Source organism: Ascaphus truei, chromosome 17, assembly GCF_040206685.1.
Source record: "Ascaphus truei isolate aAscTru1 chromosome 17, aAscTru1.hap1, whole genome shotgun sequence".
In the NCBI taxonomy this organism is placed as follows: Eukaryota; Metazoa; Chordata; class Amphibia; order Anura; family Ascaphidae; genus Ascaphus; species Ascaphus truei.
Window position 1 is genome coordinate 43,138,588 of NC_134499.1, and position 72,089 is coordinate 43,210,676.

The following is a 72,089-nucleotide window of genomic DNA, read 5'->3' on the forward strand; positions in this document are numbered from 1 at the left end:
GTGCAGGGAGCGCTGAAAGATGTCTCATGCGGGAGAGGTGCAGGGAGCGCTGAAAGATGTCTCTTGGAGGAGAGGTGCAGGGAGCGCTGAAAGATGTCTCATGGGGGAGAGGTGCAGGGAGCGCTGAAAGATGTCTCATGGAGGAGAGGTGCAGGGAACGCTGAAAGATGTCTCATGGAGGAGAGGTGCAGGGAGCGCTGAAAGATGTCTCATGGAGGAGAGGTGCAGAGAGCGCTGAAAGATATCTCATGGAGGAGAGGTGCAGGGAGCGCTGAAAGATGTCTCATGGAGGAGAGGTGCAGGGAGCGCTGAAAGATGTCTCATGGAGGAGAGGTGCAGGGAGCGCTGAAAGATGTCTCATGGAGGAGAGGTGCAGAGAGCGCTGAAAGATATCTCATGCAGGAGAGGTGCAGGGAGCGCTGAAAGATGTCTCATGGAGGAGAGGTGCAGGGAGCGCTGAAAGATGTCTCATGGAGGAGAGGTGCAGGGAGCGCTGAAAGATGTCTCATGGAGGAGAGGTGCAGGGAGCGCTGAAAGATGTCTCATGCAGGAGAGGTGCAGGGAGCGCTGAAAGATGTCTCATGGAGGAGAGGTGCAGGGAGCGCTGAAAGATGTCTCATGCAGGAGAGGTGCAGGGAGCGCTGAAAGATGTCTCATGCAGGAGAGGTGCAGGGAGCGCTGAAAGATGTCTCATGGAGGAGAGGTGCAGGGAGCGCTGAAAGATGTCTCTTGGAGGAGAGGTGCAGGGAGCGTTGAAAGATGTCTCATGCAGGAGAGGTGCAGGGAGCGCTGAAAGATGTCTCATGGAGGAGAGGTGCAGGGAGCGCTGAAAGATGTCTCTTGGAGGAGAGGTGCAGGGAGCGCTGAAAGATGTCTCATGGAGGAGAGGTGCAGGGAGCGCTGAAAGATGTCTCATGGAGGAGAGGTGCAGGGAGCGCTGAAAGGTGTCTCATGCAGGAGAGGTGCAGGGAGCGCTGAAAGATGTCTCATGGAGGAGAGGTGCAGGGAGCGCTGAAAGATGTCTCATGGAGGAGAGGTGCAGGGAGCGCTGAAAGATATCTCATGCAGGAGAGGTGCAGGGAGCGCTGAAAGATATCTCACGCAGGAGAGGTGCAGGGAGCGCTGAAAGATGTCTCTTGGAGGAGAGGTGCAGGGAGCGCTGAAAGATATCTCATGGAGGAGAGGTGCAGGGAGCGCTGAAAGATGTCTCTTGGAGGAGAGGTGCAGGGAGCGCTGAAAGATGTCTCTTGGAGGAGAGGTGCAGGGAGCGCTGAAAGATGTCTCATGCAGGAGAGGTGCAGGGAGCGCTGAAAGATGTCTCTTGGAGGAGAGGTGCAGGGAGCGCTGAAAGATGTCTCATGGGGGAGAGGTGCAGGGAGCGCTGAAAGATGTCTCATGGAGGAGAGGTGCAGGGAGCGCTGAAAGATATCTCACGCAGGAGAGGTGCAGGGAGCGCTGAAAGATGTCTCATGGAGGAGAGGTGCAGGGAGCGCTGAAAGATGTCTCATGGGGGAGAGGTGCAGGGAGCGCTGAAAGATGTCTCATGGAGGAGAGGTGCAGGGAGCGCTGAAAGATATCTCATGGAGGAGAGGTGCAGGGAGCGCTGAAAGATGTCTCATGGAGGAGAGGTGCAGGGAGCGCTGAAAGATATCTCATGGAGGAGAGGTGCAGGGAGCGCTGAAAGATGTCTCATGGAGGAGAGGTGCAGGGAGCGCTGAAAGATGTCTCATGGAGGAGAGGTGCAGGGAGCGCTGAAAGATGTCTCATGGAGGAGAGGTGCAGGGAGCGCTGAAAGATGTCTCATGCAGGAGAGGTGCAGGGAGCGCTGAAAGATGTCTCATGGAGGAGAGGTGCAGGGAGCGCTGAAAGATGTCTCATGCAGGAGAGGTGCAGGGAGCGCTGAAAGATGTCTCATGCAGGAGAGGTGCAGGGAGCGCTGAAAGATGTCTCATGGAGGAGAGGTGCAGGGAGCGCTGAAAGATGTCTCTTGGAGGAGAGGTGCAGGGAGCGTTGAAAGATGTCTCATGCAGGAGAGGTGCAGGGAGCGCTGAAAGATGTCTCATGGAGGAGAGGTGCAGGGAGCGCTGAAAGATGTCTCTTGGAGGAGAGGTGCAGGGAGCGCTGAAAGATGTCTCATGGAGGAGAGGTGCAGGGAGCGCTGAAAGATGTCTCATGGGGGAGAGGTGCAGGGAGCGCTGAAAGATGTCTCATGGAGGAGAGGTGCAGGGAGCGCTGAATGATGTCTCATGGAGGAGAGGTGCAGGGAGCGCTGAAAGATGTCTCATGCAGGAGAGGTGCAGGGAGCGCTGAAAGATGTCTCATGGAGGAGAGGTGCAGGGAGCGCTGAAAGATATCTCATGCAGGAGAGGTGCAGGGAGCGCTGAAAGATGTCTCTTGGAGGAGAGGTGCAGGGAGCGCTGAAAGATGTCTCATGCAGGAGAGGTGCAGGGAGCGCTGAAAGACGTCTCATGGAGGAGAGGTGCAGGGAGCGCTGAAAGATGTCTCATGGAGGAGAGGTGCAGGGAGCGCTGAAAGATGTCTCATGGAGGAGAGGTGCAGGGAGCGCTGAAAGATGTCTCTTGGAGGAGAGGTGCAGGGAGCGCTGAAAGATGTCTCATGGAGGAGAGGTGCAGGGAGCGCTGAAAGATGTCTCATGGAGGAGAGGTGCAGGGAGCGCTGAAAGATGTCTCATGCAGGAGAGGTGCAGGGAGCGCTGAAAGATGTCTCATGGAGGAGAGGTGCAGGGAGCGCTGAAAGATGTCTCATGGAGGAGAGGTGCAGGGAGCGCTGAAAGATATCTCATGCAGGAGAGGTGCAGGGAGCGCTGAAAGATGTCTCATGGAGGAGAGGTGCAGGGAGCGCTGAAAGATGTCTCATGGAGGAGAGGTGCAGGGAGCGCTGAAAGATATCTCACGCAGGAGAGGTGCAGGGAGCGCTGAAAGATGTCTCTTGGAGGAGAGGTGCAGGGAGCGCTGAAAGATATCTCATGGAGGAGAGGTGCAGGGAGCGCTGAAAGATGTCTCTTGGAGGAGAGGTGCAGGGAGCGCTGAAAGATGTCTCTTGGAGGAGAGGTGCAGGGAGCGCTGAAAGATGTCTCATGCAGGAGAGGTGCAGGGAGCGCTGAAAGATGTCTCTTGGAGGAGAGGTGCAGGGAGCGCTGAAAGATGTCTCATGGGGGAGAGGTGCAGGGAGCGCTGAAAGATGTCTCATGGAGGAGAGGTGCAGGGAGCGCTGAAAGATATCTCACGCAGGAGAGGTGCAGGGAGCGCTGAAAGATGTCTCATGGAGGAGAGGTGCAGGGAGCGCTGAAAGATGTCTCATGGGGGAGAGGTGCAGGGAGCGCTGAAAGATGTCTCATGGAGGAGAGGTGCAGGGAGCGCTGAAAGATATCTCATGGAGGAGAGGTGCAGGGAGCGCTGAAAGATGTCTCATGGGGGAGAGGTGCAGGGAGCGCTGAAAGATGTCTCATGGAGGAGAGGTGCAGGGAGCGCTGAATGATGTCTCATGGAGGAGAGGTGCAGGGAGCGCTGAAAGATGTCTCATGCAGGAGAGGTGCAGGGAGCGCTGAAAGATGTCTCATGGAGGAGAGGTGCAGGGAGCGCTGAAAGATATCTCATGCAGGAGAGGTGCAGGGAGCGCTGAAAGATGTCTCTTGGAGGAGAGGTGCAGGGAGCGCTGAAAGATGTCTCATGCAGGAGAGGTGCAGGGAGCGCTGAAAGACGTCTCATGGAGAAGAGGTGCAGGGAGCGCTGAAAGATGTCTCATGGAGGAGAGGTGCAGGGAGCGCTGAAAGATGTCTCATGCAGGAGAGGTGCAGGGAGCGCTGAAAGATGTCTCATGGAGGAGAGGTGCAGGGAGCGCTGAAAGACGTCTCATGGAGGAGAGGTGCAGGGAGCGCTGAAAGATGTCTCACGGAGGAGAGGTGCAGGGAGCGCTGAAAGATGTCTCATGGAGGAGAGGTGCAGGGAGCGCTGAAAGACGTCTCATGGAGGAGAGGTGCAGGGAGCGCTGAAAGACGTCTCATGGAGGAGAGGTGCAGGGAGCGCTGAAAGATATCTCATGGAGGAGAGGTGCAGGGAGCGCTGAAAGATGTCTCATGGAGGAGAGGTGCAGGGAGCGCTGAAAGACGTCTCATGCAGGAGAGGTGCAGGGAGCGCTGAAAGATGTCTCATGGAGGAGAGGTGCAGGGAGCGCTGAAAGATGTCTCATGGAGGAGAGGTGCAGGGAGCGCTGAAAGATGTCTCATGGAGGAGAGGTGCAGGGAGCGCTGAAAGATGTCTCATGCAGGAGAGGTGCAGGGAGCGCTGAAAGATGTCTCATGGAGGAGAGGTGCAGGGAGCGCTGAAAGATGTCTCATGCAGGAGAGGTGCAGGGAGCGCTGAAAGATGTCTCATGCAGAAGAGGTGCAGGGAGCGCTGAAAGATGTCTCATGGAGGAGAGGTGCAGGGAGCGCTGAAAGATGTCTCTTGGAGGAGAGGTGCAGGGAGCGTTGAAAGATGTCTCATGCAGGAGAGGTGCAGGGAGCGCTGAAAGATGTCTCATGGAGGAGAGGTGCAGGGAGCGCTGAAAGATGTCTCTTGGAGGTGAGGTGCAGGGAGCGCTGAAAGATGTCTCATGGAGGAGAGGTGCAGGGAGCGCTGAAAGATGTCTCATGGAGGAGAGGTGCAGGGAGCGCTGAAAGATGTCTCATGCAGGAGAGGTGCAGGGAGCGCTGAAAGATGTCTCATGGAGGAGAGGTGCAGGGAGCGCTGAAAGATGTCTCATGGAGGAGAGGTGCAGGGAGCGCTGAAAGATATCTCATGCAGGAGAGGTGCAGGGAGCGCTGAAAGATGTCTCATGGAGGAGAGGTGCAGGGAGCGCTGAAAGATGTCTCATGGAGGAGAGGTGCAGGGAGCGCTGAAAGATATCTCACGCAGGAGAGGTGCAGGGAGCGCTGAAAGATGTCTCTTGGAGGAGAGGTGCAGGGAGCGCTGAAAGATATCTCATGGAGGAGAGGTGCAGGGAGCGCTGAAAGATGTCTCTTGGAGGAGAGGTGCAGGGAGCGCTGAAAGATGTCTCTTGGAGGAGAGGTGCAGGGAGCGCTGAAAGATGTCTCATGCAGGAGAGGTGCAGGGAGCGCTGAAAGATGTCTCTTGGAGGAGAGGTGCAGGGAGCGCTGAAAGATGTCTCATGGGGGAGAGGTGCAGGGAGCGCTGAAAGATGTCTCATGGAGGAGAGGTGCAGGGAGCGCTGAAAGATATCTTACGCAGGAGAGGTGCAGGGAGCGCTGAAAGATGTCTCATGGAGGAGAGGTGCAGGGAGCGCTGAAAGATGTCTCATGGGGGAGAGGTGCAGGGAGCGCTGAAAGATGTCTCATGGAGGAGAGGTGCAGGGAGCGCTGAAAGATATCTCATGGAGGAGAGGTGCAGGGAGCGCTGAAAGATGTCTCATGGGGGAGAGGTGCAGGGAGCGCTGAAAGATGTCTCATGGAGGAGAGGTGCAGGGAGCGCTGAATGATGTCTCATGGAGGAGAGGTGCAGGGAGCGCTGATGTCTCATGCAGGAGAGGTGCAGGGAGCGCTGAAAGATGTCTCTTGGAGGAGAGGTGCAGGGAGCGCTGAAAGATGTCTCATGGGGGAGAGGTGCAGGGAGCGCTGAAAGATGTCTCATGGAGGAGAGGTGCAGGGAGCGCTGAAAGATATCTCACGCAGGAGAGGTGCAGGGAGCGCTGAAAGATGTCTCATGGAGGAGAGGTGCAGGGAGCGCTGAAAGATGTCTCATGGGGGAGAGGTGCAGGGAGCGCTGAAAGATGTCTCATGGAGGAGAGGTGCAGGGAGCGCTGAAAGATATCTCATGGAGGAGAGGTGCAGGGAGCGCTGAAAGATGTCTCATGGGGGAGAGGTGCAGGGAGCGCTGAAAGATGTCTCATGGAGGAGAGGTGCAGGGAGCGCTGAATGATGTCTCATGGAGGAGAGGTGCAGGGAGCGCTGAAAGATGTCTCATGCAGGAGAGGTGCAGGGAGCGCTGAAAGATGTCTCATGGAGGAGAGGTGCAGGGAGCGCTGAAAGATATCTCATGCAGGAGAGGTGCAGGGAGCGCTGAAAGATGTCTCTTGGAGGAGAGGTGCAGGGAGCGCTGAAAGATGTCTCATGCAGGAGAGGTGCAGGGAGCGCTGAAAGACGTCTCATGGAGAAGAGGTGCAGGGAGCGCTGAAAGATGTCTCATGGAGGAGAGGTGCAGGGAGCGCTGAAAGATGTCTCATGCAGGAGAGGTGCAGGGAGCGCTGAAAGATGTCTCATGGAGGAGAGGTGCAGGGAGCGCTGAAAGACGTCTCATGGAGGAGAGGTGCAGGGAGCGCTGAAAGATGTCTCACGGAGGAGAGGTGCAGGGAGCGCTGAAAGATGTCTCATGGAGGAGAGGTGCAGGGAGCGCTGAAAGACGTCTCATGGAGGAGAGGTGCAGGGAGCGCTGAAAGACGTCTCATGGAGGAGAGGTGCAGGGAGCGCTGAAAGATATCTCATGGAGGAGAGGTGCAGGGAGCGCTGAAAGATGTCTCATGGAGGAGAGGTGCAGGGAGCGCTGAAAGACGTCTCATGCAGGAGAGGTGCAGGGAGCGCTGAAAGATGTCTCATGGAGGAGAGGTGCAGGGAGCGCTGAAAGATGTCTCATGGAGGAGAGGTGCAGGGAGCGCTGAAAGATGTCTCATGGAGGAGAGGTGCAGGGAGCGCTGAAAGATGTCTCATGCAGGAGAGGTGCAGGGAGCGCTGAAAGATGTCTCATGGAGGAGAGGTGCAGGGAGCGCTGAAAGATGTCTCATGCAGGAGAGGTGCAGGGAGCGCTGAAAGATGTCTCATGCAGAAGAGGTGCAGGGAGCGCTGAAAGATGTCTCATGGAGGAGAGGTGCAGGGAGCGCTGAAAGATGTCTCTTGGAGGAGAGGTGCAGGGAGCGTTGAAAGATGTCTCATGCAGGAGAGGTGCAGGGAGCGCTGAAAGATGTCTCATGGAGGAGAGGTGCAGGGAGCGCTGAAAGATGTCTCTTGGAGGTGAGGTGCAGGGAGCGCTGAAAGATGTCTCATGGAGGAGAGGTGCAGGGAGCGCTGAAAGATGTCTCATGGAGGAGAGGTGCAGGGAGCGCTGAAAGATGTCTCATGCAGGAGAGGTGCAGGGAGCGCTGAAAGATGTCTCATGGAGGAGAGGTGCAGGGAGCGCTGAAAGATGTCTCATGGAGGAGAGGTGCAGGGAGCGCTGAAAGATATCTCATGCAGGAGAGGTGCAGGGAGCGCTGAAAGATGTCTCATGGAGGAGAGGTGCAGGGAGCGCTGAAAGATGTCTCATGGAGGAGAGGTGCAGGGAGCGCTGAAAGATATCTCACGCAGGAGAGGTGCAGGGAGCGCTGAAAGATGTCTCTTGGAGGAGAGGTGCAGGGAGCGCTGAAAGATATCTCATGGAGGAGAGGTGCAGGGAGCGCTGAAAGATGTCTCTTGGAGGAGAGGTGCAGGGAGCGCTGAAAGATGTCTCTTGGAGGAGAGGTGCAGGGAGCGCTGAAAGATGTCTCATGCAGGAGAGGTGCAGGGAGCGCTGAAAGATGTCTCTTGGAGGAGAGGTGCAGGGAGCGCTGAAAGATGTCTCATGGGGGAGAGGTGCAGGGAGCGCTGAAAGATGTCTCATGGAGGAGAGGTGCAGGGAGCGCTGAAAGATATCTTACGCAGGAGAGGTGCAGGGAGCGCTGAAAGATGTCTCATGGAGGAGAGGTGCAGGGAGCGCTGAAAGATGTCTCATGGGGGAGAGGTGCAGGGAGCGCTGAAAGATGTCTCATGGAGGAGAGGTGCAGGGAGCGCTGAAAGATATCTCATGGAGGAGAGGTGCAGGGAGCGCTGAAAGATGTCTCATGGGGGAGAGGTGCAGGGAGCGCTGAAAGATGTCTCATGGAGGAGAGGTGCAGGGAGCGCTGAATGATGTCTCATGGAGGAGAGGTGCAGGGAGCGCTGATGTCTCATGCAGGAGAGGTGCAGGGAGCGCTGAAAGATGTCTCATGGAGGAGAGGTGCAGGGAGCGCTGAAAGATGTCTCTTGGAGGAGAGGTGCAGGGAGCGCTGAAAGATGTCTCATGCAGGAGAGGTGCAGGGAGCGCTGAAAGACGTCTCATGGAGGAGAGGTGCAGGGAGCGCTGAAAGATGTCTCATGGAGGAGAGGTGCAGGGAGCGCTGAAAGATGTCTCATGCAGGAGAGGTGCAGGGAGCGCTGAAAGATGTCTCATGGAGGAGAGGTGCAGGGAGCGCTGAAAGACGTCTCATGGAGGAGAGGTGCAGGGAGCGCTGAAAGATGTCTCACGGAGGAGAGGTGCAGGGAGCGCTGAAAGATGTCTCATGGAGGAGAGGTGCAGGGAGCGCTGAAAGACGTCTCATGGAGGAGAGGTGCAGGGAGCGCTGAAAGACGTCTCATGGAGGAGAGGTGCAGGGAGCGCTGAAAGATATCTCATGGAGGAGAGGTGCAGGGAGCGCTGAAAGATGTCTCATGGAGGAGAGGTGCAGGGAGCGCTGAAAGACGTCTCATGGAGGAGAGGTGCAGGGAGCGCTGAAAGACGTCTCATGGAGGAGAGGTGCAGGGAGCGCTGAAAGATATCTCATGCAGGAGAGGTGCAGGGAGCGCTGAAAGATATCTCATGGAGGAGACTGCTTGCTAACTGTGGGCTATAGTTTCTTCATATATCAGTGACAAGTGCCTTATACTTTATATCAGGGGACTCAACTCCAGTCCTCAAGTCATTCCCGCTGAGAACTCGCTCACTCTTCCCACTGAGCACACGTTCACTCCTCTTCCCGCTGAGCCCACGCTCACTCCTCTTCCCCTGAGCCTACGCTCACTTTCACATGGGGTTCCTTAACCAAAATAAGATTGTGAACCACTTGTCTATGGGGGTGCAATGGTCAAACACTTGGAGAGCCCCAGTTCTACAAGCAGTTTGGGGGTTATGTATTCGGCCTTCCAGTTGCAGAGGTGCAAAAATTGAAGCTAAAAATATCAAGTTTTATCACAGAACCATTTTCTCCAGTCTCACCATCAGGATAAATAACACCCATAATCCCAAGTGCTGAGGAAGTCTTGTATGACAGTCTTGTACAGAATGATTACATTGTATATGATAACTTATTATCTGATGTAGCTTAAAACGATTTCATATGATGAGGTTTAGTATAAGTTTTCATCTGGTGAAGTTTAGTTGGATGAAGACCTGTATGATAAAATTTTGCATGAAATGTAAAATGAGGATATTTTAATATGAACATTTGTCAGTATGATATAGTTTTGCATGACAATGTTTTATATGATAAGTGATGGATACCCAGGTATATCACATGAGTTGTTAGCCTTGTGAGTGAATTGATAATAAAAACAAGAGAAGTATGTTGTTAAACGTAAAGAAAACTTGCCATGTAAAAGGTTAAACATTGATGGATTTGTTCTGGATGCTTTTCAGCTATTATGTAAATGTTAAATAATGCACATCTTATTTCATTTTTATTGTGTACTGATTATGATTCATTTTCTGCTTGTAGAACTCTTATTAGAATGAGATATTGCATCGTAGAAGCTCATCACGGCGAGAGACGCGCTGGCTCGGGTTTTATACCCCCTATTGCTGCTGAATACTGATTACACTGCAATCCCGCATCACATCTTTCATTGTTATATATTTTTAGTTCCAGTTTTCTGGCTTGAAAACAATGGTAATAATGACACCTTGCAATGCAAACCAATGTATCTGTTTGTATCGGGACGGAACAATGCCCCTTTCAGATTGTTCCAACACTACAATGTGTGGCAACTCTCATTTGAAAAATGAAAAGCACCAGAAAATGTCTTTGTGGTTTTATATTACTTAGCGTAGTAATTTTCAGGCTGTACAGATGTAGCTGGTAACACTTCATATATCGGTGTAATTCAGACTATCACAGAGTTTCTATATGTGAATATTGGCACGTATGTTGTAATAAATCGCCACATGTCCCACCAGAGAGAAAAATGAAGCCCACTCAATGTATACACATAAAGACTAAGGTGAGCAGAGTGCTGGAGAAGGAGTAGGATGGGTAGATGGCAGAGCTACTAACTATCCCTGGTGTTTTGTTTTCGCCTGTTAAAGTTTTTCGTGTCTGGATTTTGGCTTTGGTTTTGCCAAAAGTGTGGTGTTTGTCTTGCATTATGGATAACATATGAATTTGTTAAACGCATGTTTTAATCTGCATCTGTTTAAGTACTTAATATTTAAGTGTATGTATGTATACACACTTAAATATTTACTACTTAAACAGATTTAAATATATATATATATATATAAAACACATATATTTAGCAAATATAATGATCATTAAAATAGTGTAGATTATGAAGACTGGTACAGCCACATTTCCCTTTTAAATGTCCGCTTTTATTTATTACATTTTGATCGGTCTGCCTGTCCCTCTGTGAGTTCACTCTTTTCCTCTTTTAACCATATACACAGATTTTATTATTAATAAGAAAATAAGGTACAGAAACTGCGCAGGGTTAACAGGATTGACTTCTTTTTAGCGAACGGACTCTCGGCGCTCGCTTCATCGGAAACGTCACGTCATCATCACTAACTTCCAGTTTGAATTTCATCATTTTAAATGTTTTGAGGCAAAGGATCATTAGTAGAAGTGATAGAAAAAGTAGAGCAAATAGGAAAGCATCATTAAATATGAAGTCAGAACAAAGTGTAACGCGCCTAGAGCACGAGGTCACTTGGGTTCCTGATAGTTCAGTAACTGGTTTCCCATACAACGATCTGGGTGTGAGACATTTGGTACTATTATCTTTATCTAGTCTTTGATCATCCAGCCACATTTTTAAATACCAAATATGACAGTCGCAGTGCAGTGGGTTATAGGATAAATTTAACTTTTTAAGGTTCTTTAAGTTGTCAAATGTCCCAGAGGGTATTGATGTCAGCAGGTTCTGTTGCAAACACAGTTCTTCCGTAGTGTTAGGAAAAGATGGTAAGTTTTCCAGTTTTCTGAGGCTGCAATCCACTTTTAATGTACTAGAAGTCAAATCTGTACATATGCATTTTCTTGGGCATATATATCCATTGGCGGTTGCCAGCGACAGGAGCTCAAGTAGAACTATCATTGGACCGAGTCGCATTCTGAAATGAAAAGTAAAGGATTAGTAATTAAACTGATACTAGGACATTTTTTTTAAATTTAAACACAATGGATGGGGGAGGGGGGTATTCACTACAGGTTTATCACACCCCAATACCAAGTCCAGTTAATACAGGATCGTGGAGGTGAGATAACCGAACCTAACCTTGGTGAATACGACCTAACGTGTAAATATACATTGAACCTTTTTAATGTCATAAAAGGCCCTCTGACAAAGGTACTAAAACTATTATTTTTCTATATTTCACTTATAGACACACATGCTGAGGTTGAAGCAATAAATAACAAAGTTCCAATCAACGGAACTTCATCAGGGGTAATACTAATAATTATTAATATTATAACCCTGATGAAGTTCCGTTGATCGGAACGAAACGCGTAGGGTTGTTGTACTTTATGCCAACGGTAACCCCTATAGTGCCTCAGTACATTGTACCGGCCTCAGCGCGGTACACATGGAGGACTATTTTTGTGGGATCCGGTTAGCTTGACCAGTTGGAGCTGACGGACTTTCCCACTATCCTCTGACGTCACTGAAATGCGGCCAAGCAAACATCGCGTGATCCTTCCACTGAAGTCGAGCCGACCACACAGACGCACAGAAGAGAGAGGGAGACGCCCGCATTTCCCTTCCGATTGCCCGTGTGATGGCAATCTCCCACACTATATTTTAACCTGCTACATGGTAAGTAGCCATTTGTCTTTTGCGTTATAAACCTCATCTCGCAGTACTTCCCCATATTGGTTCTTATCATTTACAGGATTATTCAGAGTGGGGAATTTACACTCACATCCCAGCATGAACTTTTTTGATAGTTTGTATTCACAGTGACTTCCATCCTCTGTTTGTCTGCAGTTGCACCCTATATCCAATTGTCTAGTTTATATTTATATATATATATATATATATATATATATATTTTTTTTTTATTATTATACACACAATATATTAAACAGGTGAAAAGAGAAACCTGGGAAATATGCAAATTTAAATCATTTGAATACTCTTTGCATATTTAAAGTAGTTTATTTCTCTCTTTTTCTCTTTTATTTTGTCTCTCTCTTCTCCCCTCTCCTTTCCATAAAACACAAACACAAACCCTTTTCAGAGTCTGCTGGAAGATACCATCCAATGTTGGGCTACAAGAACATAATGTGAAGTCTGTGCTAATGAGATATACATCGGACGCTGTTTTGCATATAATTAGCTTTGTGGATATATGGAAAAAAAGATGTGTTCTGTTTTAGGTAACGAACGTAATTGAGTAAGCGTACTCACCTGTTGATATTTAAAACTCACAGGTATATATTAAGAATACTGTGGTGCATCTAAGCGCAACACAGGTAACGTTGCCACTATGCGTGCTGCGGGCTGGTGACGCCTCCTTTTCCCCTGCGGTAAACATTAAAAAAAGTGCGGGGGGGAAAGGCACGCCATCTTAATTTTAAGAAAGGGAGGACACCAGTCTCTATCATAAGAGTATTTGCATTTCAGTGTACATACACAGAAAAAGTGCCAATTGCAATATATATATTGCAGATTAAATAGACATGCTGTATACAAAAATAGAGAAAACTTACATAGCTGACACACTCGCCCGTTTCGGGCTACGGCCCTTTGTCAAGACAAAGTGGTAAATCTCCTCCTATAAACTGGGCACAAACCCCATGAGATTCTCTGCAGTGACAGCTCGTGTGAGCACAGGAAACGTTATAAACGCAGTGAAAGGGTTACATAGTGTTACCCTCACAGAATGGTAAGCGACTGAGTGCCCCTCATGCCATACTCTGCGGTGAGTCGTGCCACTGTGCCACTGTGCCACTGTGCCACGTGATAATGACCAATAAGGTCGAAACTTTGTGTTTGGCTCAATAAATGAGTTAGTTATTCCAAATCCGTTTGTGCCCTGTGATCCTTCAACTATTACTCTGGAGTGACATTATGTAGGACCACATTTACTAAGCAGGGCAGTATGTGAGACCCAAAGGGCCCCAAGGTACCTCTGGTAACAGACAGGGTTTCATAGAATATCATTGCTTAGAAAAGACGGGTCCTTACTAAATATAATGCGGCTCAGAGGCTGGCCTGAGATGGAAATGTTGCTACAAATCATATAAAATAGGGGTCGTAGAGAGAGAATGCTTAACTCCAAGAGCGGCCAACTCCAGTCCTCAAGGGCCACCAACGGGTCAGGTTTTCAGGATATCCCTGTCCAGCACAGGTGCAGTCAAAGGCTGAGCCACCTGTTCTGAAGCAGGGATATCCTGAAAACCTGACCTGTTGGTGGCCCTTGAGGACTGGAGTTCGCCGCCCGTATTCTGCTCCATTCACTTCTTTCATTAATAGTTTTCTGTGATGGCCGGATCCGTGTATGGAACATGTATTCCCTCTACATGCTTTTACGCCAAGGGTTCAATTATACCAAACGCTGCTGGGCGGCGGCGCTATTCTGTGATGTCACCCTGCGCTGCCGCTGATCAGCATAGTGATTATACCAGGGAGTCGGTGGAGAGCAGGCAAGGAGGCGTGGCGGAGGCGTGGCCGGGAGCTGTTTGCCCTCATTGGCTGGAACCGCTCACAACAAATCTCAGATCACGCCGGGAGACAGCCACTCAGATCACGCCGCAGCAGCTATGTGCGCTGCTATTGGGTTTTAAAAAAAGTTGTTTTTCAGGCGCGCTGCGCCGCGTGGCACCGCACCTTTTCCTGTATAATCGTGGTCTAAGCTGCTGTGCACATGGTGGCACGATACCCAAATAAATAACCACTTTAAAAGCAATTTGTTGCTTGTGCAGAGGCACAAACTAGCGTGATAAAGTGATACTCATTGTTATGTGTTTTTGTGCAGGGCTTGAGTTAATTTGGCTTTCCAATGTCAAGTAACTTCACAAGAGCATAATTATCTGTGACCGGTGTGTGGGGGGAGGAATGCGCTTATAATTGATACCATCGTATAACATTGAGAAGTAGTCTTCAATTCTAAAACTCTGCAACATTTAACCTTCTTTGACTTACACATGTTTAGCGGTACATTAATTAATTTGTGGGCTCAATATATTTCTTTTACAGAATGTATCTCAGAAATTCAATGAAGTGGCATTTTAATTGTCAAATTTTGCTTGTATGTAGCTGTTTTCCAAAGCCAATAAAATTAGAGGAAATAAAGATGGCAGTTAGCTTGATGGTGCGTGAAATTAAGAAATGAAACTTTGATAAGGCAAATATAACATTCCATATTTAGAATAGAGAGAGGTTATATGTCTTGTGTTTAAACATACTTGTGGGTAGCGTAGAATCAAATTAAATGATGTATCTGGATTAATTATATTAATATATTTGTATCAGCATTTATTAATTCCACTGTTATAAAGTTATTACTGTATTTCAACTTAACACCAAACAAATAATGATAAGATCAGCACAAGAGAATCAATGGTTTATAAAGACAAAGTGAAAAATAAAAGAAACTGCTTGGGAAGACCCCACAACGTGAGAACAAGAGACCTTTAGTCCAAGCTGGGGGCCGAGTCGCGGGACTGCTCCTTGTCTACCAGTATCTCTCACTCACTCTCACTCACACACTCACTCTCACTCACACTCACAAATATACGAGTAGCTCCAGGGCTGATAATTTACACCTCAACCTTTTCATGTAATCCCGACTAACCTTAAAACTTGCCCCACAAATCAAGCATCCCAATAGCCTGCACTCATGGTTACTGTCCCACACTCACAGTCACTCCTACCAACCATTGTGACCAAGCACTGCCATATACAGCACTTATTCCCTCACCTGCTGTCTCTGTAAGTTTCCCATTAAACCTTAGATTGTAAGCTCTTCGGGGCAGGGATTTCCTTTACTATTGTCTGATTTTGCTGCACTTATTGTATTATTATTCCCTGTACTGTATTCTTTGTGAAGCGTTGTGTACACTTTTGGCGCTATATAAATAAAGACATACAATACAATACCTCATACATTACCCTTGGCCCCCTGCAGACGCACTTACCAGAACACCCTCCTACGGTCTCTGTTCGTTCTTCCTACCAACCAATTCGATTGTGAGCTCTTCGGAGCATGGACTCATTTTCTTAAATGTTACTTTTATGTCTGAAACACTTCTCTCCCTTTATTTGTTATTTGTATTATTTGATATTTATATGATTGTCACGTGTATTACTGCCGGGAAGCGCTATGTACATTAATGGCGCTATATACATAAAGACATACATACATATATACACACACACACACACATATATATATATATACACAGACACACACGCACACGCACGCACGCACGCACGCACGCACACACTGAAGAGGCAGAGGCCCCAGCATGGGGTCGTAGGCTCCTTAAGGGCTGCGACGTCCTGATTGGCGAGAGCTGGTAGGGGGGGGGGTCGGCTAACCCCCCTCCCCCTTCCCACACGGAGTGCGAAGGCTGCTTGTCCCCTCCATGCAGGGGGAGGGGGGAGAGGATATAAAGAGTGGGGCCCCAGGGGAGAGAGACAGAGCTAACGGAATTTTCCCCTTACAGGAACGCTGGCTGCTGCTGAGCTGCCATTTCAAGACCGCGAGGGGCCCCCCGCTGTATGAAGACCCCGAGTCCTGCCAGCCTCGCCCATGAGCTTGAGGAGGCCGCTGATGCTGCGGCACCAGAGGAGCCGGTAAGTGTCCCTGCCCCGCGCAGATCCCAGCGCTGAGGTGCAGGTAGGGATCCCCATTCCCCATCCCTCCCAGCTCCCCCGGCAAGTGCAGGCACCTGCTTGCAGCCCACCACGCTCCCGCGCCCACCCTGGGGCCCCCTCCAGACTTATGCCCCCCTATCCGCCCCCCCCCCCCCAGCCTGTGCCCCGCCACCTCGGCTTTTTCCCCTGCAAGGTCCCTCCGCCTCACTACTGATTCCCCCGCCGGGCCACGGGGCCTCCCGGCCTCTATTCCCGCACCACTCCTTCCCCTGCTCCCAGGCCTTGTCCCCCCTCCCGGTTCGCGCTTCGGCGAGGCCCCGCCGCCCGCGCCCTACTCCCTCTGCCCAAGCGCGGTCCCGGCAGGGACAGGGGCGGGTCGCTCCTGTGCTGCCGCCGCCAGCCCCGGCGCCGCCAGCCCGCTCACCACTCTGCAGGTGACGGCCGCGCGCCGAGCAGGGCGCCCGATGCCCAGGTCCCCCCCCCTACCATCTCTCCCGATCGCGGGAGCTCTCAGGCACCGCGTGCGCCGGCCGGGGAGCGCGCCGGCCGGGGAGCGCGCCTGTCGGCTCCCACTGCAACAGGCCGCTTACCCCTCTGCTGGGGGTGGCCACGCGCCGGCTCCCCCCATACCACCTCCTCACACCCCCACCACGGGGACCATCTGGCTCCGTCCCGCGCCCCCATCCCACTCACCCCCATCACCCCTCCGACCTGCGTGCGGTGCTGCTGGCTCCTCGGCACCATGACTCACCTCCCTCCAATGTGCTGCAGCAGGGGAGGGGGGGGCGCTGTTCTCCCGCGCGCGGGCTGCAGGCTGACCTTTCCCCCTGCTCCACCCTCCCTTCCCCCCTGCTCCACCCTCCCTTCCCCCCTGCTCCACCCTCCCTTCCCCCCTGCTCCACCCTCCCTTCCCGGGCTTCTGTGAGCAGGGGAGGGGGGGGGGGGGGGTTCCCTCCCCATGTTTATTAAAGAGACAGGAGGTCACAGGCAGGTCTGCAGAGGCAGGCTGTTACCTTGGCCCTCCTCTGCAGCAGCGCCACCATGAGGCCCCTAGCGGTACTGCAGGGCGACCTCAAGTTCACCCCTCAGGGCGACCTCAACCTTACCCCTCACAGTACAGGGCAGACTGTGAGCGGGGTTACACCCTTACCCCTCACAGTACAGGACAGACTGTGAGCGGGGTTACACCCTTACCCCTCACAGTACAGGACAGACTGTGAGCGGGGTTACTCCCTTACCCCTCACAGTACAGGACAGACTGTGAGCGGGGTTACTACCGTGAAGCACCAACATATCATATAACCACACGCCATACCCAACCACCCCACCTACTTACCTCCAGCAGGCAGGGGCGCGGGCGGTCTGGTGTATAACCGCCCCAGCCACCCGGGGCCCCTGCCCCTCCCACCCATGGGCCACGCTGTGTCGGGCAGATTAACTGCAGCGCAGAGACGGGCGTTCTGCTCTGTCACCGGCGGGGGTGGGGGGAGAGGATTTAAGGCGACCCAGCCCCTGGATCCTGCATGGGGTCCTCTCAGTTTTCGCAGGAAGCGACGGCCAATGACTGGTCATTGCACGCATGGAATGTGGACCAGGACCCCTACTCACCGACGCATGGTGAGGAGGGGAACAGACGCCGAGGCCAGTCACCGCGCTTCAGGCCAGGTCAGCGCAGGGTACTAACCCGAGCAACGAGATTCCAGGTAAGGAAATAAATCCTAGTATAATAAGGGTAATAGCGACTCAGATAGTGACAGCGACATTTCACAAAACCTGTCTGTATAAATTCCTAAAGAGACAGCGGTGATTCTCCGGTCACTTAAGGCCAGGTATCTATTAAGTCACTCAGGGGAACTTGCCTGCTTGCAGTTTGGCTGTGACAACTCTAATACAGAGATCTTTTCCTGGTAATGTACAGGTGAACAAAAGCTTCAATCAGACATAGAACTTTGCAACTAATATTGACAGATTTACTATAAATCATTCTTCCTGGTATTGCACAGGTTATTAAGAATTTATATTAGCGTTAGGGACCCCTGATATGTGGTCTGCCGTGCAGTGGCTCAGGGCCTTACAACAATTTTGGCCAAAGATGTCAAACTAAAAGACCATTTTACTTATTAGATATTTATACATATATATTTAGGCACTGTACCGTGTATGGGTCTCACTGGATGTGCTAAAACTGAGCTCTGTCTGTGTTTTAGGTTCTGTCTCTGGTTTTAAATATATATTGCCATGCTCAGTAGCACTCCTCTGTGACACTCATATGCTTATATATATGTTGTGGTTATTTTGGGGGTTCAATAGGAGCTTGTTAGGTGTCCAGTATATTTTACACTTAAGGCTAGGCCAAGCGGTGCAACGCAGGGGGCAGCGCGGGAGAGCAAGGCCCCAAAAATTAAGGATGACGGCGTAAGTACCAGCAATTGTATTGTATGTCGTTATTTATATAGCGCCATTAAGGTACATAGCGCTTCACATTAGTAATACACGCCAAATAAATATCAGATCATATAAATAACAGATCATGGGAATAAATGCTTTAGGCATTAAAGTTACATTAAGCAGAGTCCCTGCCCCGAAGAGCTTACACTTTAATGTAAAGGGAAGGACACTTACGCCGGCGCTAGGACCTCTCCAGTCGGTTTACACGCCTTGAGAAAGACCATTTCAATTGAAACGCGTGGGAGGAGGTTCTCTTTTCTGTTTGTTGGTGTATCCGTTTAGGTAATTTAATAAATTATTTGTTCATTCCTTCACTGGTGAGTTTTGATCTAGATAGGAGCGGCAGTACTGCTGATCAATTCTACCCCGTACCACTATGATCGGACGGCGCCGAGGAGGGAAGCCAGACACCCGCTCTGGGTGCGACGCCAAGCAGGGGGCGCGGGGGGACCAGTATCAATCCTTCACCACCCAGGCTGGTTCAGCCACTATTTACCTGCTTGCTCTGGAAGTAGCTAGACGGATTCTTCTATCTACACCCAAAGCGAGATAATAAAAGGGAAAGTTCACGGACGTACACAACCTTTTGCTGATGGGTTTCAGGCCAGGGAAAAAGCGAAGGCTACAGGTGAGGAGAGAGCTAGTAAGTATAAAACCATGGACAACTGGCTAAGAGGTTACCTGTGTTAGCCAGCTGCCTGCAGGAGAAGCACCCAGTAGAGGGTCTGAACGTCCTTAAATACATAGACCTTAGATGCGACACATATAAAACATTTGGGGAACATCGTGGGAAGAATATGTTTAGAATTTGGTAACCACACTCGCAAGTCGCAATCTTAAATTCGCCTCTATATACCCGCACGTCATACGGGAGAAAATGACCAAAGAGGTAGGCCTGCGACGCATGGCTGGACCGTTTCACTCACTGCCCATACACTGAGGAGCCTTATTCAGTAATGCTAGGGTGCTAGGAAGGTTACACTAATACATGCCCACGTCACCTTGGGCAGAAGGGTATAGCGGACTTATGGACCTGATCCACAAGTCACTAGCCCCACGCACTTGGAGAACCTACCTCCAGGCTTGGCACACATGGCTAGTATTCAAGCAAAAGGACAGAGTCGAGGGTAAGCGTGGTAGCAGCGCGCGGATCATTAGCTTCCTACAGGCCCAGAAGGCAGCTGGGGGTTGGGGCCATGATGGCAGGACTGTGTTTTTCCGAAATGGCACATCTGCAGGGACATAACTAAGGATTTCATAGTTAGGAGAACCCTAAGAATAGGCTGGGATAGGGGTGAAGCCAAGTGAACTGACAGTAAGGAGCCGATAACGCCAGACAGGCTTCAGGTATTGATGATAGAAAAATAGGCTAAAGCGCTCTATGTAGGTATAATGAAATAAAGTGAGCCAAACCACTAAGCCAAGGTATATAAAATGATATGATATAGTTCTTAATATGCAATAGTATGGGTACTATCCTCCTGAAGACAGGTGGTAGATGGTACAAGCCCACTCACCCTCAGTCTCATTGGCAGGTTCCCCTGAACATAAGCAATACTCACATCCTAGGAGTGGTAGGCAGGCTGTGCAGCTACAGATATGTAGTATAACACGAAAATGGAGAACAAAAGCGCACTAGCAAAAACTGAGCAGGAAGGACCCAGATTCAAAAATAAATAAAAGGGCACTTTAATGTGACAAAAGACCCATACAACGCGTTTCGAACGTCACAGCGTTCTTTTTCAAGGTATTGATGATGGCAGCAAAAGAGCTATGTTTCAGTACAGCGGAAAAGGGAACTGTTCAGAGTAGTATTTGCCGTGGCTTTCTTGGTGCCTCCAGGGTTGGCGAGCTAGTGGCGGCATCTTAACAATCCAGGGTTCGGGCTTGTTTTTCGCGAGCATGATTCTCAATGCTACGTCAGTGGTATGCAAGATTCGCGGGTCTAAAACCGACCAAGCGGGAAGGGGAGCGTGGGTCCACCTCACTATAGAGGATAACGGAAGTTTGCCCAGTGGCGTTGAGTAAGGGGTACGTAAGGCACAGGCCCAAGGTTGGGAGCAATTTCATCATCCATCAGGACGCAACACCACTCACAAGGTACCAATTTCAAAGCGTTTTTAGGCGGTGCCTAGCTGCTAAGGGGGATGGATCCCAGTTTATTTGTTACCCATTGCTTTAGAATTGGTGCCGCAACAGCGGTAGCTGAGAACGGCTGTATGCCGGACCAAATGTGGAAACCGGGGAGGTGGAAACCCAGTGCCTATAGGGGGTTACATCAGGGCCTAAGGGCACAGCAACGTGCTGAGGCAAGAAGATTAACATGTTTTTCCCTCTCCGTAGACCGCTGCACAAAAGACCCTGGAAGTGTGGATCATGGGACATTCCTTTCGTTCAGTGGGCGCACGTATGGGCGAAGGATCAGCGGTGCGGCCAGCAGCTGTGGTGTACGGGAGAGGGGGTGAATTGGCGTTGGCTTGGGAAGAGAGGAAGGTGCTTGGTTGATCTGTAACAGGCTCTGCACAAGGAGTGAGCAGAATTTCAGGTGAAAGCGGATGTTATTTTGCTACACCTCGTGGGGAATGATCCAGCCAACACCAAAACACTAGAGTTGATTTATCGGTTACAGCAGGAATGCGCCCGCTTGAAGGCGCTGTGGAGTGAGGTTTTAATCATTTGGTCTGTAATTAGTCCAAAGCAAATTTTAAAAGGGCCACGGAAAGAGAAAGCTAGGAGGAAGGTTAATAAGGCCATGGGCAAAATACATCCTCTAGCGGCGGTAAAACTCTTAAAGCGCAGAGGGACTGACACCAAGGAGTGCAGCTGGCGCAGAAGGGACTGTGTGCATCTATCACCAAAGGGGTTGGAGGTGTTCTTAAGTAACATCAAGGGTTTTTTGCGGGAAGAATTAAGATCAGAGGTCGCAGCTTTGGGTGGGCGTGTCGGCCCCAGGGTAGCCAGTGCCCGGCAGAGGGGCCTCCGGGTGGCGGAGCTGCCGCGCCAGCCAAGCTCACGAGACGGAGAAAGGGCGAGGACTTTAGGGTCTGTCCCTCAGCTGGAGCCCCTAGAACAGCGCGGCAGGCTGGAGGCGCCGGCTGTAGGGCCGGGCTGGCCTATGCCCAATCAACGCTGGTAAAAGGCTGGGCGCCAGCTTTAGGGCTGGGCCTAAGCTGACCCTAGGGGCGGGAGGGGGAGGGAAGCAGCCCAACATCGGCTGAATGAGGATCTCCCCCTCCCATTTTACAGTGCTTTTGGGCGGAGGGAGGGAGCGGGCCAATTGCTGGCTGTCGGCAGGGATCTCCCTCCCATGCACATGATACGGGCTGGGGGAGGGAGCGGGCCAATTGCTGGCTGTCGGCAGGGATCTCCCCCCCCCATGCACATGATACGGGCTGGGGGAGGGAGCGGGCCAATTGCTGGCTGTCGGCAGGGATCTCCCCCTACCCCCCATTTTGCATGGAGCATACTTGGCTGGCGGGCAGGCTGGTAGGATTTTAACAGCGGATGTTAAAATAAAGCTGTGACCTTTTCTTCCAACATTGTGTGGTCTCCATTATTTGGTTTAGCGTCACAAAGGAGGGGCGGCGCATAAAGCCTTTAACACACACACACACACATTATATATATATATATATATATATATATATATATATATATATATATATATATATATATATATATATATATATATATATATGTATATATACGCGCACACACACATATATATACATACACACACATACACACTTTGTGTCATTTCAATCAAATTCTCCCAGCTGCCAAACAGAGGACACGCCGGGAGTAAAGACTACGGCACCATATTTATCACCAAAGAAAACCCCGCCACTACCGATGGGAATGGGTTTCATGGTGAGACCCGGTGCAATACTTTTCCCCAGTATGTGCTGCCCAGAGAGTGTGATAAATGATCGAGTTAATTTGTGGTTAGAGATCAAGCTGCAGAACAACAAAAACCTTCATCTATTATTTAGCAATCTGCTGCATGCCTGCCCAGTACTGAAATGGTTAAAAAGAAGTATTGAGGGTCCTATGTTTACAAACTCTCATAAAGTATACATTTAATAAGGAAAAACTGTACTAAGTTAATCACAGAAAAATATGTCATTGTTCTAATACTAGTTTATTTGTCTTTGCTGAAACCGGAGCCTATGCTAATGCTAACCCGACAGGTATTCCCCCCGACAGGTATTAACCCGACAGGTATTAATCTCTGGGGGTGATTTATCAAATTCTCTCAGCTGTAAACTAAAGTAAAATAGTGTAAATCTACTATATACTGCACATAATATATACTATATACTGCATATAGTACTATATACTATACAAACTATATACTGCACATACTATATATGGCATATACTATATACTGCATATAGTACTATAATACTATACAAACTATATACTGCACATACTATATACGGCATATACTATATACTGCATATAGTACTATAATACTATATAAACTATATACTGCACATACTATATACTGCATGTACTATATACTGCACATACTATATACTGCATATACTATAGGCTATATACTGCACATACTATAGACTATATACTGCATAGATTGACCAAATAAGGAAATACAGTGAATTTCAACAGTAATGTCTTTTTTGTGCCCCAATTTTGCAAAGGGTAGACGTTGATAAATAACCCCCATTAGTGAACATTTTATTTAGAAAACACAGAAGTATTATAATTGATGCAAATACCTGTAAGCCAGTTACCTTTAGTTTCTAAACGGGTGCATGTAGGTCCACATGTATTTTCCTGCATACTGCTTAAGCCGTCCCCAGTACAATTGTCACTGACAAATACCCCTTCCAAATTCAAAAAGAGGATGATACAGCAGGTTCCTGGGAAAGGACGACGCAGTGAAACACTATTGGTGGATTCACTAGTTTCAAAGACAAAGCCTTTGATGTCTTTGCACTCACACTGCACTCACACTGCATCAAACGATGCATCACACTGCACTCACACTGCATCAAACGATGCATCACACTGCACTCACACTGCATCAAACGATGCATCACACTGCACTCACACTGCATCAAACGATGCGTCACACTGCACTCACACTGCATCAAACGATGCTTCACACTGCACTCACACTGCATCAAACGATGCGTCACACTGCACTCACACTGCATCAAACGATGCATCACACTGCACTCACACTGCATCAAACGATGCATCACACTACACTCACACTGCATCAAACGATGCATCACACTGCACTCCCGATGCATCACACTCCATCACACTGCACTCACACTACATCACATGAGGCATCACACTGCACTCACACTGCATCAAACGATGCATCACACTGCACTCAAGATGCATCACACTGCACTCACGATGCATCACACTGCACTCATGATGCATCACACTGCACTCACATGATGCATCACACTGCACTCACATGATGCATCACACTGCACTCACACTACATCACACTGCACTCACATGATGCATCACACTGCACTCACACTACATCACACTGCATCACACTGCACTCACGATGCATCACACTGCACTCACTCTGCATCTGATGGTGTTGACGGGGCATGTTATTTTGTTGTCACTACAGATAAGAGTCATTGCCTCTGGCAGGCTCGGACTCAGGAAAGGACCTACAAGCAAACTAATGTTTTCGAAAGATAAGAGCCTGCAAGTTTTCTTTTTCCAAAGACAGAGTTGTGTTAATATTCATGAACACAGCCCAGAATACATTTTTTTTTCCATTAAAAACGTAACTTTATGAATATTGCATTTTGGAAATGTTTCTTTCAGTAAAGTTGACCTGTGGAATGCATACCACTCACAAATTCTTGTTTTGTAAAACCATCAATATAATGTATGCAGTAAATTGTAAACATTATAACTTGTAAGATATTTGAATTGTTCTGAGTTCCCAATATTATTTTTATTTGTATAATCCTCCTTACCCGCTCTAAAGAAGGTCCTATCAGATTAGATATGCACGCAGGCAGTGCTCAGTCTCTCAGGTAGGTGCAGGGTGCTAGGAGGGTGCAGGGTGCAGGGTGCAGGGAGGGGGCTGGGAGGGTCAGGGGGCTGGGAGGGTGCAGGGGGCTGGGAGAGTGCAGGGTGCTGGGAGGGTCAGGGGGCTGGGAGAGTGCAGGGTGCTGGGAGGGTGCAGGGTGCTTGGAGGGTCAGGGGGCTGGGAGAGTGCAGGGTGCTGGGAGGGTGCAGGGTGCTGGGAGGGTGCAGGGGGCTGGGAGAGTGCAGGGTGCTGGGAGAGTGCAGGGGGCTGGGAGGGTGCAGGGGGCTGGGAGAGTGCAGGGGGCTGGGAGGGTGCAGGGTGCTTGGAGGGTCAGGGGGCTGGGAGAGTGCAGGGTGCTGGGAGGGTGCAGGGTGCTGGGAGGGTGCAGGGGGCTGGGAGAGTGCAGGGTGCTGGGAGAGTGCAGGGGGCTGGGAGGGTGCAGGGGGCTGGGAGAGTGCAGGGGGCTGGGAGGGTGCAGGGTGCTTGGAGGGTCAGGGGGCTGGGAGGGTGCAGGGTGCTGGGAGAGTGCAGGGGGCTGGGAGGGTGCAGGGTGCTGGGAGAGTGCAGGGGGCTGGGAGGGTGCAGGGGGCTGGGAGGGTGCAGGGTGCTGGGAGATTGCAGGGTGCTGGGAGGCGGCTGGGAGGGTGCAGGGTGCTCGGAGGGTGCAGGCTTGGCATGGATAAGCAGATAGATAAAGGATGGGCGCCAGGAACTTTTATAAAACATAAAGGTGCTTTATTGGACATCTAGAGGGCTGCAGACAGATTTCCCGGGGCCCAGGACTAGAGGTGTGACCCCACCGCCCCCTCCCCCCCCTCCGCAGAGTTGCGAGACCCCCATTTCACCCCTTGCGAGTCACTTCGATTTCCCTCCATCTTCCCATGTATTACTCTCCCCTCCATCGCACTCCTACGCGGGGAGATACGTGCAGTAACGTGTTACCCATAGTAATGGATGAATTACCCATACGATCAGGAATGCGCAGGGAACCTTCCGGTTGGGCCGGTCCAAACACACTACGGAGATACTATTTCGAGAACTCCTAACAAGAGCATGCTGCGAGAGCAATCTTGGGCCCTTACTACTCGCACTTACTAAAGCCCGGTGGTGGCTAGGAGTGGGTAGGGCTCGTTTAAACGGGAGTTCCTGGGACCCATGCTCGCCAAATGGCTGGCCTGGGTGGCGGCCAGCTCGGGGCTTGCTTACGAGCCATTGGTTGGAGTACCTTTGGCCTTTATCCAATAAGCGAGCAATCTGGCAGGGTGTTTGTTCTTATCACAGGGTGTTTGTTCTTATCACAGGGTGTTTGTACTTATCACAGGGTGTTTGTTCTTATCACAGGGTGTTTGTTCTTATCACAGGGTGTTTGTACTTATCACAGGGTGTTTGTACTTATCACAGGGTGTTTGTACTTATCACAGGGTGTTTGTACTTATCACAGGGTGTTTGTACTTATCACAGGGTGTTTGTACTTATCACAGGGTGTTTGTACTTATCACAGGGTGTTTGTTCTTATCACAGGGTGTTTGTACTTATCACAGGGTGTTTGTACTTATCACAGGGTGTTTGTACTTATCACAGGGTGTTTGTACTTATCACAGGGTGTTTGTTCTTATCACAGGGTGTTTGTACTTATCACAGGGTGTTTGTTCTTATCACAGGGTGTTTGTACTTATCACAGGGTGTTTGTACTTATCACAGGGTGTTTGTACTTATCACAGGGTGTTTGTACTTATCACAGGGTGTTTGTTCTTATCACAGGGTGTTTGTACTTATCACAGGGTGTTTGTACTTATCACAGGGTGTTTGTACTTATCACAGGGTGTTTGTACTTATCACAGGGTGTTTGTACTTATCACAGGGTGTTTGTACTTATCACAGGGTGTTTGTACTTATCACAGGGTGTTTGTTCTTATCACAGGGTGTTTGTTCTTATCACAGGGTGTTTGTTCTTATCACAGGGTGTTTGTTCTTATCACAGGGTGTTTGTACTTATCACAGGGTGTTTGTACTTATCACAGGGTGTTTGTTCTTATCACAGGGTGTTTGTACTTATCACAGGGTGTTTGTACTTATCACAGGGTGTTTGTACTTATCACAGGGTGTTTGTTCTTATCACAGGGTGTTTGTACTTATCACAGGGTGTTTGTACTTATCACAGGGTGTTTGTTCTTATCACAGGGTGTTTGTACTTATCACAGGGTGTTTGTTCTTATCACAGGGTGTTTGTACTTATCACAGGGTGTTTGTACTTATCACAGGGTGTTTGTACTTATCACAGGGTGTTTGTTCTTATCACAGGGTGTTTGTACTTATCACAGGGTGTTTGTACTTATCACAGGGTGTTTGTTCTTATCACAGGGTGTTTGTACTTATCACAGGGTGTTTGTTCTTATCACAGGGTGTTTGTTCTTATCACAGGGTGTTTGTTCTTATCACAGGGTGTTTGTACTTATCACAGGGTGTTTGTTCTTATCACAGGGTGTTTGTTCTTATCACAGGGTGTTTGTTCTTATCACAGGGTGTTTGTTCTTATCACAGGGTGTTTGTACTTATCACAGGGTGTTTGTTCTTATCACAGGGTGTTTGTTCTTATCACAGGGTGTTTGTTCTTATCACAGGGTGTTTGTTCTTATCACAGGGTGTTTGTACTTATCACAGGGTGTTTGTTCTTATCACAGGGTGTTTGTTCTTATCACAGGGTGTTTGTTCTTATCACAGGGTGTTTGTTCTTATCACAGGGTGTTTGTACTTATCACAGGGTGTTTGTACTTATCACAGGGTGTTTGTACTTATCACAGGGTGTTTGTTCTTATCACAGGGTGTTTGTTCTTATCACAGGGTGTTTGTTCTTATCACAGGGTGTTTGTTCTTATCACAGGGTGTTTGTACTTATCACAGGGTGTTTGTACGTATCACAGGGTGTTTGTACTTATCACATGGTGTTTGTACTTATCACAGGGTGTTTGTACTTATCACAGGGTGTTTGTACTTATCACAGGGTGTTTGTACTTATCACAGGGTGTTTGTACGTATCACAGGGTGTTTGTACTTATCACAGGGTGTTTGTACTTATCACAGGGTGTTTGTTCTTATCACAGGGTGTTTGTACTTATCACAGGGTGTTTGTTCTTATCACAGGGTGTTTGTTCTTATCACGGTGTTTGTTCTTATCACAGGGTGTTTGTACTTATCACAGGGTGTTTGTACGTATCACAGGGTGTTTGTACTTATCACATGGTGTTTGTACTTATCACAGGGTGTTTGTTCTTATCACAGGGTGTTTGTACTTATCACAGGGTGTTTGTTCTTATCACAGGGTGTTTGTACTTATCACAGGGTGTTTGTACTTATCACAGGGTGTTTGTTCTTATCACAGGGTGTTTGTACTTATCACAGGGTGTTTGTTCTTATCACAGGGTGTTTGTTCTTATCACAGGGTGTTTGTTCATATCACAGGGTGTTTGTTCTTATCACAGGGTGTTTGTTCTTATCACAGGGTGTTTGTTCTTATCACAGGGTGTTTGTACTTATCACAGGGTGTTTGTACTTATCACAGGGTGTTTGTACTTATCACAGGGTGTTTGTACTTATCACAGGGTGTTTGTACTTATCACAGGGTGTTTGTACTTATCACAGGGTGTTTGTTCTTATCACAGGGTGTTTGTACTTATCACAGGGTGTTTGTTCTTATCACAGGGTGTTTGTACTTATCACAGGGTGTTTGTTCTTATCACAGGGTGTTTGTTCTTATCACAGGGTGTTTGTTCTTATCACAGGGTGTTTGTTCTTATCACAGGGTGTTTGTACTTATCACAGGGTGTTTGTTCTTATCACAGGGTGTTTGTTCTTATCACAGGGTGTTTGTTCTTATCACAGGGTGTTTGTACTTATCACAGGGTGTTTGTTCTTATCACAGGGTGTTTGTTCTTATCACAGGGTGTTTGTACTTATCACAGGGTGTTTGTTCTTATCACAGGGTGTTTGTTCTTATCACAGGGTGTTTGTACTTATCACAGGGTGTTTGTACTTATCACAGGGTGTTTGTACTTATCACAGGGTGTTTGTACTTATCACATGGTGTTTGTACTTATCACAGGGTGTTTGTACTTATCACAGGGTGTTTGTACTTATCACAGGGTGTTTGTTCTTATCACATGGTGTTTTTACGTATCACAGGGTGTTTTTACGTATCACAGGGTGTTTGTACTTATCACAGGGTGTTTGTACTTATCACAGGGTGTTTGTTCTTATCACAGGGTGTTTGTACTTATCACAGGGTGTTTGTACTTATCACAGGGTGTTTGTACTTATCACATGGTGTTTGTACTTATCACAGGGTGTTTGTACTTATCACAGGGTGTTTGTACTTATCACAGGGTGTTTGTTCTTATCACATGGTGTTTTTACGTATCACAGGGTGTTTTTACGTATCACAGGGTGTTTGTACTTATCACAGGGTGTTTGTACTTATCACAGGGTGTTTGTACTTATCAGGTTAACTTATGTTTTAATAAAAAGCCGAGACCTTGTCTGTGGTTGTTTATTTCATTGTTATGTCGGGGTTTGGGTCACTGAGAGGTGAGGGTTGGGTCACTGAGAGGTGAGGGTTGGGTCACTGAGAGGTGAGGGTTGGGTCACTGAGAGGTGAGGGTTTGGGTCACTGAGAGGTGAGGGTTGGGTCACTGAGAGGTGAGGGTTTGGGTCACTGAGAGGTGAGGGTTGGGTGCTTCCTCACAGTCTATGATATTGAATGAGATACATTCAAGTCTATGATATTAACCATTTTGCAGCCAACTTTATTGCAAAAAATACGTACGTGCTTCAGTTCTATTAATTGTTGACATCATCACTAACATATTCATAGTATGTGCGCTGTAGGGCAGATGTGCGCTGTAGGGCAGATGTGCGCTGTAGGGCAGATGTGCGCTGTAGGGCAGATGTGCGCTGTAGGGCAGATGTGCGCTGTAGGGCAGATGTGCGCTGTAGGGCAGATGTGCGCTGTAGGGCAGATGTGCGCTGTAGGGCAGATGTCCGCTGTAGGGCAGATGTGCGCTGTAGGGCAGATGTGCGCTGTAGGGCAGATGTGTGCTGTATGGTGAGGTATCATGCAGAGACACAGAGGTAATTGCGTCTTGCTATTAACTTGTAAACGATACAAAAACAAAATATATATATTTTCTGACTTTCATAATCTTTTGTTTCTCTATAGAAACTGTGCTCAATGTTCCTATAATTGTAATATGTACAGAATCAAAGCTAATAAATTAATGCATTACCATAATTAATGGCATTATAATTGAATCTATGACATGTGAATGAATAAATGCTTCTCTTCATGGTATGTAGTTTTGTTAACAGAACAATTAGAGATGTACTTTAACATATCCTGAAACTAACGGACACTTCTTTTTCAACTTCATCTACTATGTAACTATCTTGATAAAAAAATATATATTTGTGAATATTTCCTGAGGAGCCTTTTGGCAGCTAACTGTAAAGACGCATAGATCCGGATTCACAAAGCAGGGAATCGCAACCCCACACCGCATTCATTTCCACTGACGTGATCAGCAGTTAATGCCAGATTGGGGTGTAATACTTAGCGAATCTCCCCCATAGAACTTTTCAAAATAACAAAAACAACTATACAACACTTGGTATTTTAAAACTAAACAAGGAAAGTGCATTAAAGCTGCAGTTCAAGCAATATCCTACATGATTTAAAAACATTTTTTTTAAATAAATCAGTTCTGTACTATGAGAAAATACTTGTAGCATTTAATTTTTTATTTTAATTTAAAGACATTGTTAATGTATTCTAATGTAACAAGCATTTTTGTTTATATAGCAAGCATTTACAAAGTTACATCCCCTTCCTCTTCTGAGACAGGCTCTGGTCCTGCCCTCTGTGTAGCAGTGCACCAATTGTATCTAGGGCCTGCCTGGTCACATGCTCTTCCACACAGAACTTTGCATTCTGGGTACTCTTGTGCAGCCGTAACAGTGAATTAAATAACCCCCGATTTGGCGATCGATTACAGGAGAACGGATCGATCGGCAACTTAGCTAATCACTTGTCAGTGTGCAGATTGTATTGATGCACGTATTAAATGGGAAAAAATTGAACTGCAGCTTTTAATATCCAAGTTAATTTATATAAATGTGTAACGCTTCTCGCCCGGGTCCTAAGGACACTTGGTGACTATGTACATGTCTTTGCTCAGTCTCCCAGACCTTGTCAGGGTGTTGGATCCACGCAGGCTGGGCTCAGTGTCACGGTAGCTTATGACAAGATATAATAAACACCAAATATCTGGGTTGAACTGAACGAGGCTTAGATATAATAAAATATAATTTATTCCTTAAATAAGGTGAACACAGCAATATAGTACAATTAACAGGCAAGAAGGTAACACTTACTTAGGGTTGGGGGATGGAGAAGTATCAGCTAGCAATTCTCCAGCAATCCGGTGACATTCCAGGTGGAATCAGAAGCACAACTAAAAACTGTAGGGTTGACACAGTTTATATACCTGTGTAACCCTATTCTTAACATTGAATACAGACTATTGGTGAACAATTATCTGTATCCAATCCCTAACGTGGAGACACAGATTAACCCATGCCCCCCAGCTAATTAGCCCATGTGTACTGGGACTCTGGGTAGCCCCATAATTAAATCAGGGGCGATGACCAGTTTACCAAATGAAGTATCTGCATTGTTTGTAGGTGTAGACATAACACTTACAAACCACTCCAGTTTGATGATTCTCCACCCTCAGGTAACAATTAGAGTGACAGAGTCTGTTGATTAGTACTTGGTCTGTTGATTAGTACTTAGTGTAAACAAACCGGGCAGTTAACTTTTGATCACAGTGCTTAGGCTCAATCAGCCGGCTGCCCTTCATGACCTATTTAGCATAGCAGATGGTCTGCATTTTCAGAGCAGATCCAAAATACCATACATATATACTTTAATATCTACACATATTAATAAGTTCCATTCTGGTGGGCTCAGTGGGTCGAAATTTGCCAGTTCTTAATGCCTACAGTGACTCCACACATTGGCCAAATATCAACTCTCTGGGACCTCCAGAACTGGAGATACAGAAATGCACTTTAAAACATTAAAATACAGGATTATAATGAAACATGGGAACAGGGGAACATACATTTTCCTGACATGACAAGGTGTAAACCACATTCCTGGACCTCAGTCCAGTTAACCCCTTGCCTCCCTGGTGAGGTCAGGGGGTGGCCATATGGGGTGCAACCCCTTTAATACCGGGCCAACCCCCCTCTCCCTCTACACTCAGTCTCCCATACCTTGTCAGGGTGTTGGATCCACGCAGGCTGGGCTCAGTCTCCCATACCTTGTGAAGGTGCTGGGCTCAGTGTGCTGGGTCGGTGCAGGCTGGGCTCAGTGTGCTGGGTCGGTGCAGGCTGGGCTCAGTGTGCTGGGTCGGTGCAGGCTGGGCTCAGTGTGCTGGGTCGGTGCAGGCTGGGCTCAGTGTGCTGGGTCGGTGCAGGCTGGGCTCAGTGTGCTGGGTCGGTGCAGGCTGGGCTCAGTGTGCTGGGTCGGTGCAGGCTGGGCTCAGTGTGCTGGGTCGGTGCAGGCTGGGCTCAGTGTGCTGGGTCGGTGCAGGCTGGGCTCAGTGTGCTGGGTCGGTGCAGGCTGGGCTCAGTGTGCTGGGTCGGTGCAGGCTGGGCTCAGTGTGCTGGGTCGGTGCAGGCTGGGCTCAGTGTGCTGGGTCGGTGCAGGCTGGGCTCAGTGTGCTGGGTCGGTGCATGCTGAGCGTAGATATATTGAAAGAATTATGAAGGGCGCCAGGAAATGTTAATAATATAAACAGGAGCTTTATTAACAGAAATTGATAATGCTTCTCACATCAAGACAGTCGTTATTATATACACATTAACTGGTGAATAATCATGTTTGCTCTCTAATTCCTCCCTAGGTAATCCTTACTCTCATGCTAGGAAGATGCTTGGGCGTGTTTCTGTTACTGTCATCTTAAGTGGCTCTTTTCTGCGTAGCGTCCGTAACTCTTTATACCAAACTTAGGCTTCCCTTACTATCATGGACTATAGGAGAGATAACAGGGGCCTCTCGGCAGCGCCGCTCTGATTATATCCGGGATAACACTTGGTGAACCCCAGTAGGCGTCCTCTGTATGAAGCGGTGAGACTCTGCACTTCCATGGCTACGGACGCTAACCGGGTGGGAGACTTTCCCTAACTACAAAACAACAACAGGACAGTGACTATATATTAACTATACACAGGACAGTGTGACTATATAGTAACTATACACAGGACAGTGTGACTATATAGTAACTATACACAGGACAGTGTGACTATATAGTAACTATACACAGGACAGTGTGACTATATATTAACTATACACAGGACAGTGTGACTATATATTAACTATACACAGGACAGTGTGACTATATAGTAACTATACACAGGACAGTGTGACTATATAGTAACTATACACAGGACAGTATGACTATATAGTAACTATACACAGGACAGTGTGACTATATATTAACTATACACAGGACAGTGTGACTATATATTAACTATACACAGGACAGTGTGACTATATATTAACTATACACAGGACAGTGTGACTATATATTAACTATACACAGGACAGTGTGACTATATAGTAACTATACACAGGACAGTGTGACTATATAGTAACTATACACAGGACAGTGTGACTATATATTAACTATACACAGGACAGTGTGACTATATAGTAACTATACACAGGACAGTGTGACTATATATTAACTATACACAGGACAGTGTGACTATATATTAACTATACACAGGACAGTGTGACTATATATTAACTATACACAGGACAGTGTGACTATATAGTAACTATACACAGGACAGTATGACTATATAGTAACTATACACAGGACAGTGTGACTATATATTAACTATACACAGGACAGTGTGACTATATATTAACTATACACAGGACAGTGTGACTATATATTAACTATACACAGGACAGTGTGACTATATATTAACTATACACAGGACAGTGTGACTATATAGTAACTATACACAGGACAGTGTGACTATATAGTAACTATACACAGGACAGTGTGACTATATATTAACTATACACAGGACAGTGTGACTATATAGTAACTACACAGGACAGTGTGACTATATATTAACTATACACAGGACAGTGTGACTATATATTAACTATACACAGGACAGTGTGACTATATATTAACTATACACAGGACAGTGTGACTATATATTAACTATACACAGGACAGTGTGACTATATAGTAACTATACACAGGACAGTGTGACTATATAGTACCTATACACAGGACAGTGTGACTATATAGTAACTATACACAGGACAGTGTGACTATATAGTAACTATACACAGGACAGTGTGACTATATAGTAACTATACACAGGACAGTGTGACTATATAGTAACTATACACAGGAACATATTTACATTACTAACTGTGAGGCTCCTCCAACCATCACTCCCAGGAACCTCAGTGCTACAATCTCCAGTCTCACAATATACACCCTGATGGTGATGTCACTGGTCCCCATGCATAACGTGGCAGTGGCTTCTTTCCTGCTGTCAGTCTATAACATGTGATGGGACTGGGCGTTACGCTCTGTGAGCCCACATAGTTAAACCCTAAAGCCGGTTAACCCCTTAATTAGAATAGTACCTCTCAGAGGGGCGCTAGTTTAGGGGGTACGTTTGAATGATTTGATGCCCTCAAAATTGCACCTACAAGTGACTTGGGAGGGGATTGATTTCCAGGCGACGCCTGTTTGTGTTATGTCGCTATGTGTCCAACAAGAGTTAACATAATCAGCCCCCCCCCCCCCCATCTCAACTTTATTGGCTTTCTGATTAGGACGGGGTATGCTAAGGGTAATGAAAGCACCTAATTAACAAACACTCCCCAATTTAGAGACGCACTAAGAAATGCAACTTGTAATTAATTTCCAGGGAAACAGAAGAAAACCACATTTGTGCTTTTAGAATGGTTCGATGAGATTAGGGAATCAATTTGATTGGTAAATTATTTATAACGAGGCTTTGTGGCCACGTATGTGGGATTACCCCACTTTGTGGCCACGTATGTGGGATTACCCCACTTTGTGGCCACGTATGAGGGATTACCCCACTGAATTGTGACATGAAGAACCGCACGGGTTCACTAGAAAATCACTCATAATTATTCTATCTTTCCAAGCAGTGTTATTGTGTCTTGTGACTCTGATAGTTTCTTGTGCTTTGAGCCCGTGAGGAGAGCTCATTCATTGTAACACGACAAGCTAATCTTTTGGACATCCTAACAGCGCATGACATCAAAATAAGTAGAACCAGAGCTAGGGCAATTAGAACAAGGTCCCTTACAAAGAACTGATGACAATTAATAGGCCAAGGTCTTCTACAGCCGGTCATTTCATTCCCCGTGAGGTTGTAAAAAGGTCTCATTGAGGCTGGTTCTGGCGTGGCACATCTCACATTGCCAGCGTTTCTGGCAGAATGCTGGGAATCCAGCCAGTGCTTCAGATACAAAATGCTACAGTCACAGTTCCAAGGATTGTTGGACACATCGACTTCCTCCAGGTTACGCAAGTGGTCAAAGGCCCCGGTGGGGACAGTGGTCAGGCTGTTGTTTTGCAGGTAAAGTCTGATAGTGCTCTGTGGGAGGGAAGGCACATCTCGGAGCTGCTTAAAACTGCAGTTGACGATGAATCCTTTCCGCTCTATTGTTGTACAAAAGCAAGAGAGAGGACACGATTCAACACTGAATGTGGAAATAAGCAGCAACTGGAGAAGTTTGTGACAAATCAAGATTGTTGTCTTGGACATTGTGTGTCTGGAAAAAAAGGAAAAACACATTTCAGTTTATATTTTGTACAGAAAAGTTTTTTTCACAAACTATATACTTACATTTTTACACGTGTTTAAGAAAGACAATTAGAGAATTAAGCACTCCTAATAGAACTCCTTATTTTTCTTTTAGTTTCTGCCACATCGTTCCTATTGTTGTTTTCATGTGTATTAAATGGTTAACAATGAATTGTTTTCCAATGTTTTGCACCACAAAATGATTGCGATATATTGTATTTTTGTGTCTCCGTAGTACTGTGCATTATTCCATTTGAAACCTGCTTCCGTTACAATTTTTCATCTAAAGGTTCTAATTCATCCAACTGTCTTTGCAACGTCTCTTTTGTTTGTGCTGAGCTAACCAATTTGCAGTCTGCATTTTGCTGCTTGGGTATCTGAAAAATGTTCTTTGCTTCTTAAAGGTATTAGAACGTTACTGACACACTTATTTAGAACGTTACTGACACACTTATTTAGAACGTTACTGACACACTTATTTAGAACGTTACTGACACACTTATTTAGAACGTTACTGACACACTTATTTAGAACGTTACTGACACAGTTATTTAGAACGTTACTGACACACTTATTTAGAACGTTACTGACACACACATATTTAGAACGTTACTGACACAGTTATTTAGAACGTTACTGACACACTTATTTGGAACGTTACTGACACACACATATTTAGAACGTTACTGACACACTTATTTAGAACGTTACTGACACACTTATTTAGAACGTTACTGACACACTTATTTGGAACGTTACTGACACACTTATTTAGAACGTTACTGACACACTTATTTAGAACGTTACTGACACACTTATTTAGAACGTTACTGACACACTTATTTAGAACGTTACTGACACACTTATTTGGAACGTTACTGACACACTTATTTAGAACGTTACTGACACACTTATTTAGAACGTTACTGACACAGTTATTTAGAACGTTACTGACACACTTATTGAGAACGTTACTAACACACTTATTTGGAACGTTACTGACACACTTATTTAGAACGTTACTGACACACTTATTTAGAACGTTACTGACACACTTATTTAGAACGTTACTTACGCACTTATTTAGAACGTTACTGACGCACTTATTTAGAACGTTACTGACGCACTTATTTAGAACGTTACTGACGCACTTATTTAGAACGTTACTGACGCACTTATTTAGAACGTTACTGACACACTTATTTAGAACGTTACTGACACACTTATTTAGAACGTTACTGACACACACTTATTTAAGTTGCTGGGTAAATAAAATGGCCAAGGTACATCCTGAGCAGTTCAGTGAGGATCGATGAAGATCTTATTACATTTCCTGGATAACTAGTAAAATGATATCTCTGCAATGTGGTCAGGACCAGACTCAGACGTTCTGTATTTCCAATGCTCCCGGAGAATCTCAGTGACCCCGAAACTTGTTGTGTAAGTTGTATGTCCCCTATCCATGCTGGAGAAGTAATCAGCTCTATTCAAATGAATGGGACCCACACCTACTTCAACAATAGGAGTACGGGTCTGTGAGGGAGATGTATCAAAGCAAATTTGGGTCAAAATGAATTCAATTTGCAATGCATTAGTGTCAACCAGGGTTGCAACCACTGCGAGTTTGACCCGGAGACTACAGGTTTTGGTCGCGTATCTCTGGGCAGCGGCGGCATCTCTCTCTGCAAATCCCGTCAACATGGCTGTGCAGCGCCAAATGGCGCCCTGTTGCCATGATGAGACGCTAAGTGATGGCACTCCATCATGCGGGATTACTTTGCCATGACAACGGGGTGTCCTGTGACGCTGCGACTCCATAAGGCGTCCCATTGTCATGCCAACTTGACGCCCCGTGATGTCACGTTGTCATGGCAACGTGAGCCATTTGATGGTGTGGAGCCAAGCGGAATTAACCTAGCAGGGGGAGATGCTGCCGCCGCCGGCGGTAAGAGAAATAAATATATAAATAAAATATTAAATGTAAAAAAAGTTATTGCAAAACGTCTCCGGGTTAGCCTTCAATAGAAGGTCGCAATCCTGGTGTCAACAGGAGGAGGAGTTAGGGAGGAGGTACACGACGCACAAAGGATAATAAGATGTATCAAACTCTGCATGTCAATTTTTTATATTGTATTTGTGTCAAGAAGTCCGAAGGGGTATAAAGGTTCCCAGCTAATAATTTGCATCATATGTAGGAAAATCATTTACCGAAAACGCAAGCAGAGAATGGAGCGAACAAAACACACTTCTATTCACACGTGTTTTACGTTCCTGCGCCTCCCTCTCTCGGGGACATTTTGGCGCTCAATTGATGCAGAGACCGTCATTTACATTTGGTGTCTTTTCATTAAGCTGTAAAAAATCTTTGCAAAATCACCCAAAAACAGAAGACAGTTTATAGTGATAAAGATCAGGAGTTCTCTCTGTGTTCGATAAAAATGATCCATGCAGAAATATTGCTATTAAAAAATCTCATTTGCATGCAGTTCTCACATCTCTGTGACTCTCTCTCTCTCTCCTTCACACCACATTTTCCCATCGGCTTCTATCTTTAATTTATCGAATGTCTCATTTAATTTGGTGGGATTTGCTCATTTTCCTGACACATGAAATTAATACCTAAATATTATTTATTCTGACTAAACAGCTCCATGTACTGTATTGTTTAATATATAGCTCTCTTCAATACATCTTTAATTAACCATATATTCACATCTCCAACAACGCTATTTAAAAAACTATATAGGGATCTAAAAATAAGGCTCAGTGAATACCTCTTTCAGCCATTTGTATATGAAATAATCCCTGGTATAATCTGTAGCTCTGAACTTTATGCCGCAGTATACATTGTACTAAGTGAAATTATTATAACAGTATAAATGAATAGTATATTTCTCTGAAACTAACTCGCATACAGAACATTAACCACTGGAGGAGAATATATATCAGGTTGCATAGTTCCTGCCACCAGCAAAGGGATTAAACCAGGAGTGGCCAACTCCACTCCTCAAGGACCACTAACAGGTCAGGTTTTCATGATATCACTGCTTCAGCACAGGCACGTGCGTGGGGCCTCTGCAACTGCCACGCCCCCCAGAAAAATCTCCCGTCCCCCCTGGGGGGTGGGGGCGGGGGGGTTGAGGGAAGGGGGCGGCGCCACCCCAATTTGCACACCCCTGGTTTATGCGATAGTTATTTTATACTGTAAGGAGCATGTTGGGAAATGAAAGTCAGTAATATAGACATGGGGTTAAGCGCAAGTCCCTCAGCGGGGAAATGAAATATTAAATCTGAAGCGTAAGTGTTAAAATGTCTTTAAGATTTGCAAATTAGGTTAATGCATCTGGAAAGGATCGCTGCTAAATTAGCATTTTACTTTTAGTGCAAAAAAGAAGAGGAGCCGTTTGGGAAAGAAATAGGAAATCTCTTTGCCACTATTGGGCAGAAGCTCTCAGTGTATCACAGCCATTTACTTCTATATTATCTGTTCTTTTTCTATGAGAAAATATAGTTGAAACATTTCTCATTGGTAATATAATTCCTTCTCTGTATTTATATTAAACATTTTTACACTAAGATAATGGAATTATTGGTAGAATGTGAAGCGGAAGAATTATTCATTACAAAGCAGCATGATTGCATATTTATATCATGGAGACCTCGTGTAAAATGAAGCCTTACCCCCCAAAGGAAGTTATTTCGTATTAAAGCTCACACAGGCCACACAACCACACAGCCACACAGAGCTCACACCGCTCACACAGGCCACACAGCCACACAGCCACACAGAGCTCACAGCCACACAGAGCTCTCACACAGCCACAGAGCTCACACAGAGCTCTCACACAGCCACACAGCCACACAGAGCTCTCACACAGCCACAGAGCTCACACAGCCAGCACAGCTCACACAGACAGCACAGCTCACACAGCTCACACAGGCCACACAGCTCACACAGACAGCACAGCTCACACAGCCACACGGAGCTCACACCGCTCACACAGGCCACACAGCCACACAGAGCTCTCACACAGCCACAGAGCTCACACAGAGCTCACACCGCTCACACAGCCACACAGAGCTCTCACACAGCCACAGAGCTCACACAGCCAGCACAGACAGCACAGCTCACACAGACAGCACAGCTCACACAGCTCACACAGGCCACACAGCTCACACAGACAGCACAGCTCACACAGCCACACGGAGCTCACACAGCCACACGGAGCTCACACAGACAGCACAGCTCACACAGACAGCACAGCTCACACAGCCAGCACAACTCACACAGCCACACGGAGCTCACACAGGTCACACAGCCACACAGAGCTCACACAGACAGCACAGCTCACACAGCCACACAGACAGCACAGCTCACACAGCCAGCACAGCTCACACAGCCACACAGAGCTCACACAGCCACACAGACAGCACAGCTCACAGACAGCACAGCTCACACAGGTCACACAGCCACACAGAGCTCACACAGACAGCACAGCTCACACAGCCACACAGAGCTCACACAGACAGCACAGCTCACACAGCCACACACAGGCCACACAGCTCACACAGCCACACACAGGCCACACAGACAGCACAGCTCACACAGCCACACAGACAGCACAGCTCACACAGACAGCACAACTCACACAGCCCACACAGCCACACAGACAGCACAGCTCACACAGACAGCACAGCTCACACAGACAGCACAGCTCACACAGCTCACACAGACAGCACAGCTCACACAGACAGCACAGCTCACACAGACAGCACAGCTCACACAGACAGCACAGCTCACACAGACAGCACAGCTCACACAGACAGCACAGCTCACACAGACAGCACAGCTCACACAGACAGCACAGCTCACACAGACAGCACAGCTCACACAGACAGCACAGCTCACACAGACAGCACAGCTCACACAGCTCACACAGACAGCACAGCTCACACAGACAGCACAGCTCACACAGACAGCACAGCTCACACAGACAGCACAGACAGCACAGCTCACAGACAGCACAGCTCACACAGACAGCACAGCTCACACAGCTCACACAGACAGCACAGCTCACACAGACAGCACAGCTCACACAGACAGCACAGCTCACACAGACAGCACAGCTCACACAGCCACACAGACAGCACAGCTCACACAGCTCACACAGCTCACACAGACAGCACAGCTCACACAGCTCACACAGCTCACACAGACAGCACAGCTCACACAGCCACACAGACAGCACAGCTCACACAGCTCACACAGCTCACACAGCTCACACAGACAGCACAGCTCACACAGCTCACACAGCTCACACAGACAGCACAGCTCACACAGCCACACAGACAGCACAGCTCACACAGCTCACACAGCTCACACAGCTCACACAGACAGCACAGCTCACACAGCTCACACAGACAGCACAGCTCACACAGCTCACACAGACAGCACAGCTCACACAGACAGCACAGCTCACACAGCTCACACAGCTCACACAGACAGTACAGCTCACACCTGCTGTCTGATTCCAGGTTCTAGAACAGTTATTTCTTTTTATGAATTGGAGTGACGTTCAGTGTACAGAAATGTCCCTCTGCCACCATTAATCCTTACATGAGAACGGCTCTGGTCCCTGCACACAATCCCGGCGGAGAAGAAGTTGGGTTTAGGAGTCTGAATCTCGTTACAATAAATTAATATGTTTCTGGCAATTAAAAAGCTAATTTTCTGTGGGTGAGCACTCATCTTAAATAAAGGACCAGCTTTGGCACCGTGGTGTAGATGTATCAGGGCAATTCTGTTGCTTTTATGTATTTAGTTCTGTTTATGGCTGCATCAAATGTAAAACCCTTGTAAACCAAGTGTGTTACAAATAACATATTTTTAGTTAGGGCGATGCACATTTTTATGACACGAGCAAAATTATAGAGAACTAATTCACAGACATCAACAACTGCATTATAATGTGTCAGACGCGTACTCTTCCTAATGTGTGCACGTATATAATGATTTATATGGCAGCATCCTGTACATAGCGCTTTACAATACACATAATAATATAACGCAATGGGAATAAGCGCTTCAGACACAACAATAGGAAAAGGAGTCACTGCGCCGAAGAGCTTACAATCTAAGTGAGGAGAACTTAAAGAGGCAGTAGGAGGGTGTTCTGGTAAGGGTGTCTGTAAGGGGCCACGGTCAGTGCATGTGAGATGTATAGTATCTAATTAATAGATGACGCTAATATGGGGGGAATGTAAGGAAACTATACGCTGACACATATAGATACAAGATGAAAATAATTATCTCAATCAATTACCGTCTACTGAAATTCATGATACTTCTTCCACATCAACAGCTCCGTTGATAATTATGCACTAATAAGGGAAGAACGTTTGAAACCAGATTCACTTTTCTATTAACACGAATGAGCATTTTCTCTTCTATAAATGAGAGTTAAAGAGCGGTGGAGTAACCACATTTCCTGGGCCTTGCTTCGGACACTCTCCCTGCTTTTCTCGGCTGTCTTACCTTTGTTCAGTGCTGTTTCCTAGTGCTCAGCAAAGCCTTACAGCCGGGTACTGCTGTGTAATACTAACTGGATGTTCATTACTTATCTACTTTTCAAAAGCGTCAGGAAGGAAATGAGTTTTATACCAACTCATCCCCAGTTCTTGGTCTCATTGGCCATTTGCCGATAAAATACTATTTTTTTTTAAATTGACAGCATATGGTTGTTAGATGACCTTTAGATTCATTATATTTTTAGCAGGCGGAATCGGAAAAGAATGCCACAAGCATATCAGCCCTTGTACATACATCCCTGTACACGTCTTTCATTTATTTTCTGGCCTTATTTTAAGCTTGGAGTAATGAAAAACCTTTAACAGCACCGGTACCATCTCATACTGAAAGAGCACGGCTGCTTGATGCTAAAACATCACTCGGGACATTTTTCAAAGCTTTTGCAGGAGTGTAAAATGAACCGCAATCTGCGTCAGTACTTTAACATCAGTGGCAAATATTAACCCCATTGGTGAACTTGTGACATGGCACGAAATATATATATATATAAAAACCAAAAACGAATAGACGATACCGTTCTGTGGCTAACGAAATGCTTTTATTTGTGCGACCTTTACGAGATACACTGATCTCTTCTTCCGGCGATGTACAATGGATAAAGCAAGAAAGGTTTAACTTACAAACAGTGCATCTTGGAATGTTATCTGACTGAAACCTATCCCTCCCCCCTGTGCAGAATGCAATTTATGACTTACGGTGTTAAATGGTCCCTGAATGCTAGTGATGTAAGGGTATGTGTGTGTGTGTGTATATGTGTAAATATACATTTATAAAGCGCCACAGTGTATATGGTGGGATCTGGCCGGGCAAGGTTGCATAGTTAATTAGAGAGACTTCCCCAGGTTTGGTGGGCACTGCCAGCCTCTTTTTGCCAATCACCACGAAGCGCAGAAAGCCTTGCCCCAAATTTCATTGCAGCAAAATATCCTGGAACGTTTCAGGCTGCAACACCCCATACACTGACCTTGGCCCCCTGCAGACGCACTTACCAGAACGCCCTCCTACGGTCTCTGTGCGTTCTTCCTACTTACCAATTAGATCAGCGGTGCACAAACTGGGGGGCGCGAGACTGAGTGCGGGGGGCGCAGGGTTTACAGAGGCCCCGCACGCTTCCCGAAGGCACTTAAATGAAGTGCCGGGGGAGCTGCAGGGCCTTTGTAAACCTAACTTACCTTGGCTCCGGCAGCTTCTCACACGCGTCGTCATGGCAACGCGGCGTCAAATGACGTCGCGAGGTCATGTGACGTCACGTTGCTATGGCGTCATGATGCCGGAGCCGACCCGGAGCAGGGGGGACGCGGGGGTGAGGGGACCACCGGCAGGGGGGCGCAGGGAAAAATAGTGCCCCCCTGAATTAGATTGTAAGCTCTTCGGGGCAGGGACTCCTTTTCCTAATGTTACTTTATGTCTGAAGCACTTATTCCCATTGTGTGTTATTTGTATTATTATTCACGTGTATCACTGCTGTGAAGCGCTGTGTACATTAATGGCGCTATACAAATAACGATGTACATACATACATACCCGCGCCTGTGCCCCCCGGAAGCGACCCACTCACAGGGGGATCGGACCCAGCACCGGCACGGTCATTCTGGCAGCAAGCTATTCCCTGCCAAACACTGACAGAGGGACCCGCTGGCCCCCGGAACTGAGCCCTGGGCCGCATTGTTACTTATATGTGTAGAGTAATTCATTTCATTTCATAGTTATTCAAAATATTCCCCTGAAAACCCGGTAACTTTATAATTCAGATTCGCAGCACGATGGCGTCCGCTGAATACATGATGGCGGCGTTTGTATACAGTAAGTCACATTTATTCCACTCACTTTAAATAACTTATAAGTCATGAAGTGCGCACTGAATGGGATTCACGAGGGCTTTCTGCTCAGGTTTGATGAAGAGACAAAATCTAATACCAAATGTGCATTTCAAGCTATTCATTTTTATTGAATTTGATGTGCGCTCATTTTGCCGCTTGGAGCGGAGAACATCTGTCCTGGTTTTGTACCTATTTGAAAAAGTAAAAAGGTTAAATCTTTTGGCAGATCTTGAGACGGATTATTCACTTCCGAGTGTGAATGTTTATCAGCCTTTCAGCGATTTCTATTTTTGTCTCTGCAATAATGTTTTAATAAAAAAGACTCAACCTGCATTTAAATGTTAAAGTGTCTTTTGTGCATACTTTCATGCAGTTATATTTAGGAAGCAGTGCAATTTTGCAGAATAACCAATTTCCTGGGACTGATAAAATATGAAAGAAAAATGATTTTTCGAACAAATTTATGCTTATTTGAATTTTACTCCCAAAATATAGTCCTGGTTGGTTTTATTATACAGTTCTGTATTTCTTAACAAGCTAAGCACATGAAAGAGAGAGTTGCTAATAGATGTGCACTGTGGTCATGTACTTGAAAATGGGTCTTTAAATGCATTTCAGTAGCATCCTTTGCCCCGCAGGCCTATAAAACGGAATGATTTAACTAACTACCAGTGTCTTTGTGATGTGATATTAGAACTGTAATAACATAGAAATGTGATCAATCAAAAATAGATGTAAAAAAAGACAGCGGCTGACTGATACTTTAAAATATAAGCTTCCAGCGATATGCATACGCTATCCCTTATCTAAGGGAGTAATTCATTACGTGCCAGTAATGAGTTACAGTATATATACACCCTGAGTTACAGTATATATGCACCCTGAGTTACAGTATATATGCACCCTGAGTTACAGTATATATGCACCCTGAGTTACAGTATATATGCACCCTGAGTTACAGTATATATACACCCTGAGTTACAGTATATATACACCCTGAGTTACAGTATATATACACCCTGAGTTACAGTATATATGCACCCGGAGTTACAGTATATATGCACCCTGAGTTACAGTATATATACACCCTGAGTTACAGTATATATACACCCTGAGTTACAGTATATATGCACCCTGAGTTACAGTATATATGTACCCTGAGTTACAGTATATATGTACCCTGAGTTACAGTATATATACACCCTGAGTTACAGTATATATACACCCCGAGTTACAGTATATATACACCCTGAGTTACAGTATATATACACCCTGAGTTACAGTATATATACACCCTGAGTTACAGTATATATGCACCCTGAGTTACAGTATATATGCACCCTGAGTTACAGTATATATGCACCCTGAGTTACAGTATATATACACCCTGAGTTACGGTATATATGCACCCTGAGTTACAGTATATATACACCCTGAGTTACAGTATATATGCACCCTGAGTTACAGTATATATGCACCCTGAGTTACAGTATATATACACCCTGAGTTACAGTATATATACACCCTGAGTTACAGTATATATGCACCCTGAGTTACAGTATATATACACCCTGAGTTACAGTATATATGCACCCTGAGTTACAGTATATATACACCCTGAGTTACAGTATATATGCACCCTGAGTTACAGTATATATACACCCTGAGTTACAGTATATATGCACCCTGAGTTACAGTATATATACACCCTGAGTTACAGTATATATACACCCTGAGTTACAGTATATATGTACCCTGAGTTACAGTATATATGCACCCTGAGTTACAGTATATATACACCCTGAGTTACAGTATATATGCACCCTGAGTTACAGTATATATACACCCTGAGTTACAGTATATATGCACCCTGAGTTACAGTATATATGCACACTGAGTTACAGTATATATGTACCCTGAGTTACAGTATATATACACCCTGAGTTACAGTATATATACACCCTGAGTTACAGTATATATACACCCTGAGTTACAGTATATATACACCCTGAGTTACAGTATATATACACACCCTGAGTTACAGTATATATACACCCTGAGTTACAGTATATATGCACCCTGAGTTACAGTATATATACACCCTGAGTTACAGTATATATGCACCCTGAGTTACAGTATATATACACCCTGAGTTACAGTATATATGCACCCTGAGTTACAGTATATATGCACCCTGAGTTACAGTATATATACACCCTGAGTTACAGTATATATACACCCTGAGTTACAGTATATATACACCCTGAGTTACAGTATATATGCACCCTGAGTTACAGTATATATGCACCCTGAGTTACAGTATATATGCACCCTGAGTTACAGTATATATGCACTCTGAGTTACAGTATATATGCACCCTGAGTTACAGTATATATGCACCCTGAGTTACAGTATATATGCACCCTGAGTTACAGTATATATGCACCCTGAGTTACAGTATATATGCACTCTGAGTTACAGTATATATGCACCCTGAGTTACAGTATATATACACCCTGAGTTACAGTATATATGCACACACCACATGTTTATCACACTACACTATTTACTAACCCCACAAACAGAGCGTGAGATTCTTACTTCGTTATTCAAGAATTTGACAGTCAAATGACAAATTAATACGGATATCAGCTATTTTACACGTTTTTAGCCTCAAAGTTTTACTACTACATGGTATAGACCAGGGTAGGCAACCCGCGGCTGTTTCTGCACCTACATGCGGCTCTCCTCACTGTGCTGCTCTTGGCTGCAGGGGGGGCCCAGCCTGCGCTGGTCGGGCCTCTTGTTAGCTGCTGGCCAGCCTCCTACACTGTCCCACGCCGGCGCGCACCGGAAGTGCATGCCAGCATCTGGGGAGATGTCAGGTGGCAACAAGAGGGCCGGCAGAGGTTAAAAGAAGAGGTTAGAGAGAGAAAGCCGGAGGCCCACGGGAGAGAGGGGTCATCAGTGTGGAAGCTGAAGTCCCCAAGAAGAAGAACAGGAGAGTCAGAGGAGAGAAAGAAAGAGAGCCAGGATTCAAAGTGAGAGAGAAAGGCAGAAGGGGGATGAGTAGAGGTAGGTGGGCGATAGATGACCGCCACATGGAGAGGGAGAGGAGAGAAGATCTGGACTGTGTGAGCCTCAAAGGAGGGAAAAGCAAGAGAGGGGGGAATAGGAAGGGTTCGGTAATGGCAGAGAGGAGAGAGGAGGAGCCCCACACCTCCACCCCTGCCATCAGGGCGCGGAGTGTGGGAGAAGGAAAGGCCACCATAGGAGAGGGCAGGTTCCAGAGCAGAGTCAGACTGAGTGAGCCAGGTCTCGGTTATAGCAAAGAGAAGCAGGGAGTGAGAGAGAAAGAAGTCATGCACAGAGAGCAACTTGTTAGAGAGGGAGCGAGCATTCCAAAGGGCACAGGAGAAAGGGAGAGAGGAGGGAGGGTGGCAGGGGATGGGTATGAGGTTGGAGGGGTTGATACCAGAAGGAGTAGAGATGCATGTGGGAGGCGAGGACGAGTGCATGTAGGAATAAGGCATGGACCAGGATTGGGAGAGATATCCCCAGAAGCAAGGAGGAGAAGCATGGATAGAAAGATGATGTGAGGATGATTTGTAGGGGTGTGATTTAGTACAGGGGATATAGCTGTGCAGTGTCAGAGGGCGCAGGTAAGAAAGTAGTTCATGTGAACTCAGAAGTGGTGAAGGAAGGAGAGATGGAGATATATGAATAGAGTTGGAGACATAGTGAGGCTGGTAGAAAGATAGTGAGGCTGGTAGAAAGAAGTGCATAATTTGAAAAGAAGTGAGGCCATAGCCTCATATTGAGCCTCATTCATAAAAGTGTTAGCACTAGTGCTATTTTGTGAATAAGTACCAGTATTTCTAAACTAGTGGAGTAAATTAAAAAGGAATGTCTATTTTAAGAAAAATTATCTTATCAATTAATTATTTTTAAAATATTAAAAATGAATATAAAGCATTGGGTCAACAAAAGTGCTACAGGCATACCCCGCATTAACGTACGCAATGGGACCGAAGCATGTATGTAAAGCGAAAATGTACTTAAAGTGAAGCACTACCTTTTCCCACTTACCGATGCATGTACTGTACTGCAATCATCATATACATGCATAACTGATGTAAATAACACATTTGTAAAAGGCTCTATAGTCTCCCCGCTTGCGCACAGCTTCGGTACAGGTAGGGAGCCGGTATTGCTGTTCAGGACGTGATGACAGGCGCATGCGTTAGCTGCTGTTTGCCTATTGGGCGATATGTACTTACTCGCGAGTGTACTTAAAGTGAGTGTACTTAAAGCGGGGTATGCCTGTATTTAATTATGGGTTCATTTATTTTGAAACATTTTTTAGAAATGGTTGCCAAATGGCGTAAATACAAGAATGATGCATTTTGTGTCATACATCCAGAGTCCATTGATGTAGGAAAGCTTGCATCACTTGTTTCAGATAATGCATCATAGAATAAACATTGCTATATTGTGTTACTAGCTGAGAGCCCCGGCGTTGCCCGGGATGTTTGTGGTGTGGGTGTGGCATTTGGGTGGGGAGTGGTCCACGCGGCCCATGTGCGGTGGTAGTGCTGCTGTGGCTGTACTGATGGTGATTGTATCGGTGTGCTGATTTGGGAGGGTTTGGTGCTGATGTGGGGGTGCGGATGTGGGTGTGCCGATGGGGGAGGTGCAAAGGTGGCGATGTGTGGGTGCTGATGGTGTTGATGGGGGCTGGGAATGGTGGGGAGCCGAGAATGCCAGTGTGCTGGGGGGGCATGGGATACCGGTGTGCTGATGTGGTGGTGCTGGGGTGTGTGTGTGTATACATGTTTGTGTGTATACATTGTATGTGTGTGTGTGTATACATGTGTGTGTGTGTGTATGTGTACGTGTGTGTATACACGTGTGTGTGTATGTGTATACACGTGTGTGTATACACGTGTGTGTGTGTGTATACACGTATGTGTGTGTATACACATGTGTGTGTGTATACATGTGTGTGTATACACGTGTGTGTGTATACATGTGTGTGTGTGTGTATACACGTGTGTGTATACACGTGTGTGTGTATACACGTGTGTGTGTATACACATGTGTGTGTGTATACATTGTGTGTATGTATATATTGTGTGTGTGTATACGTGTGTGTGTATACACGTGTATACATGTTTGTGTGTGTGTATACATGTTTGTGTGTATACATTGTATGTGTGTGTGTGTGTGTGTGTGTGTGTGTACACATGTTTGTGTGTGTATACACATGTGTGTGTATACACATGTGTGTGTGTATACGTGTGTGTGTGTGTATACATGTGTGTGTGTGTGTATACATGTGTATGTGTGTATACATGTGTGTGTGTGTATACATGTGTGTGTATACACATGTGTGTGTATACACATGTGTGTGTGTACACATGTGTGTGTGTGTACACGTGTGTGTGTGTACACGTGTGTGTGTACACATGTGTGTGTGTGTACACATGTGTGTGTGTACACATGTGTGTGTGTATACACATGTGTGTGTGTGTGTATACACATGTGTGTGTGTATACACATGTGTGTGTGTGTATACACGTGTGTGTGTGTGTATACACATGTGTGTGTGTGTATACACATGTGTGTGTGTGAATACACATGTGTGTGTGTATACACGTGTGTGTGTATACACGTGTGTGTGTGTACACATGTGTGTGTGTGTACACATGTGTGTGTGAGTACACATGTGTGTGTGTGTGTGTGTACACATGTGTGTGTGTGTGTGTACACATGTGTGTGTGTACACATGTGTGTGTATACACATGTGTGTGTGTATACACGTGTGTGTGTGTGTGTGTATACACATGTGTGTGTGTGTATACACATGTGTGTGTATACACATGTGTGTGTGTGTATACACATGTGTGTGTGTGTATACACATGTGTGTGTGTGTATACATTATGTGTATGTATACCTGTGTGTATACGTGTGTGTGTGTGTATGTCTCCATGTGTGTGTGTGTATGTCTCCATGTGTGTGTGTGTATGTCTCCATGTGTGTGTGTACGTGTACATGTGTGTGAGTATACGTGTACATGTGTGTGTGTGTACGTGTCTACGTGTACATGTGTGTGTGTGTGTGTGTACGTGTACATGTGTGTGTCTACGTGTACATGTGTGTGTGTCTACGTGTACGTGTGTGTGTGTCTACGTGCGTGTGTACGTGTGTGTCTACGTGTGTGTCTACGTGTGTGTCTATGTGTGTGTGTGTCTACGTGTGTGTGTTTGTGTATACGTATGTGTGTTTGTGTCTACGTGTGTGTGTTTGTGTATACGTGTGTGTGTGTATACGTGTGTGTGTGTGTGTATACGTCTGTGTGTGTCTACGTCTGTGTGTGTGTGTGTGTGTCTACGTGTGTGTGTGTGTGTCTACGTGTGTGTGTGTGTGTCTGTGTGTGTTTGTGTCCCTGTGTGTCCTTTGGCCCGTGACTCCGCCTCAGGGAAGGGGGGGGGGTGGGGGGGAGGTGGTGGGAAGGAGGGGGGGGGGGTGGGGGGGAGGTGGTGGGAAGGGGGGGGGGGGTGGGGGGGAGGTGGTGGGAAGGGGGGGAAGGGGGGGGAGGTGGTGGGGAGGTGGGAAGGGGGGTGGGGGAGGTGGGAAGGGGGGTGGAGGTCGTGAGGAGGTTGTAAGGGGGGAGTGAAGGGAAGGTGAAGGGGGGGTGAAGGTGGGGGTGGAGGGGAGGTGAAGGGGGGGGGTGGAGGGGAGGTGAAGGGGGAGGTGAGGGGGGGGGGGGGTGGAGGGGAGGGGGTGGAGGGGAGGTGAAGGGGGGGGGGGTGGAGGGGAGGTGAAGGGGGGGGGTGGAGGGGGGGTGGATGGGAGGTGAAGGGGGGTGGAGGGGAGGTGAAGGGGGGGGTGGAGGGGAGGTGGGGGGGATGAAGGGGAGGTGGGGGGTGAAGGGGAGGTGGGGGGGGGGGTGAAGGGGAGGTGGGGGGGGGGTGAAGGGGAGGTGGGGGGGTGAAGGGGAGGTGGGGGGGGGGGTGAAGGGGAGGTGGGGGGTGTGAAGGGGAGGTGAAGGGGGGTGGAGGGGAGGTGAAGGGGAGGTGAAGGGGGGGTGGAGGGAGGTGGAAGGGAAGTGGAGTGAGGGGAGGTGAGGGGTGGGTGAGGTGAAGGGGGGTGAGGGGAGGTGAAGGGGGGTGAGGGGAGGTGAAGGCCGCTCCCTCACCCGTCCGGCCGCTCACTCACCCGTCCGGCCGCTCACTCACCCGTCCGGCAGCTCCCTCACCCGTCCGGCCGCTCCCACGTGTATCTGAGGCGGGAGGCAGCTTGTTGTGGCCGCTCCCCCGCTGTGTCCCGGGCGCTCGCTCGCTCCGCTGACTGTAGCGGCGCCGGGGGGGGGGGGGGTTTGAAAGCGCGGGAGACACGGGGAGAGGAGGAGGTGCGGGCGGGTGGAGGCTGATTTCGGGGAGGAAGAGGCGGAGGCTCCGGCGGGTATGTGAGCCCCCCCCCCCGGTTATACATGCTGCTAATGTACACCCCCCCCTACTGTGTGTGTGTGTGTGTGTGTGTGTGTCCCTGTGTGTGTCCCTGTGTGTGTCCCTGTGTGTGTCCCTGTGTGTGTCCCTGTGTGTGTCCCTGTGTGTGTCCCTGTGTGTGTCCCTGTGTGTGTCCCTGTGTGTGTTTGTGTCCTTTGGGCCGTCACTCCGCCTCAGGCCAATGAGAGGTGTGCGGGGGCGGCCCAAGGGACCAATGAGATTTCCCCTAGGGACACCGGACATCCAGCAGGCAGGCAGGCTGGCATACAGTGCTTTCACTAATATAGTATAAGATTGTCCCCAGTGACACACACAGTGTGTAAACCAGAAACAAAACACTTTACACTTTTGCGATCATTAGGCCGCGTTTATAGTGAAGGCGTGAGGGAGCGCATGGCATCGGGCGATTTGTGCTCATAAGGTTTGCGCGATGGGGTGGGGTGGTGGAGGCGTGGCCGTGACGTCACCAGGCTGGTTCGCCGTGATTGGCTGAACGGCTCACGTGATACGGCCGTTGCGCGAAAAGACAAAATTATTTCTCTTCAAAAATCTGCCACGCGGTCGCTCTTAGGCCACGTTTATTGTGGGCGCGATGGCGCACACGCCGCGAACAACAGAGCTCTTCTCTATGAGGCCGCCCATAGTGCATGCGGCCACGCGAGCGATTAAGAGCGACCGCGCAGCAGATTTTTGAAAAGACAAAATAATTTTGTCTTTCCGTGCGACGTCCTCGTCACGGCCGTGTCACGTGAGCGGTTCAGCCAATCACGGCAAACCAGCCTGGTGACATCACAGCCACACCTCCCCGTCGCGCAAACCCTGTGAGCACAAATCGCTCGAGCGACCGGCGCACACGCGCGCCCACTATAAACACAACCTTAATCAGTCGCGTGCTCTGTGGGCGTCCTCATAGAGAAGAGGTCTGTTATTCGCGCCGTGCGCCCACTGTAATCACAGTCTCATGTAATGTCACACTCACATTGAACCATTGCGCACAATTTTACCTGTTCGTGTATGTGAATATTAGACCAACTAAACGTGTGAAAGAATGTTCCGGCATTCTGCCGCGTGTCAGATGTATCTAATGCTTTTTATTGAGCTGTCTAAATGTTCTCGTGGTGTGTCAGTTTTTACCAAACAAGTTGCACAGCTGCTTTGAGCTTTCATAACATTTTAGCATTTTTGCATTTGCAATTTATATCATCCCTTCAATCTGTCTCACATGAATAAAACAGAGAAGCAAAAATAAATTAAGATTTTTAGCACATAATCTAAAGGTTCAAAAAGGTGCATATAAAAATCTAGGGCAATATCTGCTAAGCAGTGCTACATCATGAAACACCTTTCAACACCTAAATGGACCCCATACAGCCGATCTAAGTGTCTTCCAGCCTGAAAGGTGTCTTACAGAGTGCCACTGCGTTCTAAATATGCCCCATTATTGATCACTCACTTAAAAGGGGACAATAAGGTGTTTTCCCACACGAGGATGGCTTATTGAGTAGCACATCTGACTAAATTTGGCCTTTAATGGTTCTCAGGATAGTACTTAGGGAGTGCACCCAAGCTAAAACTTAATATTTATTGATTAATCTTAAAATGATAACTGTTTGGAATAACCATAGATGCAGGACAAATTGTTATTAAAATAAATAAAAAAACGGAGAGGTGGGGTAGTACATAGGGGAATTATATATAAACCCTATTGTCAGTCTGTTAGCCCTTGAATGGTTTGTAAGTGTTAGAGAAGTATCACACAGGTAAGTAAGGTGAGGATAATGTTATATCACTGATCCCTTGTGGGAGCCACCATAAGCTTACAAAGGAGAGAATGAATATAGCTATACAGATAGACACATATGTTCAGGGAAGCTATAGAAATAGCCCCAAGTCTATCTAAGTAGCTGGCCCCCGATGAAGCCCGTCACGGTGAAACGTACGTAGGGTACGTCTGACGTCACCATCATGTGACGTCGGCTTGTCGGAGTGGTGAGGGCTTGTGTACCATCTGGGTGCTTCGTAGACTGCATTCGTAGACTGCATTCGTGGGCAGCAACAGCACCCAGACTTTAGTGTCAGTCAATGTTAAATAAAGAGTTTGTGTCCAAATATATTGAGTTAGAGATCAGCTACTTAGATAGACTTGGGGCTATTTCTATAGCTTACCTGAACATATGTGTCTATCTGTATAGCTATATTCATTCTCTCCTTTGTAAGCTTATGGCAGCTCCCACAAGGGATCAGTGATATAACATTATCCTCACCTTACTTACCTGTGTGAGTAATCCCAGCGGCCCAGGACAAAGGTACCACCTGCCTCCCCCTGTTGGCGGCCCTAAGGCCTCGGTCCCGCTGCGCTCGTTGGCGCGGGCGGCGGGTCGCGAGTTCCCCACCAGCAGGGGAATCCTCGCGAGCCGGTCCCGGTCCCGGTCCCCACTGGCTGCACAGCTGATTACACGCTGTAGCGCGTCAGCCGCTGGAGACACCAGAGAATGGTGTTTTCTAGCTTTGACGCGTGACGTGTGTGGCTGTGAGCCAATGGGGAGGGGAGGCTTCGGGAGGAGGAGAGGCTTCGGGAGGAGGAGAGGCTTCGGGGAGCGGGGAGGAGTGTGGAGGGACAGCAGGTGAGTGCCTTTCTCTGTGTGTGTGTCTGAGTGCGTGCCTGTCTGTGTGTGTATGTGTGTGCCCGAGTGCGTGAGTGCCTGCCTCTGTCTGTGTGTGTGTGTGTGTGTATGAGTGCCTGCCTGTGTGTGCGCGCGTGTGTGTGTATGAGTGCGTGAGTGCCTGCCTGTGTGTGTGTGCGCGTGTGTGTGTATATGAATGAGTGCCTGCGTGTGTGTGTTTAAACTTACTTTCCAGCTCCAGCTCCAGCCCGAGTCCGTGGAGGGAGGGGGGGGAGAGTAGCGGGTCCCTCCGCTCAAGCCACGCCCCCCCTCCCTGTCAAACCGCCCACCTCCCGATCAAACCTCCCACCTCCCGCCCACCTCCCGATCAAACCTCCCACCTCCCGCCCACCTCCCGCTCCGGCTCCCGCTCCCTACAGACCGCAGATCGCGGTCTGTGTATCTCAGCGCACCGCCTGTCAGCAGCGCAGGTGCGCTGACTCTGGGAGCGGGGCCTTAGCCTAAAGGTACGGTTGTCTGTTTGAAAGGCTATTCATGTGCAAGAAGATAAGGAAAGTAAATGTGTGTGTGTGTAACTGTGCCTTCCCACACAGCGCTCCCTGCACACTCCCAGGGACAGCGCAGTATAATGTGTGTGTGTGTAACTGTGCCTTCCCACACAGCGCTCCCTGCACACTCCCAGGGACAGCGCAGTATAATGTGTGTGTGTAACTGTGCCTTCCCACACAGCGCTCCCTGCACACTCCCAGGGACAGCGCAGTATAATGTGTGTGTGTAACTGTGCCTTCCCACACAGCGCTCCCTGCACACTCCCAGGGACAGCGCAGTATAATGTGTGTGTGTAACTGTGCCTTCCCACACAGCGCTCCCTGCACACTCCCAGGGACAGCGCAGTATAATGTGTGTGTGTAACTGTGCCTTCCCACACAGCGCTCCCTGCACACTCCCAGGGACAGCGCAGTATAATGTGTGTGTGTAACTGTGCCTTCCCACACAGCGCTCCCTGCACACTCCCAGGGACAGCGCAGTATAATGTGTGTGTGTAACTGTGCCTTCCCACACAGCGCTCCCTGCACACTCCCAGGGACAGCGCAGTATAATGTGTGTGTGTAACTGTGCCTTCCCACACAGCGCTCCCTGCACACTCCCAGGGACAGCGCAGTATAATGTGTGTGTGTAACTGTGCCTTCCCACACAGCACTCCCTGCACACTCCCAGGGACAGCGCAGTATAATGTGTGTGTGTGTAACTGTGCCTTCCCACACAGCGCTCCCTGCACACTCCCAGGGACAGCGCAGTATAATGTGTGTGTGTAACTGTGCCTTCCCACACAGCGCTCCCTGCACACTCCCAGGGACAGCACAGTATAATGTGTGTGTGTAACTGTGCCTTCCCACACAGCGCTCCCTGCACACTCCCAGGGACAGCGCAGTATAATGTGTGTGTGTAACTGTGCCTTCCCACACAGCACTCCCTGCACACTCCCAGGCACAGCGCAGTATAATGTGTGTGTGTAACTGTGCCTTCCCACACAGCGCTCCCTGCACACTCCCAGGCACAGCGCAGTATAATGTGTGTGTGTAACTGTGCCTTCCCACACAGCGCTCCCTGCACACTCCCAGGCACAGCGCAGTATAATGTGTGTGTGTAACTGTGCCTTCCCACACAGCACTCCCTGCACACTCCCAGGGACAGCGCAGTATAATGTGTGTGTGTGTAACTGTGCCTTCCCACACAGCGCTCCCTGCACACTCCCAGGCACAGCGCAGTATAATGTGTGTGTGTAACTGTGCCTTCCCACACAGCGCTCCCTGCACACTCCCAGGGACAGCGCAGTATAATGTGTGTGTGTAACTGTGCCTTCCCACACAGCGCTCCCTGCACACTCCCAGGCACAGCGCAGTATAATGTGTGTGTGTAACTGTGCCTTCCCACACAGCACTCCCTGCACACTCCCAGGGACAGCGCAGTATAATGTGTGTGTGTAACTGTGCCTTCCCACACAGCGCTCCCTGCACACTCCCAGGCACAGCGCAGTATAATGTGTGTGTGTAACTGTGCCTTCCCACACAGCGCTCCCTGCACACTCCCAGGGACAGCGCAGTATAATGTGTGTGTGTAACTGTGCCTTCCCACACAGCGCTCCCTGCACACTCCCAGGGACAGCGCAGTATAATGTGTGTGTGTAACTGTGCTTTCCCACACAGCACTCCCTGCACACTCCCAGGGACAGCGCAGTATAATGTGTGTGTGTAACTGTGCCTTCCCACACAGCGCTCCCTGCACACTCCCAGGCACAGCGCAGTATAATGTGTGTGTGTAACTGTGCCTTCCCACACAGCGCTCCCTGCACACTCCCAGGGACAGCGCAGTATAATGTGTGTGTGTAACTGTGCCTTCCCACACAGCGCTCCCTGCACACTCCCAGGGACAGCGCAGTATAATGTGTGTGTGTAACTGTGCCTTCCCACACAGCGCTCCCTGCACACTCCCAGGCACAGCGCAGTATAATGTGTGTGTGTAACTGTGCCTTCCCACACAGCGCTCCCTGCACACTCCCAGGCACAGCGCAGTATAATGTGTGTGTGTAACTGTGCCTTCCCACACAGCGCTCCCTGCACACTCCCAGGGACAGCGCAGTATAATGTGTGTGTGTAACTGTGCCTTCCCACACAGCGCTCCCTGCACACTCCCAGGGACAGCGCAGTATAATGTGTGTGTAACTGTGCCTTCCCACACAGCGCTCCCTGCACACTCCCAGGGACAGCGCAGTATAATGTGTGTGTGTAACTGTGCCTTCCCACACAGCACTCCCTGCACACTCCCAGGCACAGCGCAGTATAATGTGTGTGTGTAACTGTGCCTTCCCACACAGCGCTCCCTGCACACTCCCAGGGACAGCGCAGTATAATGTGTGTGTGTAACTGTGCCTTCCCACACAGCGCTCCCTGCACACTCCCAGGGACAGCGCAGTATAATGTGTGTGTAACTCTGCCTTCCCACACAGCGCTCCCTGCACACTCCCAGGGACAGCGCAGTATAATGTGTGTGTGTAACTGTGCCTTCCCACACAGCGCTCCCTGCACACTCCCAGGGACAGCGCAGTATAATGTGTGTGTGTGTAACTGTGCCGTCCCACACAGCGCTCCCTGCACACTCCCAGGGACAGCGCAGTATAATGTGTGTGTGTGTAACTGTGCCTTCCCACACAGCGCTCCCTGCACACTCCCAGGCACAGCGCAGTATAATGTGTGTGTGTAACTGTGCCTTCCCACACAGCGCTCCCTGCACACTCCCAGGGACAGCGCAGTATAATGTGTGTGTGTAACTGTGCCTTCCCACACAGCGCTCCCTGCACACTCCCAGGGGCAGCGCAGTATAATGTGTGTGTGTGTAACTGTGCCTTCCCACACAGCACTCCCTGCACACTCCCAGGCACAGCGCAGTATAATGTGTGTGTGTAACTGTGCCTTCCCACACAGCGCTCCCTGCACACTCCCAGGGACAGCGCAGTATAATGTGTGTGTGTAACTGTGCCTTCCCACACAGCGCTCCCTGCACACTCCCAGGGACAGCGCAGTATAATGTGTGTGTGTAACTGTGCCTTCCCACACAGCGCTCCCTGCACACTCCCAGGCACAGCGCAGTATAATGTGTGTGTGTAACTGTGCCTTCCCACACAGCGCTCCCTGCACACTCCCAGGGACAGCGCAGTATAATGTGTGTGTGTAACTGTGCCTTCCCACACAGTGCTCCCTGCACACTCCCAGGGACAGCGCAGTATAATGTGTGTGTGTAACTGTGCCTTCCCACACAGCGCTCCCTGCACACTCCCAGGGACAGCGCAGTATAATGTGTGTGTGTAACTGTGCCTTCCCACACAGCGCTCCCTGCACACTCCCAGGGACAGCGCAGTATAATGTGTGTGTGTAACTGTGCCTTCCCACACAGCGCTCCCTGCACACTCCCAGGGACAGCGCAGTATAATGTGTGTGTGTGTAACTGTGCCTTCCCACACAGCGCTCCCTGCACACTCCCAGGGACAGCGCAGTATAATGTGTGTGTGTAACTGTGCCTTCCCACACAGCGCTCCCTGCACACTCCCAGGCACAGCGCAGTATAATGTGTGTGTGTAACTGTGCCTTCCCACACAGCGCTCCCTGCACACTCCCAGGGACAGCGCAGTATAATGTGTGTGTGTAACTGTGCCTTCCCACACAGCGCTCCCTGCACACTCCCAGGCACAGCGCAGTATAATGTGTGTGTGTGTAACTGTGCCTTCCCACACAGCGCTCCCTGCACACTCCCAGGGACAGCGCAGTATAATGTGTGTGTGTAACTGTGCCTTCCCACACAGCACTCCCTGCACACTCCCAGGCACAGCGCAGTATAATGTGTGTGTGTAACTGTGCCTTCCCACACAGCGCTCCCTGCACACTCCCAGGGACAGCGCAGTATAATGTGTGTGTAACTGTGCCTTCCCACACAGCGCTCCCTGCACACTCCCAGGGACAGCGCAGTATAATGTGTGTGTGTAACTGTGCCTTCCCACACAGCGCTCCCTGCACACTCCCAGGGACAGCGCAGTATAATGTGTGTTGTGACAAACGCCCCTCTTTTGTAGTGCTGACGTCTGTCTGGGTTCTTCCCGACACAGTCTTCTAGGGTTATTTAATACAAAAACAGGATCATGCAAAGTATTAAGCTGCTTAACTCAGGCTTCTGCCTGCTTTATTTTCATCCAAGTAAGGTACTGCAGCTTTAACATGTGTAGGTTAGAGGTACTCAGATACTTTCATTCAGCAGTTCACTCATTTCATTGTTACAGTATTTCCCACACTGTTATTTCAAGTAAAAAGAAACCAAATTATATAAACAAAATCCTATCCCTTTCAGGGATCTAACTACACATCAAAATCAGTCTCTCTAACAGCTGCTGGCCAACTAAACTGGTTCCCCAGCTTAAAACAATGCTCTCTCATTTAGGGTCACAAGATACAGCACAGTCTTTTAGCAACAGCAGTAACCATTTGTTTGTCTTATCTGTTTGGGGTGTCCAGGCAAATCCTCTGGTACTGTGATACATAGAGAGGCCGTCAACCTCAATACTGGATGCAGGAGAGTAGCGACACCCCCAGCCCCCAGGCTCCAAGGAGAGAGAGTGAAATGCAAAACCTCTCTGCTCTAAATACCTGTGCATGTGATTAGAAGAGCAGGTGAGGGAGAACTAGAGCCATTGTAATCTGTGGTCTGGATTTTCCATCCAGCTGCCTGAGTTAATGTGAAGCTGTGTAACGGATCATTTTTAGCTATTCCTGCACTTTCTGCTCTAAAATGGGGCAGAAAGCTGCCTAACATCTTTGGACTATGTCACATATCCCCCTCCCCAGCTCACACCTACTGGGGTGAGCGGCCATGGACCTCACTGGGGTGAGCGTCCTACCTGAAATACTTGAGCTAACTCCTCAGTACAACATTAAGTATTCACATGATACGAATATGAACTTCATTATAAATTTACCAACCGAAAAGGGCATTTTTTTTTTTTTTCCCATATTGTAAGCTACCAATATTTTTTCTCTTATACTACAGCCTTGTAATCTTAAGGGCCATCAACCCTGTATATTAATTTGTAGTTTAGCTACATTTTCAACACAGAGAACCAATATAACATTGTAATATTGACAAAATGCTTATTTGCATAGTTAAGTGTCCGTGACATAGTCCACACGTGTAATAAAAAAATAAATCGGTCAGTTCCCCCAAACATTTTTTTTTTTTTTTTTTTTTGACTTCCAGTCTATTGCATCCTTTGACTTTATTTCATAGCCCGCTGCAACCTGCAAATGACTGGACTGTTTCTTTAGCTTCTGATGAGACCCTTGGACCAGATTCTCCTTGGCTCCACAGTGTGGTCCAGATTGGTGAGATATGGAACTATTCAGGCGCCGTGTTAACCTTCGTTGTTTTTTCTTTTCAATCTTTGATTTCCCTTTTGTGGCCATTACCAGGCCTTTGGGTTTTGGAGACCTAGTTGCCTCTGTACAAACGTAGTCCATATTAACCATGTCATCAGGATCTGTCAACAAGTTTGTGTTTTCAGGAACTGCCACCCACTTGGCTAAAACATCTTCTGTGTTGTCCTGGGTGTGTCCACTAGTTTGATAATCTTCTGGACAACGTAAATGAAATTGAGGATCTGGATTTTTGAATCCAAGATCAGGGAGTATATTCTCAGGAGGGTGCCTATCTGTTTCTGGAATAACAGCAGCACAATCAAAGTCAATTCTTTCTCCTTCCTCTTTGTCATCAGTGAGGGCATTGAGTTTACTTTCCCTGGTCTCCTTTTGTGACCGTGTCTCTTTTAGCCTTGGAATCTCTTTCTCCAACTTCATCTTTATAGCAAATCGTAATATTGCAACAGCATTGAAGATACACGTATAGGAACGTACCGCTTGCTTGGTTAGGAGGTAGGATTGATAGCCCGACTGAACCACTTTAGCCGCTTCTCCCATGTCCGTCATCTGTTTCAGAGCGAGGTTTAACTCTGTTTCATTTTCTCTATTCTTGACCTGCAGCTGCAGGTGCTCCTCCCGGGTCTTGTCCAGCTCTTTCTGGTGCTTGCTCTGGGTTTGCATCAGCGCCTCCATTTTTTGGAGCTCTGCAGATTGTGTCGCCTGGATCGCCGCTGATTCTGTATTCTGCAGTGCTTCCTGCATTTCTAACTTTTCCTGGATCAATTGCTTCTCCACTTTTTCTGCTTGGTGAAGCTTCTCATCACCTTCACTGATCTGGTCAGTCAAGTCTGAATTTTTCTGTGTCAGACTTACATTCTCTCTTTTTACAGTCTCTAAATTACTCAGGGTATTCTCATAGGTTTCCTTCAATGTACACAGCTCTGTGCTGCGAGCGTAGACCTCATGGCGTGAGAGTTCCAGCTCTGCTTTAAGCGCGCTAGCCTCTTGCCGAGAAACCCCCAACTCTGTGATGAAGTTTTGCACATCTTTCTGGGACATCTCATAGCATAGTTTCCAGTCAGTTCTTGTTTTCTTTGATTCGCTTGGCTCTCTGCCTATGATGGTAGCAGTAGCCTTTGTCATCTCTAGGCGTGTCGTCATTCCTGGGACGATTGCGCCAGGCCCTATGGGCTGTTGCTCATCTCGGCGCCTTTCTGACGCATGTCCTGACAGTGCAGGTTCAAGTGGCTCGGTCACTTCCCCTGTGACTTGAGGAACAGTTTTCTTTCTTTTTGCTTTATTAGCTCCAGAGATATCAGTGGTCCTGGGCACACACTCACTGTTATCAGCTTCCACATCTTGCTTGCACTCACAGGGCGTTGCTTGCTTTTGCAGCTGTTTGTCTTTGAAAATTTTGGGGCACACATCTTCCATGTGACCTACTTCACGACAGGCCCAGCATACTAAATTCATCTGTGGGTACGGCTCTCCTCCAGGGTCGTGATCATAGTATGGCCTGAAGGGACACTGTTTTGTATGGTTACGTACATTACACAACAAACATTTCACGTCGGCCATTTTAGAAACCCGGCAGGGACAATTGCTAGCTGCAATTTCACTCACTTCAGCAACTTACATACAGCACTTGCTAGCTGCAAATTCACTCACTTCAGCAAAAGGCATTAGCTTTACAAACAGCACTTGCTAGATGCAAAAAAATTTTTTTTTTTTTTCAGCAAAACATTTTGGTTTTCTGTTTGGGTTCAGGGTGCTATTGCATCCACACTTCGCACATTCTCTGTGTATGCTAGAAGCACAACTGATATACACAGTGGAACAGACTTCACTCATAGCATCTGTATTTTACTTCAGCTGGGCGGCCATTTTAAACCCCCGCATTTATTTGCAAACCCACAGACTTTAGTGTCTGCCCGCATTCTCCACCATATGTGACAAACGCCCCTCTTTTGTAGTGCTGACGTCTGTCTGGGTTCTTCCCGACACAGTCTTCTAGGGTTATTTAATACAAAAACAGGATCATGCAAAGTATTAAGCTGCTTAACTCAGGCTTCTGCCTGCTTTATTTTCATCCAAGTAAGGTACTGCAGCTTTAACATGTGTAGGTTAGAGGTACTCAGATACTTTCATTCAGCAGTTCACTCATTTCATTGTTACAGTATTTCCCACACTGTTATTTCAAGTAAAAAGAAACCAAATTATATAAACAAAATCCTATCCCTTTCAGGGATCTAACTACACATCAAAATCAGTCTCTCTAACAGCTGCTGGCCAACTAAACTGGTTCCCCAGCTTAAAACAATGCTCTCTCATTTAGGGTCACAAGATACAGCACAGTCTTTTAGCAACAGCAGTAACCATTTGTTTGTCTTATCTGTTTGGGGTGTCCAGGCAAATCCTCTGGTACTGTGATACATAGAGAGGCCGTCAACCTCAATACTGGATGCAGGAGAGTAGCGACACCCCCAGCCCCCAGGCTCCAAGGAGAGAGAGTGAAATGCAAAACCTCTCTGCTCTAAATACCTGTGCATGTGATTAGAAGAGCAGGTGAGGGAGAACTAGAGCCATTGTAATCTGTGGTCTGGATTTTCCATCCAGCTGCCTGAGTTAATGTGAAGCTGTGTAACGGATCATTTTTAGCTATTCCTGCACTTTCTGCTCTAAAATGGGGCAGAAAGCTGCCTAACATCTTTGGACTATGTCACAGTGTGTAACTGTGCCTTCCCACACAGCGCTCCCTGCACACTCCCAGGGACAGCGCAGTATAATGTGTGTGTGTAACTGTGCCTTCCCACACAGCGCTCCCTGCACACTCCCAGGCACAGCGCAGTATAATGTGTGTGTGTAACTGTGCCTTCCCACACAGCGCTCCCTGCACACTCCCAGGGACAGCGCAGTATAATGTGTGTGTGTAACTGTGCCTTCCCACACAGCGCTCCCTGCACACTCCCAGGCACAGCGCAGTATAATGTGTGTGTGTAACTGTGCCTTCCCACACAGCGCTCACTGCACACTCCCAGGGACAGCGCAGTATAATGTGTGTGTGTAACTGTGCCTTCCCACACAGCACTCCCTGCACACTCCCAGGCACAGCGCAGTATAATGTGTGTGTAACTGTGCCTTCCCACACAGCGCTCCCTGCACACTCCCAGGCACAGCGCAGTATAATGTGTGTGTGTAACTGTGCCTTCCCACACAGCGCTCCCTGCACACTCCCAGGGGCAGCGCAGTATAATGTGTGTGTGTAACTGTGCCTTCCCACACAGCGCTCCCTGCACACTCCCAGGGACAGCGCAGTATAATGTGTGTGTGTAACTGTGCCTTCCCACACAGCGCTCCCTGCACACTCCCAGGGACAGCGCAGTATAATGTGTGTGTGTAACTGTGCCTTCCCACACAGCGCTCCCTGCACACTCCCAGGCACAGCGCAGTATAATGTGTGTGTGTAACTGTGCCTTCCCACACAGCGCTCCCTGCACACTCCCAGGGACAGCGCAGTATAATGTGTGTGTGTGTAACTGTGCCTTCCCACACAGCGCTCCCTGCACACTCCCAGGCACAGCGCAGTATAATGTGTGTGTGTGTAACTGTGCCTTCCCACACAGCGCTCCCTGCACACTCCCAGGGACAGCGCAGTATAATGTGTGTGTGTAACTGTGCCTTCCCACACAGCGCTCCCTGCACACTCCCAGGGACAGCGCAGTATAATGTGTGTGTGTGTAACTGTGCCTTCCCACACAGCGCTCCCTGCACACTCCCAGGGACAGCGCAGTATAATGTGTGTGTGTAACTGTGCCTTCCCACACAGCGCTCCCTGCACACTCCCAGGGACAGCGCAGTATAATGTGTGTGTGTAACTGTGCCTTCCCACACAGCGCTCCCTGCACACTCCCAGGCACAGCGCAGTATAATGTGTGTGTGTAACTGTGCCTTCCCACACAGCGCTCCCTGCACACTCCCAGGGACAGCGCAGTATAATGTGTGTGTGTAACTGTGCCTTCCCACACAGCGCTCCCTGCACACTCCCAGGCACAGCGCAGTATAATGTGTGTGTGTAACTGTGCCTTCCCACACAGCGCTCCCTGCACACTCCCAGGGACAGCGCAGTATAATGTGTGTGTGTAACTGTGCCTTCCCACACAGCGCTCCCTGCACACTCCCAGGCACAGCGCAGTATAATGTGTGTGTGTAACTGTGCCTTCCCACACAGCGCTCCCTGCACACTCCCAGGGACAGCGCAGTATAATGTGTGTGTGTAACTGTGCCTTCCCACACAGCACTCCCTGCACACTCCCAGGCACAGCGCAGTATAATGTGTGTGTAACTGTGCCTTCCCACACAGCGCTCCCTGCACACTCCCAGGCACAGCGCAGTATAATGTGTGTGTGTAACTGTGCCTTCCCACACAGCGCTCCCTGCACACTCCCAGGGGCAGCGCAGTATAATGTGTGTGTGTAACTGTGCCTTCCCACACAGCGCTCCCTGCACACTCCCAGGCACAGCGCAGTATAATGTGTGTGTGTAACTGTGCCTTCCCACACAGCGCTCCCTGCACACTCCCAGGGACAGCGCAGTATAATGTGTGTGTGTGTAACTGTGCCTTCCCACACAGCGCTCCCTGCACACTCCCAGGCACAGCGCAGTATAATGTGTGTGTGTAACTGTGCCTTCCCACACAGCGCTCCCTGCACACTCCCAGGGACAGCGCAGTATAATGTGTGTGTGTGTAACTGTGCCTTCCCACACAGCGCTCCCTGCACACTCCCAGGGGCAGCGCAGTATAATGTGTGTGTGTGTAACTGTGCCTTCCCACACAGCGCTCCCTGCACACTCCCAGGCACAGCGCAGTATAATGTGTGTGTGTAACTGTGCCTTCCCACACAGCGCTCCCTGCACACTCCCAGGGACAGCGCAGTATAATGTGTGTGTGTGTAACTGTGCCTTCCCACACAGCGCTCCCTGCACACTCCCAGGGACAGCGCAGTATAATGTGTGTGTGTAACTGTGCCTTCCCACACAGCGCTCCCTGCACACTCCCAGGGACAGCGCAGTATAATGTGTGTGTGTAACTGTGCCTTCCCACACAGTGCTCCCTGCACACTCCCAGGGACAGCGCAGTATAATGTGTGTGTGTAACTGTGCCTTCCCACACAGCGCTCCCTGCACACTCCCAGGGGCAGCGCAGTATAATGTGTGTGTGTAACTGTGCCTTCCCACACAGCGCTCCCTGCACACTCCCAGGGACAGCGCAGTATAATGTGTGTGTGTAACTGTGCCTTCCCACACAGCGCTCCCTGCACACTCCCAGGGACAGCGCAGTATAATGTGTGTGTGTGTAACTGTGCCTTCCCACACAGCGCTCCCTGCACACTCCCAGGCACAGCGCAGTATAATGTGTGTGTGTAACTGTGCCTTCCCACACAGCGCTCCCTGCACACTCCCAGGGACAGCGCAGTATAATGTGTGTGTGTAACTGTGCCTTCCCACACAGCGCTCCCTGCACACTCCCAGGCACAGCGCAGTATAATGTGTGTGTGTGTGTGTAACTGTGCCTTCCCACACAGCGCTCCCTGCACACTCCCAGGGACAGCGCAGTATAATGTGTGTGTGTAACTGTGCCTTCCCACACAGCGCTCCCTGCACACTCCCAGGGACAGCGCAGTATAATGTGTGTGTGTAACTGTGCCTTCCCACACAGCGCTCCCTGCACACTCCAAGGGACAGCGCAGTATAATGTGTGTGTGTAACTGTGCCTTCCCACACAGCGCTCCCTGCACACTCCCAGGGACAGCGCAGTATAATGTGTGTGTGTGTAACTGTGCCTTCCCACACAGCGCTCCCTGCACACTCCCAGGCACAGCGCAGTATAATGTGTGTGTGTAACTGTGCCTTCCCACACAGCGCTCCCTGCACACTCCCAGGGACAGCGCAGTATAATGTGTGTGTGTAACTGTGCCTTCCCACACAGCGCTCCCTGCACACTCCCAGGGACAGCGCAGTATAATGTGTGTGTGTGTAACTGTGCCTTCCCACACAGCGCTCCCTGCACACTCCCAGGGACAGCGCAGTATAATGTGTGTGTGTAACTGTGCCTTCCCACACAGCACTCCCTGCACACTCCCAGGCACAGCGCAGTATAATGTGTGTGTGTAACTGTGCCTTCCCACACAGCACTCCCTGCACACTCCCAGGGACAGCGCAGTATAATGTGTGTGTGTAACTGTGCCTTCCCACACAGCGCTCCCTGCACACTCCCAGGGACAGCGCAGTATAATGTGTGTGTGTAACTGTGCCTTCCCACACAGCGCTCCCTGCACACTCCCAGGGACAGCGCAGTATAATGTGTGTGTGTAACTGTGCCTTCCCACACAGCACTCCCTGCACACTCCCAGGGACAGCGCAGTATAATGTGTGTGTGTGTAACTGTGCCTTCCCACACAGCGCTCCCTGCACACTCCCAGGGACAGCGCAGTATAATGTGTGTGTGTAACTGTGCCTTCCCACACAGCGCTCCCTGCACACTCCCAGGGACAGCGCAGTATAATGTGTGTGTGTGTAACTGTGCCTTCCCACACAGCACTCCCTGCACACTCCCAGGGACAGCGCAGTATAATGTGTGTGTGTAACTGTGCCTTCCCACACAGCGCTCCCTGCACACTCCCAGGGACAGCGCAGTATAATGTGTGTGTGTAACTGTGCCTTCCCACACAGCGCTCCCTGCACACTCCCAGGGACAGCGCAGTATAATGTGTGTGTGTAACTGTGCCTTCCCACACAGCGCTCCCTGCACACTCCCAGGGACAGCGCAGTATAATGTGTGTGTGTAACTGTGCCTTCCCACACAGCACTCCCTGCACACTCCCAGGCACAGCGCAGTATAATGTGTGTGTGTAACTGTGCCTTCCCACACAGCGCTCCCTGCACACTCCCAGGGACAGCGCAGTATAATGTGTGTGTGTGTAACTGTGCCTTCCCACACAGCGCTCCCTGCACACTCCCAGGCACAGCGCAGTATAATGTGTGTGTGTAACTGTGCCTTCCCACACAGCGCTCCCTGCACACTCCCAGGGACAGCGCAGTATAATGTGTGTGTGTAACTGTGCCGTCCCACACAGCACTCCCTGCACACTCCCAGGCACAGCGCAGTATAATGTGTGTGTGTAACTGTGCCTTCCCACACAGCGCTCCCTGCACACTCCCAGGGACAGCGCAGTATAATGTGTGTGTGTAACTGTGCCTTCCCACACAGCGCTCCCTGCACACTCCCAGGGACAGCGCAGTATAATGTGTGTGTGTAACTGTGCCTTCCCACACAGCGCTCCCTGCACACTCCCAGGGACAGCGCAGTATAATGTGTGTGTGTAACTGTGCCTTCCCACACAGCGCTCCCTGCACACTCCCAGGGAAAGCGCAGTATAATGTGTGTGTGTAACTGTGCCTTCCCACACAGCGCTCCCTGCACACTCCCAGGCACAGCGCAGTATAATGTGTGTGTGTAACTGTGCCTTCCCACACAGCGCTCCCTGCACACTCCCAGGGACAGCGCAGTATAATGTGTGTGTAACTGTGCCTTCCCACACAGCACTCCCTGCACACTCCCAGGGACAGCGCAGTATAATGTGTGTGTGTAACTGTGCCTTCCCACACAGCGCTCCCTGCACACTCCCAGGGACAGCGCAGTATAATGTGTGTGGTGTAACTGTGCCTTCCCACACAGCGCTCCCTGCACACTCCCAGGGACAGCGCAGTATAATGTGTGTGTGTAACTGTGCCTTCCCACACAGCGCTCCCTGCACACTCCCAGGGACAGCGCAGTATAATGTGTGTGTGTAACTGTGCCTTCCCACACAGCGCTCCCTGCACACTCCCAGGCACAGCGCAGTATAATGTGTGTGTGTAACTGTGCCTTCCCACACAGCGCTCCCTGCACACTCCAGGGACAGCGCAGTATAATGTGTGTGTGTAACTGTGCCTTCCCACACAGCGCTCCCTGCACACTCCCAGGCACAGCGCAGTATAATGTGTGTGTGTAACTGTGCCTTCCCACACAGCGCTCCCTGCACACTCCCAGGCACAGCGCAGTATAATGTGTGTGTGTGTAACTGTGCCTTCCCACACAGCGCTCCCTGCACACTCCCAGGGACAGCGCAGTATAATGTGTGTGTGTAACTGTGCCTTCCCACACAGCACTCCCTGCACACTCCCAGGGACAGCGCAGTATAATGTGTGTGTGTAACTGTGCCTTCCCACACAGCGCTCCCTGCACACTCCCAGGGACAGCGCAGTATAATGTGTGTGTGTAACTGTGCCTTCCCACACAGCGCTCCCTGCACACTCCCAGGGACAGCGCAGTATAATGTGTGTGTGTAACTGTGCCTTCCCACACAGCGCTCCCTGCACACTCCCAGGGCAGCGCAGTATAATGTGTGTGTGTGTGTAACTGTGCCTTCCCACACAGCGCTCCCTGCACACTCCCAGGCACAGCGCAGTATAATGTGTGTGTGTAACTGTGCCTTCCCACACAGCGCTCCCTGCACACTCCCAGGGACAGCGCAGTATAATGTGTGTGTGTAACTGTGCCTTCCCACACAGCACTCCCTGCACACTCCCAGGGACAGCGCAGTATAATGTGTGTGTAACTGTGCCTTCCCACACAGCGCTCCCTGCACACTCCCAGGCACAGCGCAGTATAATGTGTGTGTGTGTAACTGTGCCTTCCCACACAGCACTCCCTGCACACTCCCAGGGACAGCGCAGTATAATGTGTGTGTGTAACTGTGCCTTCCCACACAGCGCTCCCTGCACACTCCCAGGGACAGCGCAGTATAATGTGTGTGTGTAACTGTGCCTTCCCACACAGCGCTCCCTGCACACTCCCAGGGACAGCGCAGTATAATGTGTGTGTGTAACTGTGCCTTCCCACACAGCGCTCCCTGCACACTCCCAGGGACAGCGCAGTATAATGTGTGTGTGTGTAACTGTGCCTTCCCACACAGCGCTCCCTGCACACTCCCAGGGACAGCGCAGTATAATGTGTGTGTGTGTAACTGTGCCTTCCCACACAGCGCTCCCTGCACACTCCCAGGCACAGCGCAGTATAATGTGTGTGTGTAACTGTGCCTTCCCACACAGCGCTCCCTGCACACTCCCAGGGACAGCGCAGTATAATGTGTGTGTGTGTAACTGTGCCTTCCCACACAGCGCTCCCTGCACACTCCCAGGGACAGCGCAGTATAATGTGTGTGTGTAACTGTGCCTTCCCACACAGCGCTCCCTGCACACTCCCAGGCACAGCGCAGTATAATGTGTGTGTGTAACTGTGCCTTCCCACACAGCGCTCCCTGCACACTCCCAGGGACAGCGCAGTATAATGTGTGTGTGTGTAACTGTGCCTTCCCACACAGCGCTCCCTGCACACTCCCAGGGACAGCGCAGTATAATGTGTGTGTGTAACTGTGCCTTCCCACACAGCGCTCCCTGCACACTCCCAGGGACAGCGCAGTATAATGTGTGTGTGTAACTGTGCCTTCCCACACAGCGCTCCCTGCACACTCCCAGGGACAGCGCAGTATAATGTGTGTGTAACTGTGCCTTCCCACACAGCGCTCCCTGCACACTCCCAGGCACAGCGCAGTATAATGTGTGTGTGTAACTGTGCCTTCCCACACAGCGCTCCCTGCACACTCCCAGGGACAGCGCAGTATAATGTGTGTGTGTAACTGTGCCTTCCCACACAGCGCTCCCTGCACACTCCCAGGGACAGCGCAGTATAATGTGTGTGTGTAACTGTGCCTTCCCACACAGCGCTCCCTGCACACTCCCAGGGACAGCGCAGTATAATGTGTGTGTGTAACTGTGCCTTCCCACACAGCGCTCCCTGCACACTCCCAGGGACAGCGCAGTATAATGTGTGTGTGTAACTGTGCCTTCCCACACAGCGCTCCCTGCACACTCCCAGGGACAGCGCAGTATAATGTGTGTGTAACTGTGCCTTCCCACACAGCGCTCCCTGCACACTCCCAGGGACAGCGCAGTATAATGTGTGTGTAACTGTGCCTTCCCACACAGCGCTCCCTGCACACTCCCAGGGACAGCGCAGTATAATGTGTGTGTAACTGTGCCTTCCCACACAGCGCTCCCTGCACACTCCCAGGGACAGCGCAGTATAATGTGTGTGTGTAACTGTGCCTTCCCACACAGCGCTCCCTGCACACTCCCAGGGACAGCGCAGTATAATGTGTGTGTGTGTAACTGTGCCTTCCCACACAGCACTCCCTGCACACTCCCAGGCACAGCGCAGTATAATGTGTGTGTGTGTAACTGTGCCTTCCCACACAGCGCTCCCTGCACACTCCCAGGGACAGCGCAGTATAATGTGTGTGTGTAACTGTGCCTTCCCACACAGCGCTCCCTGCACACTCCCAGGCACAGCGCAGTATAATGTGTGTGTGTAACTGTGCCTTCCCACACAGCGCTCCCTGCACACTCCCAGGGACAGCGCAGTATAATGTGTGTGTGTAACTGTGCCTTCCCACACAGCACTCCCTGCACACTCCCAGGCACAGCGCAGTATAATGTGTGTGTGTGTAACTGTGCCTTCCCACACAGCGCTCCCTGCACACTCCCAGGGACAGCGCAGTATAATGTGTGTGTAACTGTGCCTTCCCACACAGCGCTCCCTGCACACTCCCAGGGACAGCGCAGTATAATGTGTGTGTGTAACTGTGCCTTCCCACACAGCGCTCCCTGCACACTCCCAGGGACAGCGCAGTATAATGTGTGTGTGTGTAACTGTGCCTCCCACACAGCACTCCCTGCACACTCCCAGGGACAGCGCAGTATAATGTGTGTGTGTGTAACTGTGCCTTCCCACACAGCACTCCCTGCACACTCCCAGGCACAGCGCAGTATAATGTGTGTGTGTGTAACTGTGCCTTCCCACACAGCGCTCCCTGCACACTCCCAGGGACAGCGCAGTATAATGTGTGTGTGTAACTGTGCCTTCCCACACAGCGCTCCCTGCACACTCCCAGGCACAGCGCAGTATAATGTGTGTGTGTGTAACTGTGCCTTCCCACACAGCGCTCCCTGCACACTCCCAGGGACAGCGCAGTATAATGTGTGTGTGTAACTGTGCCTTCCCACACAGCGCTCCCTGCACACTCCCAGGGGCAGCGCAGTATAATGTGTGTGTGTAACTGTGCCTTCCCACACAGCGCTCCCTGCACACTCCCAGGGACAGCGCAGTATAATGTGTGTGTGTAACTGTGCCTTCCCACACAGCGCTCCCTGCACACTCCCAGGGACAGCGCAGTATAATGTGTGTGTGTGTAACTGTGCCTTCCCACACAGCGCTCCCTGCACACTCCCAGGCACAGCGCAGTATAATGTGTGTGTGTAACTGTGCCTTCCCACACAGCGCTCCCTGCACACTCCCAGGGACAGCGCAGTATAATGTGTGTGTGTAACTGTGCCTTCCCACACAGCGCTCCCTGCACACTCCCAGGGACAGCGCAGTATAATGTGTGTGTGTGTAACTGTGCCTTCCCACACAGCGCTCCCTGCACACTCCCAGGGACAGCGCAGTATAATGTGTGTGTAACTGTGCCGTCCCACACAGCGCTCCCTGCACACTCCCAGGGGCAGCGCAGTATAATGTGTGTGTGTAACTGTGCCTTCCCACACAGCGCTCCCTGCACACTCCCAGGGACAGCGCAGTATAATGTGTGTGTGTGTAACTGTGCCTTCCCACACAGCGCTCCCTGCACACTCCCAGGGACAGCGCAGTATAATGTGTGTGTGTAACTGTGCCTTCCCACACAGCGCTCCCTGCACACTCCCAGGGACAGCGCAGTATAATGTGTGTGTGTAACTGTGCCTTCCCACACAGCGCTCCCTGCACACTCCCAGGGACAGCGCAGTATAATGTGTGTGTGTAACTGTGCCTTCCCACACAGCGCTCCCTGCACACTCCCAGGGACAGCGCAGTATAATGTGTGTGTGTAACTGTGCCTTCCCACACAGCGCTCCCTGCACACTCCCAGGCACAGCGCAGTATAATGTGTGTGTGTAACTGTGCCTTCCCACACAGCGCTCCCTGCACACTCCCAGGGACAGCGCAGTATAATGTGTGTGTGTAACTGTGCCTTCCCACACAGCGCTCCCTGCACACTCCCAGGCACAGCGCAGTATAATGTGTGTGTGTAACTGTGCCTTCCCACACAGCGCTCCCTGCACACTCCCAGGGACAGCGCAGTATAATGTGTGTGTGTGTAACTGTGCCTTCCCAC

The 72,089-nt window shown here is 48.9% G+C and overlaps 2 protein-coding genes across 5 annotated transcripts; both read right to left on the minus strand.

Moving 5' to 3' along the window:
- Positions 1 to 10,455: 10,455 nt before the first annotated feature.
- Positions 10,456 to 23,913, minus strand: LOC142468408 (platelet glycoprotein IX-like). 3 transcript variants are annotated; one of them, XM_075574974.1, is made up of 2 exons: positions 23,062 to 23,913; positions 10,456 to 11,147 (listed from the first exon to the last, which is right to left on the minus strand). In XM_075574974.1, the coding sequence occupies exon 2, from the start codon at positions 11,144 to 11,146 to the stop codon at positions 10,526 to 10,528; it is 621 nt and encodes a 206-aa protein (XP_075431089.1). In that variant the 5' UTR covers position 11,147; positions 23,062 to 23,913; the 3' UTR covers positions 10,456 to 10,525. The 3 variants fall into 3 exon arrangements, with proteins under 3 accessions (XP_075431089.1, XP_075431090.1, XP_075431091.1); XM_075574975.1 differs by having other exon boundaries at positions 23,047 to 23,913; XM_075574976.1 differs by lacking the exon at positions 23,062 to 23,913 and adding an exon at positions 16,571 to 16,593.
- Positions 23,914 to 33,680: 9,767 nt separating this feature from the next.
- On the minus strand, positions 33,681 to 41,894 carry LOC142468514 (platelet glycoprotein IX-like). 2 transcript variants are annotated; one of them, XM_075575113.1, is made up of 2 exons: positions 41,603 to 41,750; positions 33,681 to 35,247 (listed from the first exon to the last, which is right to left on the minus strand). In XM_075575113.1, the coding sequence occupies exons 1-2, from the start codon at positions 41,617 to 41,619 to the stop codon at positions 34,620 to 34,622; spliced, it is 645 nt and encodes a 214-aa protein (XP_075431228.1). In that variant the 5' UTR covers positions 41,620 to 41,750; the 3' UTR covers positions 33,681 to 34,619. The 2 variants fall into 2 exon arrangements, with proteins under 2 accessions (XP_075431228.1, XP_075431229.1); XM_075575114.1 differs by lacking the exon at positions 41,603 to 41,750 and adding an exon at positions 41,815 to 41,894 and having other exon boundaries at positions 33,684 to 35,247.
- Positions 41,895 to 72,089: the final 30,195 nt, after the last annotated feature.

Bases quoted from the DNA above. Each gene is read 5' to 3' on its own strand.
- LOC142468408 (XM_075574974.1), bottom strand. From the start codon at position 11,146: ATGCGACTCGGTCCAATGATAGTTCTACTTGAGCTCCTGTCGCTGGCA.